Below are 71,133 nucleotides of genomic sequence, written 5' to 3' on the forward strand. Positions count from 1 at the left end.
CTTCCCTCCCCTTTTCCCCCATGCCTGTGCAGCGCTCCAGGAGGATTTGGTTTCAAGTAGGAATTTTGACTTTCATGGCTGGGAAGATCATCATTTTCCAAGCTCATTTGCCTCTCTCCCCACAGCCCCTCACTCCTCCTCTGCTTTCTTCTTTTACAAGGAAGTGTTGATCAAGCAAAGGCTCTGGGTGTTTAAAAATAAAGCAGACAAATATGGAAAACAGCGCAGTACCTTTAGCCAAGGCGTCTCTCCCACACTCTGAGTGTCTTTCAGCTGTTATTACTATTCCTTTCTATCATGTTAAGACTGTATTTAAAATGGAAAATTGCTTCCTTTAATCTTTTCCTTTGATCTTATTGTTCCTCTCCTAGGGATAAGCTGTGCCCTGATGGCATGGAGATCAGCTGGATGTTATGTGTTCCCACACAAAAGGTTTCCTTTTGTAATGTATTTATGATTGAAAACTAGCCACCAGGCAAAGGAGGCACTTCTGTTAGCGCCTTGTTTGCTTGCCAATCCTGTGTCTCTTGTTTATCTTTCCACCCCTCAGTCTCCTGATGGACCTCCTTGCTCCCCATGTTCTCCAGTAGACACAACTTTCAGGAGAAGGTGACTTTTCTGTTTTCAGTAGATTTTTTTTTCCAGCACAGCAAAACAGCTTCATTTTCAAACCTGATGGTTCACCCAGGTCCATACAACTGAGATTTTCTGCAGAAAAATCCAGGACTGCTGAGTGTTCCTCCCTTGTCCAGCAATCTCTCACATTTACTCTCCGGACTCCTGAAGTTCTGTGCTACTAAGTGCAAGACTTTTAATGGGGCCCTTATTTCTGCCTCATGAATTATATGGTGGAGTGTTTTGTAAGGAGAAATTTAGAGTGTGAAGGCCTGGACAGGCGCTTAGCATTCAAAGTCTGGCAGGGTATCCATGTACTTGCATTTTAGATTAATGTGTTTTAAGGAAGGTAAACTTAACAAAAATACACACCAAAAAAAGGGATGAAGAGTGGTTAAAGGTGTATTTTTGTGTAAGAAAACCTGTGCTCAGAGCTCTTTGCTCTTGCTCAAGGTCATGGGCTGTAGACTTCTTGGAAATTGAGTCATCTCTTTTAAATCAATAGACCTATACTGATGCATACAATTTGAAGCCTTGGCTCAGTCTCTGCTTAAGAGATCACAGACCAGGGGAGATTTTATTTTCCTTTTTTCTGCCTTTAGTTTTGTGAATGCTTTTGGACAAAGAACCTGTGATTTATTAGCTCTGCTGGCTGCCTTCAAGGTGCATCTCCAGTGATACTGATGTTATACATTGCACAGACCAAACTTCAGCAAAATCCACCAGCGGAAATGGATCCTGGAGGTATAACTTGGGTGGAAATAGTCTAAAATAATTTTTATGCATCTCTACACCTATGAGAACGTGAAGTAATTGCAAGAAAGAACCAGTGATGATCTAATAGTTTCTGTGGTCACCTGAGGTTTCCAATTAAATAAGCCTGAAAGCCACCATCAAATATATGTTAAAAGGAAGACAGGCTTTCAAAAATGAAGCATGAACTTAGTGCTGGCTCTCCACACAGTGTGGCCTGTCTAAGAATGCAGAAGTGCATGGACATGCTTCATGCTGCCAGAAAAGGAGGTTTTGTGAGGAGCTGCCACAAAATAATTGTATATTGATCAGGTGAGAAGATAAACAGATGCAAAGGAGGAGGAGGAGGATGGCAGGTCCTTATTTCAATTACTGGGTTAAGAATTTGGATCCTGACAGTTTTCTGGGCTTGGGACAGGACACTATGGGTTTATCTGCCTGGCAAGCTTGGTTGTGTCCCAAGACATCTCTGGGAGTGCGTCTGGTCTGTTACAAGGGAGCAAAGTTGTCCTAGGTGATGCAGCAGAGATGTGTCCCTGTGCTCTTGCATTGGAGCTGCTGTTCACAGGTCTCTGGCGGTGTCATACCATCTCACCCTGGGCTGCAGAGCTGGTTCCAGGGGCTGCAGCAGGAAGGCTCCTCTTCTGCTTTTAGCAGCAGCTTCATGTGAGCAGGAATACTAGAGCTAACCCCCAGCCTCTCCCTCGTGCTTGCTGGGACTTGCTGAGATCCACTTCTAAGGGAAAGCGGCAGCAGCTGGGGATGTGAATTATCACTGGCATCTGCCTTGTCGGGTGCATAGCTCCTGGGGAGTGCATGGATGCCTCTCTCTCGTAGGAGAATCCATGTCAAGGGGAGGCATAATGAACGGTGACAGAGCTTCAGATTTCACAAGGCCACAGAAAATCCAGTAGTGAGAAAGCCGTTGGTTGGAAATCATGCCCTGTTAGCCCTGCTACTCACTGAAACAGGGGTCAGCTTGCTTGAGGCTTGCCTGGTTTCTACAAACGGTTTAATTGATGAGGATGCAGTTCTGGCCAACGTAAAACTTTTATGCATTTGGGCTGCATTTAGTTGAATTAATAAAAGGGAAGTGTGTTTTCCATCTGGAGTGTTAATATTAATGCTGACGCTTCTGAAATGGAATATGTTCCTTTTTTCAGGCTAAAGTCACACAGAGGTGGCACTGATTGCAGCACCAGAATGGAAGTGGGAGTTCCTGTGCTGCACTGCACTCCCTGTGCAATTACTCTAAAGTCTCTGCCTTTCTGGTCCAGTTTTAACAGGATGGCTCTGTCTTGGGGTTTCCTACAGCCCAGGGAGTCAGGCCCTCCTCCAGGAGGAGGGAGGTGATGGTTTAAATCCATGCAGTGAAGTGGGAGACTAGATCTCCCATATTCCAGGGGAGCGTGCAAGTCATGGAGCTGGTGGATGAAAGGGTGACCACTGCTGCTTCTGCTCTGTTTCACAATTAACTCCCTCTGAGACTTTTGCCTTTTGCTGTCTAAAATGCCTGAAAATGCAATTAACTTCCCATTTTGCCAGTAACTTAAAAACAAGGTACTTGGTTTTTCATTATCAACATAGGAACTTTTATTTTCCTTTTACACTTTGGGTATATCCACCAAGCCACACATGCTATAATGACTGCCCAAGAGACATTTCTACTAGTCATAGTGTATCTGCAGTGTTATGCAGGGGTCAGAAGGTGAATCATGCTTCTTCTAGGGTAAGTTTGTTCAGAAGAGCTTAGGCCAGTGGTTTCATTTTGGGTGCTTCCCTCTGCTCAAGATAGCCAGGGCAGCCAGAGGGCTGGTTTAGGAGGCCACAGTGGAAGAGATCCTTTTTGGGCAAGATCACGCTAATACATATGCTGCTGCTCTATGACCAAAAGGGCCACTGCAAGTTTAGTGCATCTCTGAGTGCCTGCTTCAAATGTGGTTTTCTTGCTTTGTTTTGTGAAATTGTTGGCGAGTTCATCACAGGATGCCAGATCATGTGCTAGGGGAAGTGCTGTTTGTAACTCAGAAGGCTCTGGAGGGAGTTTGCTTTCAGGCAAGGTGTGTAACAGAGAACATAGACAGTGTTTACAAATACCTAAGGACAGTCAACCTATTCCAGGTTCTTCTTGGAGCCTTTCTCCTGTCCTATGCACACTTATCTTCTATGATTTCAGCTGTCTGACATGTTGTCTCTTTCCTGCGATCAGCTCCTGTCTGACACCTGTTGCTGTTAAATATTTGCCGTGTTCCTCCTGAAGGTTGGGTGGCTGCAGTGTCAGCAGGAAAAATTGCAAGTGTACGTGTACCATCTGGCAAGCAACAAGCTTTGAGAAAGATTGCAATGGTTTGGAGCTGTGCCCTGGTACAACCACCTACTTTATTCAGCTCATAAGTGGGAAGTGATCCCATTATCCAAAGTTACAAGAAGTACAAGGAAGTTCATGGAGAAGCCTTTTGAATGCAAACAAGGGAGGTTCAGTGAAATTCAAAACTAATATGTGGGAATAATGGTTTTTCCAACACCAGTTAGACTGTGAAACTTGTTGCTGGGGGACTGTTTGAGGCCAAGAACCTAATGAGATGCAGGAAGGAACTGGGCATTTAGGCAGTTATCAAGAATATCAGACTTACTATAATTCATAACAAGTTTGGAAGGAATATATAATCCATTTCACTGTGCTTAAGCAGTTCTTGAACTGATAGAGACTGGGTGCATTTTTCCACACCAAGATGCTGCAGAGATCCTTGTGCTCCCTCTGAAACATGTGGTTTTGGCCATAAAAGAGAGATTACTGCCTCAGCTGGACTGCTTGTCTGGTTTGATTCTCGCACGTTTCACCACAGGCTTAAAGTAACAAGCCAGGGATCCACTGCCAGCAAACTCTCTCAAGATCTCATCTTCAGGTTGTAATGCTGACTGTGTGCAATGGGGTGCCTAATTAATCTGCTAAAGATTTGGCTTTGTCAGTGCTCACAATGTGCAAGGCACTTTCAACACAGAAAAGCAAAGCTATTTGCTATCGGAGCTGCAGAACACCCTGATAAGCTGTAGAAGCTTGTGCAGAAGAGAGTCAAGCCCAACAAATGGCCAGGTCAGCAGGTTTCAGGGGTCTTGGTCCAACGAGGGTGCCCTGTCCTCAGGAAGGTGGTATGGGAGCAGGGCATAGCACGTGATGAGACCTGGAGGTGACTGTGGAGTAATGTCACCAGCAGACAGTCAGGGCTGGCACCATGGAATTTGCAGGTGGTGGGAAATAGGGCAATGATGGATGAATGCTGGAGACAGCATTATATAACGGCACAAAGGTTGGATTAGGTGCACAAATTAAGGGCTCTATTGGCTCGAGGGAGGTGATGGGTGTGTTTTGGAGGGAGGATTCACCTCTTGGCTCCTTCAAGTGCTGTGTAAGGCATTGGTAGCCTGAGTGCAGCCAGGGGCACCCACCAGTTGCAGGGCAGTGTAGGCTGAAGTCAAACCATGCTGAAGGAGCAGGCAAGGGAATGAGCATGTGAAGAAGGGGAAAGAAAGCACCAACTGGCACGCTACATATAGCCTACGGCTGACTTAGCACTTGTGCTGCATTACCCTCCTGCTCAAGGTTTTCTAATTCTGTCCCAGGCAATGTCAGTGTCCCCCAGCAACTGGCAGCGAGACATACAAGGCATTCCTCGGAGAGCCCGCGAGCATCTCCATCACCCCCCCGCCTTGCCCCAGGAGGGCTGACAAGGGGGGAGCAGCTTCCTGAAGGTATACCTGCTTCTCAGCTCTTGCTGGACAACTTGAGGGCTGCCTTCAGCTCATGTTTGGGCAGCTCACCTTCCCAATGCCATCGTTCCCTGAGGAAGAAACAGTGTCACCCAAGTGTACTTTGCAGTTTGCTTTCCACTGTCCTATAAAGCTTTTGATTTTTTTGGTGCCTCAGTTTCCTCTGCACAAGCATCAGTTTATATATCACTGAGCAACCAGGCTCTGAAATGCAAGTGCCTGGCTAAATGTAACCAAAATATGCATGAGCAGGGCTGCACCTTGCTCCTGTTGCCCAGCTCGTTTGGCAAGGGCTGCGGTTGAGGCAGAATGTGGTTATCAAATCCCACAAGGCAGAACTCTTTACCAAGGAAAGCACTAGCTGGCAGGCCCAGAGGGGTACTATATAGTTTGAACATAAAGATTAGGCACTACCTAAGATCTTAATTTTGGCACACTCTCTCACACTACATAGGATAAAATCCCCTTAGTGCTGCTTTGGACAATTGGGATTCCTGTGGCTTCAGGGCCCCACAGCCTGTGCGTGAGCTGCAGAGATTTGCTGCCTTTCCATTCCTCTCTTTTCCCTGGACCATGCAGCAGAGGAGTTAAATTACTGCCCATTTAAAATGAACTGTGTCTTTCTCAGGTCCCTTTTTAATCTACTAGGAGATGGAGTGACTTCAGAGTTGGAAAGGGCATTAAAGGATAGCTAAGTATATGCCACAGAGTCCCCACATACCTGCATTGCCTGGAATGTTTCATTGTGACTTATGGGGCATCAACCTCTTTTCTTTCACTTTTTTCCTCCCTCTCATTTTTGACATGAAGTACTCCAGAAGGTCTTGAGTCAGCCCAGGATCTAAAGGCCAAACTGGCTGGTGGGATAAATAACCAGGCTTAATGCGATGTGGGTTAAATATTGCTGATTTCTGTTAGGGATGCTCTGGGCTTGAAATCTCTCAAAACTCAAAGATCATATCTGTTTTTAGGAAATCTGGCACTGTAACAATCTAGACCTCTTCTTCTCTTCGGCCATCAGTAAGACTTCTTCTTGATGACTGGAGGTACGGATAGCCTTCAAGACCCGAAGCTTAGAGATGTAAGCATCACTCTCTGTGATGATGTGTTCTCTATCCTTGTCATTGAAATCCTGTCTCTGCCAAGCATGTGGTCTGCATTTGCTTAAATATTGCTAAATGCCCAGACACTGCAAAACTTGTTCAATACACCACAACACCCTGTTTTCTAATTGCATACAGGAGTCTTGCTGTTGTGTTAGAATTTAAGTGGTATGTAGATCAGTCATATGCAAACCTTGAGACAGCCCAGCAAGAACAAAGCTGTAGGCACTAAAATTTTTCAGCTATTTCCATGGTTAGCAGTAAGTACTTTGGATTTATGGAACCTATGTAGGTTTCAGATAATACTTGTACATTTTGAATCAGATCCATGAAGATGATTTCTTTGGGGAGAGAGGGCTGTAACTACACTGTCATATGATCAATTGTATTATATGTATCTCAGAAACTGTTTTAAGAATCTAAGTAGCATTGTCAAGGTTTATTAAGCCCTGATAGAGATCCACACAAATATCTAGAATATAATCTGTACTGTGGTTGTCTGAGTGGACACAAATGAGCATAAAGCATTTGATGAGCTCCTCCTTTCTCATGAATCACTATGAGAGTGTTTCTGAGCATCCTGTGTAAAAAGTGTCTGTATGTAGGGAATTGACATAGAAAGATGGAGCTGGCATTTTGCTTTGGAGTTTTGGGGATTTGAGGCTATTGTATCTGGTGGCAGAGTGTTCCCTGTGGCACCCCAGCTGTAGCGTCTCTCTGTAAATGACACTGCGCCTTTGGTCCAGCCTCCCAGCCATCATGATGCTCAGCTTAATGTTGTCTATGGACTTGTGTTCTTCCATAGCATTAACAGATGCTTTCTGATGGCACTGTGTCCTCTTACCCCAGCAGGATTTTAATTCCCAGTGCCTGGCCCATGGCTGCAGAGGTGTCCTCCAACCAGCAGGCAAAGGAGGCCGCAGGCAGGGCCTGGCAGGGTTTCCTCGCATTTCTCTAGCCAGTTAGGCGTAAAGAGCCTCCTTTTAGAAGTGTCACGAGAAGACGATGTGTGTCCCTTAATGCTTTTATTGGGAGAGGGGAGACTCAGCAACCAATTGTGTTGTGGTCCAAGGGGACAGAGCATGCAGTGAGCAGCCAGGTGCTTCTTACAGGAGGCAGGAAGGTCTCACTGCTGCCAGTGATACACTGGATAAACCTGGCCAAGCTGTTTAAAACTAGCGGTGATGGAGTTTGGCCTTTTGTGTTGTGCTCCTAACACCTCTGTGTTCCATCTGCACGTGAAAACAAACCTTGGTGAAGCACTGTGAAATCTTCCCATTGAAGCTACTTGTGGGTGTGAGCCTGTTTTTTGGGCAGCGGTGATGTATACACATGTAACATCTCTCCTCCAGGATCTGTCAAATAGCTATGCTGGCTTTCTTTAAATAGCCTGCTGCTGCTGCGCCCCTTATTTAGCTGTAGGGAGGCAAGTGACACGGTGATGCTCAAGAATGTCATTTTGCTTCTCATGTGACCTATGAGATCAGAGGTTGTTAGCAGGAGGTATGCAGTGACTCTCACAGAAGGTGCTGCTGGATCCAGAACCTAGAAATCCTGTGGAGTTGGGCGAAATGTCAGAGCACAAGGGCTGAAGGACCCTCCTGGGGTGGGGGGTGGGAGGGGCTTTCTGGCCATAGGGAGTGACTGAGGACCTTAAACTCCCTATGAAAGCTTCTTGTGCCCGGTGTTTGGCAGCCAGTGCATGCTACCTCTGCCTCTACCTGCAGATCTTTTAACTATTACATTTAAAGTTGCTATTTCGTATAAGATGCATGTAATCAGGGCTTTGGAGGTCCACTTACAGAGTCAATGTGAGCAAGGCTTCAATGTCAGCCACTTCTGCTTGAATAGCCAGCCCTGATGGTTTATCCCTTCCATGTTAAACCAGTCAAAGTCAGCTGCTTTGCAATATGAGATGCCTTCAGAGCTGCCAGTGAGAGGCTGATGACATACTTTATGAAGACTGTTACCCCTGAAGGTAGTTCAGAAATGCCTGTTATTTTTATTAAATACTTTTGTCCCAAGCTCATCTCTCCCAAGCAACTCTGTTAAGCTGATAGAACTGCAGCAGTTGGCTGTGGGCTGCTGTGTGTGTATGTGCAGGTGTGACTCTTAACCCTTTTTGCTTATAAGGTTATTTCTACCTTCCTCCTTAAGAAATATTGGATCATAGAAAGGGGAACAGCAAGTGCAGCTGGACCCTAAGTGCCAAAGCTGATTTGGATCAATGTTTGTAGCAAAGACAGTTTAAACGACAGTGGTAAGTACGGTGGAAGAAGTCTTCACTATGGTAGTTTGGGGGGCTCTGAAATAGGTGGGACACCTATGTGATGCTGCAGTGCAAGAGTTGCCTGACACAAACTCCAACCTCATGACTTCTTTAAATTATTTGTGCTACCTTTTTTGTTTGGCAATGGTCACATTTGAAATTTTTACCCATGCATTTTGGCAAATGAATTTTAGTTTCTGGATTTGTCAAAGATGGGTAAACATAACTATTCACAACTTAAAATCTGGACAGTCTTGACTAACAAGTAGACCACATAGTATTTTTATTTCCTGCCTGGTTTGTCTAACTGTCAGAATGTGATGCTGGCATAAAACTTTTGCAATAACAAGTTCATCATTAGTTTTAAGCAAATATTTTGATAAACTTTTGTAAAATAAATAGATTTGATGAAGACTTTTGCCAAAGAATATAAGACATTTCCACAAAATGGAAGCGATTTAGAAATCCAAGTGTGTATTTTGTAGGAATTTTTCCCCCCCATACTCGTACAACAGCATTATCCATGAGGGTATCTAGTGGTTTTTACAAAATTCAGACATGCTTTTCATCTCTCACATAGAAATGAAACACTAGTTTCTGATATTTACCTGCTATTTCAGCAATAGTCTGTGGCACCCGTACTGTTCCAGGAGAGCAGAACTCTAGTAGTATTTTGCAACTGGTGTGATAAAATGAAATAAAGTTGGCTTCATCACAAAGGAGCTTCCCCTGCCTTTGCAATCTCAAATGCCTTGTTGTAGTGTTAGCCTCCTCGGGAGTATAATAGGATGACCCCTGTCAGGCATCATGCTACAGATGTGGGTTCCACGTAGCCATGTTGTCTCCAGGTGTCTGTTGCTGTGGAGCATTTCTGCCTGGCGGGTACAGGCAAAAGTTTCATTTTGGCTCCTCTTTATTGGTGATGTGTTTTGTGGCTGATCCCCTGTGAGGCACATAGAGTTGGGTTTTGGTAGATGTCTGAAGTAAACAACTTAGCTGAACATTTGAATACTTTAAACTAGCAATAACATGAAACTGTATGTGCTGCGGTGAACACAAGCCAGTGCTTTTCCTTCAGAACTGTTGTGAAATCATTTTGTGTGCGTGTTTTGATTTGTCCTTGTGAATGTTACATACAGATAATGATTGATGAGGATGTTTTATTAATTATTCTCTTACTGTGCTTAAGTGAATTGGCAGGGGCAAAGGAGATGATTGCTTAGAATTAATTTATAAGCTTTTGGAGACTTAGCATTTGTATAGCAGCTGTAAAAAAGGTACAATCTCCTAGTTTCAGTGCTGTTCTCTGCAATGAGTGTACAGGTTTCTTCTTATGATAAAATCATATTCAGATAATTGAGGGATCTGAGAATCAAGACATTTGGAAATCTGTCTATGGCTATGGGTGGAACCTTCACATTGTTGGATGCGTCTTCCAAGGGGTGGAATATTGTGTAATGTTAGCAACCTCCTGCCAGTGCCTCCCTTCTCCCTCTTCCAGAGTTGAATGTCAGTTTAACACAACTTTTATAGGACAGCTTGGACAGGGGGGCTGTTGCACTTTTAATAATGCCATAGTTACCAGCCTGTAAGGTTTGAGGCTGGAATGTAATTTTTTGTGCCCGCTGCTTTTGGAGTTGGGAGTATCTCTCCCATTTGTGCTTTTTATGATCTGAAATCAATTGAGACTCTCAGTCTCTTAAAATTAGATGGGGCTTATGCTGCTTTAGAGTGTCACTGTAGAGATGTCCCCAAGGAAGCTTCCAGTGTGGATGCAGTCCCTGCCATCTTTTCTTTGCATCACTTTGTTTTGGTTTGGTTTGGTTTTTACTTCTTACAGTTTCTTTTTGTTGCCATGATGGAGGCAAAGTTTTTATCTCCCCTTCTGAAAGGTTCAATTTCCACAAGGATTTTATATAAAGTTTTTATCATTTTAACAGTATTTAAAGAACCATAATCAAGTCTCTCAGTCTGCTGTGGGCTTTAAAATTTAATACAAGCATGCTGCTAATCCTGGGTAGCACATTTGCTTCTCTACCTGGGGGTGGTGAATGCTGAAAAGCACCTTGCCCTCACTCCCAGCACATCTAATTTAGCAGATCTGCTTTCTTCACAGTAGAGTTCAAAACTGACATTTCCCAGTTCCTAATTAACCTGACAAGTGTGTTTTGTCCAATAGTTCTGTCCCTTCAAAGGGAAGGAGAAACCCAAAGCCACAGCATGGTTGTGAACACTCGCTCTTGTGTCTGCTTGCTGGGAGGAGAGGAGCTGTGTGTTTGCTGCAGCTGCAGCTCAGGATTAGACAGCTGAAGAAAACAGTCCAGGAGAAAGTGGCAGTGGCAGCTCTTGGGATAAGACAACATCTGCCAGGAGGAATGTGTTGTTGGCAGCTTCAGTGGCTGAGAGTTGCTATTCCCCTCTGTGTGCTCTGACGCAGACCCGCTTTCCGTCATCATTTGCTCAGTAATGAGGATGGTAATTGTTATCTATTGGCTAAGGATTTCAGTAGTCACAAGTGATTTTCAGAGACCAATTTTGGGTTTTCAGAAAATGATGAACATTTCTTTAAAAAAAAAACCAACAAAACCCCCCCAACAAAACCCAAACAAAAAAAAATCTCCCCTGCCGCCCCCAAAAAACAGAAAAAAAACCTGTGGCCTCCTTTCATGGATTTTAAGCTGAACATCCTCCAAATCAAGGTGTCTCAACTCGCTTCACTTTGAAAATCCATTACTACAGATGGGTTTTTAAAGAGGAAGTCATAGCTAAGTCTGCTTTTAATGATGTCTCTGGGGCCACAAGAATGTGTAGTACAGTGTACATTGCATGATTAGGGTTCAAATTAAGGAGAAAAAGAACCTAATGGGAAACAGTGGTACAAACCATGTCTACTGGAACAAGCTGTCTCGCCTGAGCAGCTTTCAAACATTGCTTCCAGCCCCTGTTCTCTAGGTTTCTTTCCTTTTGATGAAATTATAATGTTGAGAGAATTGTTGGGGTGTCATGTAGAGACTTTGTAGGCTTGAGTCCAACCCTTTGATGGTCCCAAGTGGGTGGAGGCTTTCTCCCAGTTCTTAGTGGACTTCCCAAAGCTGCCTTCAAAAGTGGTGTGGAGGCACCATCCTAAGCTGATTGGATAGAGGAGACAGTTGCTGGAGCACACCTGAAAAATGATTTGTCCAGTGTAGACTCTGCATCTCACATTCAGATCAGAAGGAGTGGCAGAATGGCACATGAAACTTCTGTCATCTGAAATTATTAAAGGGCTCAGCTCTGCATGGGCACGGCATGAACCTTTTACAGTATGTAATCCAGTAGGGTTTTCTATTTCCAAATGGTGGAATTCATTGAGGAATTTATCCCTCATTTTACCCAAGGAAGATCAAAGCTGCACATGGATCATTAAAGAGTTTTGTTCAGGTATATCTAATACATTTGCTAAGCAAATAGTTTGGCTGCAACTTCCATACTCCAAGTAATATGATTCACTTTCTTGGCCTGGTTTCTTAAGAAGGCGAGACTTAAGGATTTGCCTTGCTTGTCCATATTTCTGTATTCTCCCAGTGATACTTCTGACTCTTTTGGACTATTTCAGCGAAACTAGAAAGAAGGACAGAAGTGTAGGAAGGTGATCACCTTCCTACAGGTTTTGTGAAAATTGCAGCTGGGAGGAGTCTCAAATCAGGCCCTGTTATAAAGCACATATCATATTTAAATCTTAAAGTGAGAAAAGCAATGAAAGGATGTCAGGCCATTTTTCTGTTGTTACAGAGAATGTCTCTATTTCACCCTCGCTGGTATCGCCTGTCACAAATCAGGGGTATGGGAAGTAAGTGCTAGTATCATTGCTCCTTGGTTTTACAAGGCAGTAATTCAACACTTGAATGCATAGACTATTCAGTGGAAGGCTAAGTGGTTATTGGAGTGAATGAATGAGATTATTGCTGATGAAAACCAGGGAATTGGAACTATTGGTATTGTGAAGATAACAAAAGAGAGGGGGAAAGATAATGGAACATGATTGTCCTGTTTTAAAAAGGGTCTGTGTGCTCCCCAAACCTGGGCACATTTGTATTCATTTGGGATCATCAGGCTGTGTCTTCTCCACATGCTTGTAAAGCACAGGGTCAGCCCTGTGGGAAAAGGATATTTCCCAGCTTTGGGTGGTATAAACACCTTGGAGTTTATCCCCTGTGGTGATAAACCACCAAGGGTTCCCAAACGCTTCCACTGGCAACTTCCCACTTCTGTTCCAGAGCCCAGCTTCTTGCAGATGAATTTGTCAGGCTTGTAAATACTAAGCACTGCAAACTGGTGGGGTGGTGAGCCCTATTCTGGGAACTGCTGTGCTGTATCTTGGTGTGGCTTTCACCTAACTGCGACCCGCTGTAGCTGCCACCCAAGTGGGGTTTGTCCTCTTTCCCATGGCAATAAATGAGCTATGGATTCCTAACAAGGGTATCACTGGATGTAGGATATCTCTCATCCAAAGTTTTGTGTTTCATGGCAATCCTCTTGCAGTCTCTTAGACTTTGTCTTCTGAGGTGTCTCTCCCTTATTTTTTCAGCCACTTGTAAAAATCTGATCAATCCCTTCCTATTCACTACTGGGAGTGGCAGTATGGAGGAGGAGCATCTCAATGACAGAGCAAAGTGCTACAAAACAGCTCCAAAAAACTTCTGGGAATAGGGGAAACCCCTGCAACTAAGGGGTGCTTTGGGTCTCCCCTACAAGCTGTTTGGCACTACTGTGGTGTCCCCTTCACCAGTGAAGGGGTATCCTTAAGGAGGGGTAGCTATAATAAAACTCAGCCAAATGGTGGAAATATGATCAACTCCTCAGTTAATCTGATTAGAGCCAACAGCCGTTAATGTGGAACATTTGCTCCTGCCCTGTATGCAGCTGCATACTACAGTGTAACTATTTATGGGCCCGGCTCCAATGGGATTTATGGATGGTGAAGTACTACCAGTGGATTTGATTACTGCCTGAGATCACTGCAAATGCTGCAGCAAACTGCAATGGCCGCAAAACAAGCTTTTTGCAAGGGCTGCCTGACATGTGTCCTGCCAGAGAGAAATTCCCCAGCCATGAAGAGATGGCGTTAAATGGGTCCCCACAGCTGTGCTCTTTTTTCCCTCGTTAAGGCTTTCAAGTTGTTTTTAGCACCACCTCTGTGCCTTCTCCATCGCTGGCTGTTTTCCTTGCTGCAGAGGAAGCAGAGCAATTTACTGTTGTCCACAGGCTTCCGGGGTGGCCATTTATTACAGGATCTATTGTACTTTTTGGCCATACTTGCTGTTGTTCGTTCACCCTCTGGGGGAAGTGGAGGGGATGCACAGTGTCTGAGGGTAAAAGGTGGCTGCAAGGTGCCCCGTCCAGCACAGAGGGTGACAAAAGCAAATTACTTTTGTGCCTCTGGAGTTGAGGGCTACATGAGAAAAAACTTAATCTTCTTCCCTTTCCACTGGCAACTCTTAGCATCTAGATTGCCCAAATATTGGGAATGAGGTTGTTCTTGGGTGGTCCTGGCTGTGCTCAAATGCTTCCTCCCCATGAGCGACTGTGAGGGTGCAGATTTCCTTGCGCTAAGCTGGTTTTGCCGTCCTCCCACATTGCATTTTGCCCTCCCATTGCTATGATGCTGTAAACTGGATTCGTGAAATGATCCAGAGTAAAAGCTGCCACCCTTCTTCCCCAAAAGGGGCAGCATGGAGACAGAAACAAGTGTGTGAGAAAGAAACAAGTGCAGAGAGAGGTAAAACAGAAGTGTCTTCAGACAGCTCTGCTGCAGGAGGAAACAGTAGGGGCCACCATGCTGAGGGTGAAAGCTGGCTCAAGCAACACGTGGGAATACAAAGCTTTGTGGGTGAGGCAATAGCAGGCTATGTTTTGATCAGCAGCTGTATTGAGAGCTGTGTTGTGCTTTTCCCCAACAGCTTTTTGAGGGAGTGGTTTTGATTCTGAAACAGCAAAAACCCCGCAGGATGCAAAGATGTGATGGCCCTCTTCAGTTCTCGGAGCAGCCATGCATCCCACCAGCCCAGACAGGCAGAGATCTTCATAGAGATCTTCATGCTCATCCTCTGTTTTCAAAAGTCAGTTGCACCAGTGGAGTGGTACCAGAATGGTGGGCAACACTCATCCCCAGACACCAGATGCCATGTTCACATTAGAACCACCATGGCCATTGGCACAGTGAGCCCCTCATCTCTTTTCTGGGCTTGCAAAGCATCACCCAAGCCAAGCAATGTCACTTTTGCAGTAGCAGCATCCCTGATTCTCACTCCAGAGCTGGGAAGGAGCTCTCTGAAGCCCAGTTGGTGTGAAGTGATATTCTGTAATCTTTAGCAAAGACAGGGGGGTACAGGAGGGATGTAAATATGTTTGTGTTAAAGCGAGAGTGGTGGCGTATCGGTTTCCAGCTCATGGTAAGGGGTTGTTCTGTGAGGGACCTCCTGAATGATGGAAAAGTTTGCTTGTTCTTTCAAAAATAAAAAAAAAACTAAAACCAAACCCAACAAAAAGCTACCTGTCAGATCTTGCTGGGATCCTTTAATTAATATACCCAGACTTGCTGTTAAGGTCAGGCACAAACAGGTTTATTAGCTAGGCCTGAAATTTGATCAACTGTTCAAAGTTAATTAAACTCCCTCTGACTTCTATGTTCAGCTGTTGCAGAAGGGCTGGGTCCTAAACTGTTCTAAATCAGTTTAACTCCATGGGCTTTATGCAGCTGCAGGTCTGGCCCACATATATGATTCTTCCAGAAAATTACTGCCACTGAGAAACGCAAAAGTAAGGAGGAAAAACAAAACCAAAAAGGCAAGCAGAAGGTTCGAGCTGTGTTGATTGATTCAGGAAGAACAGTCAGTGAAGCAACCCTCTCAGTTTCAGCTATAATGTGGAAATCCATGCTTGCCACTTTTGCAAAGGTTAATTAGCTGTTCTTGTTAAGTTGAAAGGGCTAGCTGTAAAGATGCTGCAGTATCCATCCATACCAGCTATGATACAGAATTTGTGGGTTTGAGTGTATGTTGGCCTAAGCTTAGTTATCTGCTTCCTGCTGCGTTGAAAGTGAGTTTGGATGCTAACATTGCACACCCACTGTGCACAGGGATCCCCCTGAAAACCTGAAAAAACCCACTGGCCTGAAACCCCCCCACTCGATGGGGTCCAGTTCCCTGCATTGTACTCCTCTGTCCCCATGTGTGGCAGAAATAAGGGGTTGCCTGAAAACTCCCAAGACTGCCTGTCAGCAGGGTCAGGGAGACCTGAGGCTGCTCTGGCCCTGTTGGCTTCAGGCCGTGTCCCAACAGAGACAGCACTGCAAGCCCATCTGCAGGAGCCATTTCAGCCCTGCCTAGGTTTGGTTTTTCCCTTGACATCAAAATCTCTGTGGTGAGCCTTGGCACCCTTATACGTGTGCCCAGCTGGGTTTTCTTGACATTCTTGCCCTTTTAGGATGTCCCCAAACCCTGTGGGGTTCTAGGGGAGGCATGTTCAGTGCAGGAGACTTCACAGAGCCAAAGGCAGCCTGTGGGGGTGGGGGTTGGAGGCTCTCTAGTTCCTGGGAGTTGGAAGCAGCTGGTGGCAGAACTTGTGCAAGGTCTGTAAAACTGACATGGGGAAGCATAGAGTGTTTTCACCCAACATGTGGAGCGTTTCCGTGAAAACATACCCATGTGGTGGAAAAGCATGAGTTGTCTTCCCTGCAGGGGCTTGTGGAGGAGCTTGGGTGGCTTCAGGCAGGATTGGGAAAGATGTGCTTTTTTGTTTTGTTTTTTTCCGAGGGTGTATATGACTCACTTGGAGGCCATGCACTTCTGAAGGGCTTCTACATTTCTCACATCTGTCATCCCACACAGTATACAAATACAGCCTCATCCCTGTGGGCTTTTTGGTTTGAGCAACTTTCCCAGGGCTACCCAAGAGCTGAATCCCAGCTCTCTTGGGGTACAATTTAGCAGCTGATGGTGTGGGCATTGCTTGGCAGTGGCAGGGTGGTTGCTGCTGTCAGGCTGCATTGCCATCTGCTGGGGGCACACAGCCCATTTCTGAGGCCACCGCCACCCACCTTTTGGCAAGGGGTGTCCCCAGGCCAGCTCTCCTGCCAGGGGCAAGCCTAGCTGGGCTCCAGCATGTTTCCTCAGGTGCTTATTTTGGGCAGATCTGCTGCCTCCTGCTCTGTTGGATTTTATCTTCAGACACTTTGTAATGTTGAGTTGTAACTCTTCGGGTTTAGATTTCCTGGTCTGGGTACTGGCCTTCAGTTCAAGTTTCTTTCCCAGGTGCAGCTAAAGGGACGCAGGGGACACTTCAGCCAAAGGCCTCAGCTGTTCTGGGCAGTGAGATGTGAGGAACCTGTGTTGTTCTTCCCAATATAAAAAAATAATTTAAAACATAAAATAGAATCCCTTGCAACAAATCAACTGTATGTACTGGGACCTTGCTGGCCTGGAGCAGGACTTGTGGCCTCACTAGGACCAGCCACATTCCCTTGGGTGTTACCATGAGAAAACCCCACTCACATTTGGCCAAGGTATTACACTGTGGTGGAAAAACATGAACAAAATAAAAGAGGGGAAGGGGAAAGGTGAGATAGTGGTGCAGAGGGATGGAAGTCAGATGAGATGCTGGAGAGAAGCGTCTCGCTGGCTGATTTGTGTAAATGAAGCCCTTCGTCAGCAGCTTTGTGCCCCTCATGGCTGCTTCTCCCACAGCTGCTTTTGTGGTATTGCAGGTGGGACCATGCAACCTTAATTCTCCACCTTCCCCAGCTCCACACCTGTCAGATGGAAACAAAGCCTTCTGCCCCCAGACAGGGACAGAGCTGGGGTTTGTGGAGGCCAAGTTGCGCTTCTGTGCTTCTTCCTTATCAACACGAGGGTGTCTGACATGCTGAAGCCAGCAGCCTACTCTGAAGTGGTTTCAGTGTGAAACCAGCGTGCATTAAACGACTGCAGTGGTAGTTTGTAAACTGATTTATCAGATGAGCTGTGTGTCTGACTGCTAATGCTGTGGGGACTGACCACCGCTCAGGGGAGGGTGGATTTGCTTGCAACATAGTATTAGCCACGGATTTAGCATTGGTACTGATCTCAGTTTGTGGGTTGAAAAGTTAATATGCAGGAATGGGAAATGAAGTAAGCTGGGCAGAGGCAGCAATAACATTTGTCCTCTTGTGCTGTCCCTATGTCACCTCTTTCATAGCTGAGGCTGTCAGCTCTTGAGAGCTGAAACCACAACAGCTTCTTGGGGGAGATGCACGCCTACAGGTGGCGTTTGGTTAACAGTATTTGTGACATTTTTCATCTTACTGATCACACTGGTACCACAGGAGGTGAACACAAACCGAGCCAGATGGCAATGCATTCAAAATATGTTTTTACTTATTTCTTGGGAGTATAAGGCACTTGATTTTTTAAAACAGAACACTGCCATGGACAAACATAACCATTATCGAGAACTAAGTGTTAAGCATCTACACTTCTGATAAAGTCCCTCTCAGGTAGCTTGTTGAAGCAGGAGCAGTTGTGTGTTTTCAGGCTTCGTCTTGCTCCCGCACCCTCCACTTGGCATAAAGATGGGTGGAAAAGGGCAGCACCACACCGCTGTACGAGAAAGGAAGGGCAACCAGAGAAACTCTGTGCTATGCTGCTTTCCCATCCCAATGGCTGGAACCCCTCCCTGAAGAGCTTTACCACAAACCTTAATAGAAAGGAAAATTGTAGAGAACCAGGCTGTATAGGACCTCAAGCAACCTAATTTATGCTCGTGCTGGAGGGCACATACCATTCCTGATAGGCTGGTCTTAAAGCCCCTGGTGCTAGACAGTCACAGGCTCCCCGAGGCAGCCTGTACCTCCTTCCACTGGGGAGGAGGTGCTTTTTTGGGAGGATCCACATCCTCTTTCTGGTGGCCAGTGGTCCACACAGGTGTATTTTGATGCAATTAAGACTAACCTACAGGGCTGTGGTCTCCAGTGGAAGCCACAGCAGGGAGGATGCGGCCTTGGACAGAGACAGCACTGCAAAAGGATGTCCTGGGAGAAAAGCATAGCCTGCAAGGGAAAGCACAGGACTCGCCTTGACAGATTGGAGCCAGGGAAAAATGTGTGAAATACTCTTTAACACTCAGGGTGGGTGGGAGGCCAGTGAGCCTCCACGAGCCACCAGAGTGGCTGTTGTGGCGTATCTTGATCTCTTCAGACATGAATCCTGGTCACAAAGCAGGGGATAAAAATAACCCAAAGGTTGTTCATTTCAGCATTTTTAATAAACAGTGCTTCACTCAGCAGTTGTACACCAGGCCCTGACGATCCCCTAATCAGTGTACAAACCCTGGGATGTGATGCTGCCATGACACCAGGCTGCATGAACCATCTCCCTTACAGAAGCAGTGCCTGGGAGAAACCCAGGCTGAGAGCAGTGTCCCTACACTGCCATCACACCAGCCAAGCTGGGAGGTAACTTAGAGCAGGTCTCATACTACAGGATCCGACCTCCAAACTGTTTGATTAGCCAAATCCTGCTCTCAAGGCTGTTTCTCCTTTCCAGTCTCCTCCCTGTGTTATTTAGGCCCCGTGAATGAAAGGGATTCACCACCGCTGAGTCTGCATGAGCTTGAGGCTTCTGACAGGGATGCTCAGCCCAAAGCAGATGAGGTTCTCTGTGCTTCAGGCTGTCTTCTGATGAACTTCCAGAAACATGTGATGGCAGCAGGAGGCTGAGCTTTCAGGAAGCAGGCAGCCTTCCAGGAATGGTTTCTACTCTTTGCTGGAGCAGCCTATCCAGGAAGTTCTTGAGGGTCTGCCTATGCTGCTGGGACTAGGCTGCCTTGTGTTCAGGCACATGTGAGCTAGCTGTGTTAGTGTGCCAGGTTTGGTCCTCCTCCTTCACTATCTCTGGTGCAGGAGTGTGCCGGCTTGGAGGTTGGCCGCACTGCCCTGCAGCTGCTCGCCTGCTCTTAGGTGGCCAGAGGCACTTGGCAACTGGGCCCTTAAAAAATTAAAACCCACACCTACTCTTGTGCAGGCTGAGGAGCTGCCCTCAAACAGCACAAAGCGGTATGGCTGCATCAGTAACTCTCACTGTGCTCAGTGTTTTAGCTCATGCTCAGTACCAAGAAAGTGGTTTACAGGGTCAGGTCCCTAATTGCTGCAAATTAGTGTAGCATCAGCTAAGGATGGAAAAGCAGATTTACCCCTTGCAAGTATCTGGTCTGCTTGACAGGTCAAAGCTATTTAACCTAGGGCAGATTTTCCAGTTGGGTAGATGTGTGGTTGCATATCAAAATACAACAAGCAGTAACAAGGCAAACAAGTGACTCAAATTATCCAGTTTCAGGAAAGCTTATAAAACAAAGCATGTAAACAACATCTATACAGGTAATAGGTTAAACACTGACAAAACTCAGTAGAATACACTTCTTTTCCCATGCTGCTGCTGGTGGGCCTGGCACCACCTAACACCTATAATATTCATACACAATTTTAAATAAAGACTGCAAAATAAACTTTAGAAGCTAAACAGAAGAGACCACACCAACAAGCATGCTTAGCTCGCTTTTAGATTGGAGTTTTCCATTAGATGATCAATGGACTTATGCAAAGTTTAGCATAAGATGGCAAATAAGCACAAAAGCGAGTGGATTATTTGTCACTGGAAAATATGCACAAAAGAGCTATACATAGCCACTGCTGTTAAAGCAGACAGGTGGAAAATTCAGGACAAGGTTTTGGCCTGTCAGTTCCAGCTGTGCCACTTGCAATCTGACATTAAAAAACCTTATATAAAGACTCCACAGTCCATCACATTCACTTCATGTGGAGCAGCCCAGCTACTGAACTGCCTACTCCCTGGGTGTTCAGAAAGAAAACACTTAAAAACAACTTGCTGGGCAATAGTCTCAGTTTTTCATCTTTTGTTTTCCAAAGGCAACTAAATTCCTGCAATTACTTGTCAGAACAAAACAACCAAACCAACCAACCAACCAAACAAAAAAAAATTAAATGGCCAAAGTTACATTTAATAGAAAACTTTCTCCCAGGAAATGGGATACACAAAATAGCAAAACTCTATAGCCAACAAAATACTGTACATTTTCTCCCTGCTCCCACCTGCAGCCCTGCATTTTTAAGAGACACCAGCAAAACCTGCATTCTGTCTTTTAAATTGAAACAATGCAATGAGATGACCAGAGAACTTAGCATGCCCTCAGGAGGATGGATTTACATTCAGTTAGGTGAACAACGATGAGTTTGGAAGAAGGAGAAAGCAGCTTCGAACTGCTTTTGTAAGTGTGGAGGGATTCAGGCAGGAAATTGCCAAGCTCAGATTTAGAGTTCAAATGCGGGGAACTTGGCCTTCGTTGGCACCAGCAGGTCAGCAAGAAAGTAAATTGTTCCAGCCATTCCTGAGGATAAGAAAATACAATGTGCTTCAGAGAGATTCTCTCTGGGCACCCATTTTATCAATGATCCAGGGGGTGAATAGTCATGAAGAGAGAAGAAAAGTAAACATTTTCAGAAGGACCTAAATAATTTCCGAGGTCTGAACCCAGGTTTCCCAAGCAAATTAGGTACTTCAGTGGGGAAAGCATTCTGAAGTTAATCAAATGTTGAAAAGCACCTGGGAAAACACAGTGGGTTGTCCCCCCTCCAGCTCCCTCCTTCTGCTTTACCTGTTCAGAGGTTTAACAATGAATATCTTTGCAAAATTCTGGACCCTGTGACATTGTTGTCTGAGGTCCTCACTGAAGTAACTGTTCTTGTTCCTTGGCCTGCAGCAAAACTAGGGAGATTTACGTTAGCTGAGGAACAGGATCTTTCAGCAATACCTGCTGATGGCAGATTTTGGGGGAGCTATTAGCAGGAGCCACAAAGTGCCACAGGAGCCAACAAACCCTGCGAAAGCAGCCCCATCTGTTCCTCACTCACCTTTGGAACGGAACTGGAAAGCCCATGAAGGACTTTAATCCTTAAAAATGCAGAGAAAAGAAACTGCCTGAGAAGCCAGGCTACAAATTACCATAAGGTAGACTTTGGCCTGTACCCATTGAAGAATTCCCCTTGAGACCTGTGTGCAGAATATGTGCGGGAGGCCCAAGGAGGACAAGATGCTCCAGCTAAGACATTAGCCTGTGCTACAAGAAGACTGCTTCTGGGAAAGGACAGAAACAATTAATACAATTTCCTTCCCATCCTCTAGACTGAGTTTTGCAAAGACTTCAGTGGAGTGGGTATTTGGTTTTCTTTGGTGCTGGACTGGCTCAGATCCAGGAGCAAAATACAAGCCTAGAGATAGAGGTTACCTTCAAAGAGAGAGAATGGCGTGTCTGGAGTGCGGCACCCATGTTGGCCATAGCTTAAACACCACTCTGCAAACTGAGAAAAGAGGAACAAAAAGTGTTCAAATTTTGTTACAGACAGATCTTTAAAAAAATACCACCCTCTTCCTCACATTATCCCTTGCAGAGCAAGGCTTCTTCAGGATATTCCGTCTGTACAGGCTGTCAGACAGTGACTGCACTGCTGAAGGACTATTCTGGTGGAGCTGGTCAGATCTAGCTGCATCTCTGCCACCCTAGAAATTGGGTTGCAAAGGCAGTGATGTAAAAGGCAGAAATTAATACTCCCCTCTCGCATCCTCACAGAGGCTCTTACCTTGCAGGCCCTGTACAGGTATTTCATGTTCTGAGTAAGGTTGTACAGTGCTAGGAAGCCGTAAGCATTGCCAGCTGTCCCATGGCACAGCCCGTAGCCTTTCTTCAGTAACCCATACTGCCAGATCACTTCTGCACACTGCAGGGCATCATTTAGGTACTGCTGTTCCCCAAAGACCTGTAGAGACAAGAAATATTCCCTCTTGCTGAGATGATTTCCTCCACACAAAAAGCATCCCTGTGTGAGTGGGGAGGCTTGGGTTAATTAGTTTCTCTCCTACTGAAGTCTTAATGCTATGACTTTGCTGTCTACTTTAAAGGAGGATGATTTTGATATGATGAATGGGGCTGTATGACCATTACTTCACACAACTAGTTGTCACCATCAGTCATCTGCAGCAGGACACCCCACACAGCTGATGGGTATTTTCAGAAAGAATTTTTTTAAAAGACTGATTTCCGTATCAGTCAGTGGTCCCTGTGGGGTGATTCAATTGTAACAAGCCATCCTACTCTCAGGCAGGGAGGGTCTCAACAGTCTTCTCCATGATGAAGTTCCACATTTAGGGGTCCCCAAAGAGTTTTTGCAAGATTTCTGGTACCTTGTAGGCCTGGACAAGCATGTAGATAACACCTGGTGCCCCATGGCACCAGTGGATGAGTAGGTCTCTGGTGTCATTGACGCATGGAGGGTAATTGCCAGATGGAAACTTGAGCTGGCAGACGTAGTCCACGCTGGATTTGACTGTGTTGTGCAGTTTTACTTGGCTCATTCCAAGGCCAGGCTAAGAGACAGAAAGTGTTAAATCAGGGAGAATTACCATTCTGTCTGTCTGTAAGAGGCCCAAGATTTGCCTGAAAGACAGAAACAACTATGGCTATTTACCCACTTGCTCCTTGTAAATGAAGTAACTTCTGTGGTCCAGGCTTTCACACATCACAAATACTCACTTGGTCCCAGGCTGCTCTGCCCTTTGGCAGGGACCTACTTCCAGTCGTACCCTTGCATCCCCAGAAACAAAGACTGTCCTTAGCGTGTCACCTGGCCCTCTAAGCAAGAGAGCTTGCTGCTCCTTTTCCTGAAGATGCATAGGAATAGTTTCAGGTACCCAGAGTTGGGGTAGAGAGATAAACTGTCTAAAATCAATATTAAGGATGAATACCAGGAATGATTCCTAGCACCTAGAGCATCTCAGCTCTGAGCTGCTGGGCCAGCCCAGCTGGCGGGCTGTGATGCTGCATTTTCACAGATGTTTCTGGATAACTGCAAGTGGGTGGCTTCACCGCTGACCTCAGATGGAAGCAAGGGAGTAGCTTCAGTGTCCTCTTCCAATGACACTGCCCCACATGAAATCTGTGCAGTTCTAATTTCCCACAGCAGAGTGCAATAAGCACTCTCATCTAAGGATCACACTGTTCCCAGGTTGATAGGGTGAAAATTAAAAATCAATACTTGTGCTGTAAAACCATTAGAGATAAAAGTCCAATGTCCTCCTTTCCATATTTCCCTTGTTTGCTTCCCTCAAGGCTCTTTGTGCATCATGCTTGGCTGATCCAGGTTCCTTGTACTTCGTACAGCAGAGAAGCATGAAGCTCATGCAGTATTTTAGGGGAGTCTTACACTTAAAATTATTTAAAACATCAGCCTGGGAACAAGCTCAGGGACTCAGTGCAAATGTGGGCTCAGAGCACGCTGCTGTCTCCCCTGCTCCCAACTAGCCGTTATGTGCTCCTGGGGAATAATCACCTCGCATCCTCTTCTTGCCAAATCTCCTTCTGCTTTAAAACCACCAACCACTCTTTCCTCTCTGAGTTGCATAAGGGGGTTGTATTCATAGGAACTCCGCTTATCCTGTGTATGGGCTTGAACTTTGAGGGTCCTGAAGGAAAGCTCAAATACTTGAAAACTGGTGGCTGCTTTTCCACCTGCTGTGAGAGCTAGGTGTAGTAAAAGATATCACCTATTTCTATGAACATTGCTATGTTAAAATAATTTGCATTACTCAGTGGGTGCCCTTAATGCTTTGAAAATGCAATGTTCTTAAGAGCTTAAGCACTGTAAATTTAGGCACAAAGTGACTGACATAGGGGAATTATCACCCTCATTTCAGAGCCAGGGAAAGGAATATTCCTAGAGCTCCAGTGAGTTGTGCAAAATTGTGAGAAAGACAGCATCAAAGCAAAGGGGCGCTGCAGCTCCCAGCCTCTTGTCTTGCCCTGCCTGCTTCATGCACTACAGAACTCAGCTGCTTTATCAAAGTAAAAAGTCCCACCTCCTTCACATTTAGATATAAACCCTGATTTAGAAACAAAGGCATTTCCCATTTTCCTACTATGAATGATCTCTTTCACCATGCTTTTCTTACAGAGATTCTCACTCTGTAACAATCTGAGATTGCTTCAAGTAACCACCTCAAAAAATGCAGGAAGTCCACACATACCAACAAATGGGAATACTTCGTAAGCAATTAACACAAGAGGGGGAAGCTCAGACCCAGCTGACCTACAGGCCTCCATTATGTGAAACTGCTGGTATAATGCAGGTCACACTTCTCTACAGATCTCCATGGAGGTGGGAAATTAAATCTCAAGAGACTTGGGGAAAACCTTTAGAAATGGGGATGTATCATCAGACACAGGACTAAGTCTACCACACAAGGGATCTTACCCAGTTTGACATCACCAAGCACCAACTCAAATGCTCCTCCTTGTTCAAAGAAATGTGAAACAGCTGCTAAAGGCCCTTCCGCTCCAGTGCCTCTTACCTGCATGAGATAGTAGTAAATCCCAGCCAAACCATGGGCTGCTCCTACATAGTACTCCTGGTACCACTCATACATCAGTGGGCTTTTTGCTGTAAAGTTCCTCCTTTTGGCCAAGCTCTCTCCTGAGGCTACAACTGCTTCACAGACCTGTGGATGGGAACAGATGTGGGTGAGGGAAATGCTGCTGTCTTGGACACAGCACAGTGAGTATCCTGACACAGAACAAAAGAGCTGGTTTTCTGCCCAAGCAGAGGGAAGAGTGTGGGTGAGGGAGTGAAATGCCAATTCAGTACTGCCTATGGATTTAAATGGGTGGTGGGGTGTGGTGCTTTGTCCCTTTGGAAGAACAGCAGCAGGGGTACCATGATGTGGTTTCTCCCTTGTTGCCAGAGCTCTCTACATCTAGCATTGATTTGTATCTGCCCAAAGATGAGCTACATGGGAAGAGACAGCTAACAAATCAGCAGAAGCCACAGTACCTGCTGAATGTGACTTTGAGGGATCTTTTCCTCTCCGAAGTGCTTGTTCACAAATATTAGCGCATAGAGATAGCCCATGCGCCCATACAACAGTTCATCTGGCACTCGTGGATCAAGCTTGTGTAGATGGAGCAAACTACAAAGAAAAATTCACATGGGGGAGATTAGAAGACACTCAAAGCCATGTAACCAAGCAGTGAGACTGGAGCTCAAAAACATGGTTTGTTCCTTCATGCTGCCCGTGCCCTAGGAGATGTCAGGCCAGTTTCTGGGTCTCAGCCTCCCAGCTATGCAAGTTGCAGAATCCCTCCTTCTCCTCTGCTTTTTGTTTGGCTTATTCCTTTAGTCTGCTCAGCTCTTGACAATGCAGTCATACTATGTGCTTGTTTTTGAGAGCACCAGCTCTGGGAAACCTACTTGTGGGGAAACTTGGGCTATAGGAAATGGTCAGCATAAAGTTGCTGACTGCTCAGGAAAGCCTGCCCACCATTACCTCTCTGTGATGCCGTTGGCAAGGCAGACCCTCTGCCAGAAATGACTATTTTCAAACTAAACTGGTATCTGTTTAATTTGGCTGCTCAAGGAATGCTAGAAAGGCAAACTGGTGCTGATGGTATGTGGAAAAATCTCACCCTTTAAGATCGGAAGTCATGACAGAAAAGCCCCTTTCTCTCCATGCCTGCAAGTGGCCAGGGCTACACTATCAGTGGAGAAAGAGGTGCCTCCATGAGCTAAAAGCCTAGGTAAGAGGTGGGGAGAAGAGGCTGGAAATGTTGTTTAACATCAAGCCGCTGTGGCACATTTAAGAAATCTTCTCTAGGGAGAGTTGAGCAGTAGTGAGGACAGCTCAGCAGAGCGTGAGTGCTGTGGGCTGTCTGTGGTGCAACCCCACACTGAGGACAGCTTGGCTGGCACCAGGCTTTAGCCCACAAGTGCAGAGGAAGAGGTCTGCTGGAGTCAGATATTTTCTTTGCCATTTTCCTTATTATTGTGTTGCAAAGTTGATGATATTCCTGTAGTACTAACAGAGACTGACAGCTCCTCACACTGGTGCTTTGTAGCCCAATTCACTCTTGATGCAATTTTTCCTTTGTTTTGCCTCTCATCACGCTTCCAACAAGGCTGGATGTCCTTCCCTGTCAGAGCAGCAGGCAGGGATGTGACTGGTTTTGGTTTTATTTTTTTGTTCACCCCTGAGACAGCAATCTGAAAAATGCCATCACTTTTAAAATACCAGCGTAAGTGGCTTCAAGGCTGTTTCCTCAGCTGCTTCCTGCTGCGGCTTCAACAGGGAGAGGGCTAAGAAACCAGCCAGGAGAGCTGTGTGTGCGCAAGGCTTCCCTGTCACAGCAGTGTGAGGAGCAGAAAAGGTGCCTTGGCAGCCTTTGCTCCTGGGCAGAACAATGTGCTGCAAAAGAAAGAAGCAACCAAATGTCCAGGGTACCCTTGGAGCAGAGAGAGGATGGTGGGCTGTGACTCCCCATGGCAGAAAACTTTCCCTTGGCACTGCACTAAAAGTGAGCAGGGATACTGAAGGCAAAAGGAGAAAGCAGTGTCTCAAAGTGGATTAGCCCTGTCTCCTCATGTGCCACTTGAGATGTGCATTGCTCCATGGGGGAGATTTGTCGCAGATTAAACCCAAGCGACAGACTTACATCCAAGACTATGAGTAAGCATGCGTCCCTCTCTCAGCTGTGTGGGCTGAAAGGAAAGCCCTGCTGCCTCCTCATGTCCCCTGTCCCCAGGGCCAAGGAAGGCAGATGAAAAGGAGGGTTTCCAAGGAGGAAATGGACTCTTTTTCCAGACGGACTCTGCCCAGCAGCAGGCTGGCCAGAAGAGATGCTGGCTGGTGATGTTGTTCAGCTCAGATGTCAGGGAAATGTCAGGTGCAATAGAAAGAATGGATGGGCGGATAAACAGTAGTACCCACAGTAGGGATTTTCTGAGGTCTGGATGTGAAATCTTCTTTTCGTGGGGAAATCTGGAGCAGCTGGAGCTACTATTCTTGCTCCTTATGCATTACCGCATCTACCTCTAGCTGCTTTCCCAGCCAGGATAATCAGGGGAAGAAGCCTGCCAGCAGTTTCTGTTGTTTTGAAACATGGGGCAGGGCTGCATGGCATGCGTGCAGCAAGAGATGCCTGGGATGCTGCTGGACTGACTGCATGCAGAATGCATTTCTTGGGCACGAGGGGGTAAATCAAGGTCCCTGAAAGGAAGAACCACTCCTGCTCACATATCGGCCTATTACCTCAACTGTCAAAAATCAGCAGTTTCTGGATAGAGGGAAAGCAAGGCAGCTGTAGAGCAAGATGGGATTTTTCTATGCCACTGGCTCTAAAAGCAAACCTTTGACCTTCTGAATTGGTGGGAGATGGAGGGAAAAGAGGACTCCTAGAACACAGCTCAGATTTTCACAGGCTCTTGGAAAATGGGCTGCCCTGAAATGTTAGTCTCTCCAGAGCATAAAAGCACATTTGTTGGTCATGAGCTCATTTAGGCAAGAGCAAGGAGCTAAGAAAAAGCAAGCTTTGGTCTCTTCTACTGCAGGTAAAACCTGGCTGATGGATTGTCTCCTCAGGCTCTGTAAAGATGAGGTGCTTTAAAAGACAGAGAACAAAATGGACAAGAGGCCCTCCTTCTCCACAGCTGTAATAGAAGTGCACTTCCTATGCACTTGCACTGCATAACTTAGAAACTGTTTTGTAACTAAACAGCACACTCAATCAAAACTCTTAAATGGATTTTAAGGGAGCTATTTCTCAAAGAAATAATCTCTTTTTAAAGGTAGCATGGCCAGGCTAACTACTCTGGGAATTGGTGGCAGAGTAAGGACAGTGTAACCGTTCCTTCCAGAAAGCCACATTTTTCTTTTTTTCCTCCTCTCAGATATATGAAGAAACCAATTTCCAAGGCTCTGCCTTTATTATACCATTAGATGGCACTGCAGAATTAATCATGAGTTTCCATTCTGCCACAAAACTGTAGGCAGAACAGGAGGGATACCGGGAGGGGAGAGCTACAGTAAGAAAACATGAATTAGGGATTTTTCACAACTTAGGGCTTACGCATTGACCACAACTGGCCAGTTCTGTTTAATAGATAGTTCCCTTTTTGTTAGCAAATATATTAATCATAGTGAGATTCACCACTGACCAGTATTAAGCAAAACCTAAACCACAGATTATTTCAAGAATAAAGAAGAGTTCTGTCCTCAGACTGACAGTATCCACCTAACCCAGAAGCTATTCTTAGTTAAGAGAGTGGGAACTTGGTGTCCAAACCATACAGGCACCTCTGATTCCCACCCATGGCTTTTTAAATTAATATTGTGCATCACTTGCTGATGGCTGTTTAAGGGCACTCAGTGTTGTTCTGAAGTGTCAGGGGTTTTGTCTTGGTTTTGTGCTGACCACGTGTAAATGGAAACTCTTTACAGAGCTGTTTCTCACCTTCTCAAAACTGATCTCCCTTAAGCAAGAAAAGCTTGCAACTGCATCTCCTTAACTTTTTTCCTTCCGCTGCCACATGCTGATCTGACTGTAGGACTGCTTGTTTGTCCTTTTCTTGTCTTAAGTACCCAACAAAAATACATTTGAAAACAGTTGAGGAAAGGCAGGAAATAGAAATAAATGAATCATAACCAGCTGCATTCAGCAGTTGAAAGGGATGCTGTCAATCTCAGGTTTAAGTCAAAGTCAACTAACAAATAGCAAGTGGAAGTGAGTGACAAAATTACTCTAATAATCCTACCACATTTCTCCTTTTCATCAAAATGCCTGTAAAGCTAAATTTAAAGGTTCTGAAAAAATACCAAACCTCACCTTCTGGGTTTTTTAAATTTTGGCTTTTTTTTTCTTCTGTGTTTACTGGAATTATTTTTAAGATAGCAATACCAGCTGAACAATATCCTTGCTCCCCGGACTGCAGGCTGCCAGGCAAGCATGTTTGTCCTTAAGCCAGCTCTTTCCCCAGGGCAGAACAAATTTGCGCTGCCTTGCTAAGTTACTGGATTATCTCTCACATAAGACTGCAACAAAATGTATTCAGGCTTGGTGGAGAGTGCCTGGTACAAGCCCAGACCAGCTCTATTAGCAAGTGGAACGTTAGGTCAAAGATGTAACCAAGTGTTTTTTACCGAGTGACACAGTCTTCTGACTGCTTCTGGTTCTGCAGTTTGTGGAAGACGACAGCAGCCACTGCCAGGGGCCCGGCATCTCCACACAAGAAAGTGATGGATCGTCTTGTCAGACAGCTCAGGCTCTTCTTCACATACTCGTGGGCCACCTGAAGGTAGGCTGGGTCTCCATACACATCATACAGGTGCAAATACAGCAAAGCAATGCCTGCAAAAGGAACATAAAGGTCGTACCCACCTGAAAAGTTTACCCTTCCCACTATGTGCCCTGGCTGTTTTAATGAATGTAAAAGCCTAGCCCTCAGCCTTGTCTAGGGTATAAGCCTTCTAGACAGGCTTCTCGGGCACATCCAGGGGCATAACCCTGGCTGCAGCAGCCACAGCTTCTTTTCCTGCTTTGTGACCTCCTTGTACTTGATGCTGCGCACAACTGGACAGCAGGTCAAGACAAACAGCAGTGTCTGACCCAGGAGGTCCTGGAGGACTGCAGAGCTTTTGATACACAGGTTACATACAATTTTAATAGTGAGAAGCAAAAGATGAGACCTAGACAAACCAACCTAAAATCTATCAACTGTAGCTGGGACTGTTGCTAAACAGTAGAGGAAAAAAAAATCATCTTTGGGCAAGATGGTACTTGTGGCAGAGCAGTGTGGAGTTGTTACCGTATCTCAATTATTTTTTCCCATGCCAGGAGGTAAAGGGCTGCGTCACTTAGCTTGGATTAGATTTTAAAAAAAGTGACACATCATCAGCACTGAGAAGCAGCATCCTTGAGACATTCTACTTGTCTCTCTCTTCCCCCCCCCCCCCCCCCTTCCCTCCCACTGGGAAGCACCAGCAAGATTATTACAGCTCCCTGGACATCATCTCCTGGTGCTGAGCAGGTCCCAAGCCCTACACCAAGGACTGGTGTGTCCTAGAAAAGAAAGGGGCTGCCTCACTCTCCTCTGCAGCACATGATTCACGAGATCAGCTGTTGTCTGAAACATAAACAGCTACCTGGAATGCTGGAAAAGGCTGCATGGTCCTCCCTGAAGGTTTTCAGTGGGCTAGCCAGCTACAGAAACAACTCTGCTCCTGAGAAATCACATCAATTGCTGTCCTTTGCCTCTGTCTGCCCTGTCTTCATCCAGCTCTTGAAGCTTTTAGTAGGTAACCGAGAAGTCCTCAGTATGTCTGTGTCTGAAAGGTCTGCCACATTTGGACCATCCTTCTGATCTGGAAGGCATCCTCAAACATGCACTGAAGAAAGCTACTGGCCTACATCAGTTTGAGAGAAGCTTACTTCTTCCCTTACCGGTAACCATTTCTAAGAAGACTCAGGTCCTGTGTTTAAACCTAAATTAATAAAGCCAATCTCTGCAGATTTTGATGTGGTAAGGTGAAGGGGGGCAAACATGCTGCAAAATTCCTTTCCATGGTACTGAGGACAATTTTAAATTTAGATCGTGTTCTCATTTTGCATGGGTAATCTCCAAAGCTTCATGCTACACACAATTCAATTCCACGTGTATATTAAGGGCAAATTTCCATTTCCTCCTGAAGCTAATAACCTTGTCCTCTCTCTAAGCAGTTCAGTGTTAGTATTTCCAGAGAGAGCTCAGATGTACGGTGCCATCACTCACCTCTATAAGGATGTGGATATGAAGCCGTTCTTTAAAGGGGAACACTCCTCTTCTAGATAGCAAATGTCAAGTCACTCTCCTTGATCTATTTAGCACCTAGTACAGCTAGACTTTAACAGGTGTATTGGGCTTGCGTGGTAAGGTTTTGGTAGCAGGGGGGTTACAGGGGTGGCTTCTGTGAGCAGCTTGTAGAAGCTTCCCCTATGTCCGACAGAGCCAATGCCAGCCAGCTCAAAGATGGACTCACTGCTGGCGAAGGCCAAGCCCATCAGTGACAGTGGTAGCACCTCTGGGATAACGTATTTAAGAAGGGAAAAAAAGTTGCTGCAGCACAGAAACTGCAGCCAGAGAGAAGAGTGAGAACATATAAGAGAAACAACCCTGCAGACACCAAGGTCAATGAGGAAGGAGGCGGAAGAGGTGCTCCAGGTGCCAGAACAGAGATTCCCCTGCAGCCCATGGGGAAGACCATGGTGACGCAGGCTGTCCTCCTGCAGCCCAGGGAGGTCCATGGTGGAGCAGATATTCACCTGCAGCCCATGGAGGGGTCCTCCCATGCCAGAGCAGGCAGATGCCTGAAGGAGGCTGTGACCCCATGGGAAGCCCATGCTGGAGCAGGCTCCTGGCAGGACCTGTGGCCCCACAGCCAGAGGAGCCCATGGAGCAGGTTTTCTGGCAGGACTTGTGACCCTGCAGGAGACCCACGCTGGAGCAGTGTGCTCCTGAAGGACTGCACACCGTGGAAGGGACCCATGCTACAGCAGTTCCTGAAGGACTGCAGCCCATGGGAAGGACCCACGTTGGAGAAGTTTGTGGAGGACTGTCTCCCATGGGAGGGACCCCACACTGGAGCAGGGGAAGAGCGTGAGGAGTCCTCCCCCTGAGGAGGAAGGAGTGGCAGAGACAATGTGTGATGAACTGACCACAACCCCCATTCCCCATCCCCCTGTGCCGCTGGGCAGGGGGCTAGGTAGAGAATTTGGGAGTGAAGCTGTGCCTGGGAAGAAGGGAGGGGTGGGCGGAAGGTGTTTTAAGATTTGGTTTTATTTCTTATTACCCTACTCTGGTTTGACTGGCAATAAATTAAGTTAATTTTCCCTAGGTCAAGTCTGTTTTGCCCGTGATGGTAATTGGTTGAGTGATCTCCCCCTGTCCTTATCTCGACCCACGAGCCTTTTGTCATATTTTCTCTCCCCTGTCCAGTTGAGGAGGGGGAGTGATAGAGTGGCTTTGGTGGGCACCTGGCACCCAGCCAGGGTCAACCCACCACAATAGGCCTGACAGCTGTCTGAGCACAACTTGCACTCTTGACCTATCCGCTTTAATATACAACTTTTTGCTTTGTAAGTAGTTTCTACTCCCACTGCCATCATACCATCCTAATTATGTACATAACTACCATGCTAAGACCACTGCTATGACTGAATTCTTAGAAAGCAAATGTCTCACCCTTGTTTTCCCCTGACTTCTTTGCCTCTCCTCTCTTAAAACATTTCTTGCCCCCTTTCCTCCCAGGCCCAAGCATCTTTGGAAAAGACTCCAAAAAACCACTGACCTATACTAAATGATGGAAGGCGTGAGTTGCTTCCCCAAATAATTCATTTTTCCTTTTTATTTAAAACCCAAAGGCCTTACAAACTGAATCTAAAGCCAATTTTCTCAACTCATTCCTCAAGGAATTCATACTCTCAAGCTGATCAATCAAGGGTACAATGCAGTGCTGCCTTTAGCACGCTGCTTGCTCTGTTGCTATCTGAGAGCCCAAAAGTAGGGAAGGCCAGCAGAGGGGGCAGGCCCATGCATAAAGAGGCAATGTTTACAGATGTATGTAAAGGGATACAAAATGCAGTCACCTGGGTGGGGAATATTCTATATTGACCTGAGTGCCAAGATGTAGGCAGCACATTTCAGAGGCATTGCAATTTGGAGACAAGAGAGTTTCCACCTAATGAACTTGGCTCAGCTAGGCAGTGTTGCTCTGCAGAAGCTACTCCACAGCTCTGCCTCACTCCCTCTCCAATAATATCTTCCTTACCCCAACTGACCAGGTAGGGTTTGCCAACTGACTGGGCGTTTGTTTGGCATGCTTTAAGTGCTATACAAACATGGCATCATCAGTCAAATGGGGCTAGGTAAGCAGTGGGTCTGCTCCATTTCTGTGCGCCCTGGAGGTGTTCAGTGTCCCAGTTGGAAATGTGACATATTTTTGTGACCTCTGAGACTCCTGGTTGTTTCCAGCAGAACTGCCATGCAGTGACTGCCTGTGGCCTGCTACTGCCAAAGATGTATGGGCTTTGTTCTGTTTACTGGTTGCTATCCAACTTTCTTCTCTGTAGTTTCTCCAGACTTCAAAGTTTTTTGCTCCTTGCAGTGTAACACCTGCTGCATAGCCACATGTGATGAAGAATGCATCAGACATCACTTGATGGTGCAGGACTGCAGTGAACGCATGTGCTACTGACAGGATATCCTTTAGCAGGGCTCTGATGACCAAAACTGCCATCTCTAATGTGCAAGAAGCCAAAACACTGGAGTGTTAATGCCCGAGATGCTTGCTTGCTGCAGGGAGGCAAAAATCAATTCTGCATGTCTCTCACAAAGCCTGTTTATTTAACACCTTCAGTAGGGCAGTAAACAACATCTCCCTCCTCTTGCCATCCTGTATAAACAGTATTGTAGATGCAGAGGGGTGCTTTGCATTAGAGATTTCTTTTGAGCAGGGCAGAGGAAGAGACTTAAATGTACGTTGTAGAAATGGAATTCTTTACACCAGCTGCACCAATTGGCTAGAGCTGATGGCCCTGACTTTAGCAACCATTGCTTTCAACAGAGCATACATCACTGGACATACCAGAAAAGTTCTTGCTTGAGAGTAAAGCACTGCAGTAGGCTGAAAGAATATCTCATCCATACGACCATTCTGTTGATCAAGGAGAAGCAGAGCTGTGCCTCAACTTCCCTGCGAGTTTAGGCTTGTTCTTTATGTTGGATTGCACTACCATTGCAAACAGTTCTGCTGGTGGGAGAACAGCAGTAGTGAGACAAAGCTTCTCCTTCATGCTGAACAGAGTGGATAAAAGTGAGAGGAAGCACTGCTCGTTGTCAGCTCCACTGCAGTCCCCTTGCTGACAGCACCAGCAGGGATGCCCATTAGATTGTTCTGAACATGCCTCCTTGTCCACCAGGAGCTGAGCTGCAATGTGGTCCTTTCACAAAGGACATCAGCTTGCCGCAAGAGAATCTCCACCTAATTTGGACCAGTTCCAAACCTGCCATCTACAATAATAAAGAGCTCAGAGATCTCACGTTGACCTGGGGGAGTAAATCAGCCAGCACACTCAAAGCAGGATGTCAAACACAGAGGGAAGAAGCAGAAACCTAACTCTGCACATAGTGATGAAGCCTGGTTGTTTCTAGTGAGAAACCTCATGTCATTTTAAGGCGTCAGACATGGAGTAAAAGTTACAGAGGGGGTACCATAGCTTTACTGCCCAGCTCAAAGGATAATAAGCATCTTTTCTGGTGCAGATGCATGGGATGTTATCTTGCAGTCATAAATGCATGCCAAAGCCATGCTGAATGGGGCAGTGAGGCATCTCCGGACGGCTGTATCACTCCATCTTCAGAACTGTCTGCGCACAGGTGCATTTTACTACAGCTTGCAGCTTGCCTTCCTAGTGCATTATGGGGCATTTCTCAGGACACCTCAGCTTCTCCAGCCTTACTTTTTATAAAAGAAGCTTTCCCCCTCAAAAAAAAAACAACAAACCAAACAAAAAACCGAGCCCAGCCCAAACCAAAACTACCCATTACCCCATCACAGAATCCTACAACAGGTTAGGTTAGAAGGGATCTGTGGAGGTGATCTGATCCAACCCTCTAAAAGTGAGACCAACTTCAAATTTACATCCCATTGCTCTGAGCCTTGTCCAGTCAAATACTGACTATCTCCAAGAACAGAGATTTCACAAAAACTAGCCAACAAGCGCTTGGCAGGAATGTGGTTTATGTCGATGACACAAGGCATTCTATTCTCTCTCATCAAATGCAGTCTCACTGCCTCTTATTCTGTAGGGATTATCCAAGGATTTCTGTTTTTCTGAACAAAACTTTCTTAAGGAGATGCAAGTTCTCTGGGTTCTCAGGTTAAAACTAAGATATTGCACTAAAGTGAATGAAAGTTGTTTTACCAGAAGCTTTCTTGAACTGGTATGGTCAGAGTTTCTACCCATTTCCTTTCATCTCGTCTGTCTTTTGAAGTGTCGTTTCAAAAGGTAACTCAGCCCTGCTCCTCATCTCTACTTGCCAACAGGCCAGCCAAAAGCTGTGGGTGGGGCAGGCCAGTTGGACTCATTGGTCTGTTTCAGAGGCCCTTGAGCTCTGAAAGCCATGACTATGGCATTGCTAGAGAAGGGAATGCTCACATGGGAAATAAATTCCAAAGGCACTGCCATAATGTGGAGGAAGAGGAATCTCTCCCTTATATACCGTTTCAGGTGGCAGATCACCTCATCATCTTGGAAGGACACGAGTCGAGCAGGCACTGGACTCGGGAGCTTCCTAGCTTCTGCAGTCAGCTAAGAGGTGACAGGAGTGAAGTCAGTCTCCTTCCATTCCCTTTCCATCGTCTATGCTCCCAGTTGAGGTAGTCTTTGGAGCAAGGCCTCGTGTACTATGAGAAATACCAACACACATGTACGTATTCTTCAGCATCCTCGTCCTAATCTATTTGAAAATGGATGAGGCAGTTGTACTTCTGCCAGGATTTGAACTGCTTCTGATTCAGAATTAGCTTACGGCAGTTTACCTTCCCTCAGTCAACACTTTGATACCAGTGAAACAGATTAAGACCACAAAAGCTCTTACAGCAGTCTAGCTAAATTGATTAAAAGACAAAACAGAACACAACAGCCAAGTCTGGTCTATACCCAGGCATGTACTAGGTGTTCCCTACGGGGCCCTGATCTCTATGGGGAACTCAATGAAACTGTAACAAGCCGATTCAAATGTGTTTTGAGGGCATTCAGCTGTGCGCTGGATAATCGTGATCCAAAGTGTTTTCACTGCCTCTGAGCTGAAAATACAGGTCCTTCCCTCCCTCGGCTCCAACTCCATATGCCAAGAAGCTGTGGCTTCCCTGGCACAAATGCAGGCCAGGGGAACAGGGCTCTGTCAAGTGTGTTGGGAAAGAAACAGGCACCAAAGTAAAATGCCAGCATATGTTGTATATGGATGTAATGTAGTACACTCAAGTATGTTACATTTCACGCTGAGTTTGTGCCCAGAGAGCCACATTTCAAATCTCTCTTATTAGCAGCCACAGGAGTGCGGGTTGATTTCAGACTGCTGGCCAATGATTTTACATGAGAAGATACTCAACAAGCCTTTTCTACATAAGCAATTACAGGGAAAAGCTGCTGTCTTGGCCCAATTAATTTTGTCTCTGGAAACCAGCACTGAATAAATTAATATAGCTAGGATTAGAAAAGAAGGGAGGGTGACAAAGATACAGTGTAATATCTGCAAACTTCACTTCCTTGGCTGTGACCTGCAGGAAATGTCCATGGTTTTTTTTCTAATCCTATTAGCCAAGGTGAGAAGGTTGTGTGCCCAATGAGGAATAATTCCTAGGAGGAAAAGAGAAGAATCCCTCTTGAGAAACTCCCTTCCAAATAAAAAAAGCTGAAATGCTACCAGAACTCTCAACCCATATTTCACAACTGCAGTCACTTTCCAACATGAAGCTCCTTAAGGCCACCCTAAGGAAAGGGAATGTGGTCTCTGGGGAAAGGTGTTTACCTTCTCACAGATTTTTTGAGTACTCCTAACACCAGCTAATTGTCCCCCTGCTTTATCTACTGAATTATTTTGGCCAGAGGTAGACTCTACCATCATGCTAAGTAGCACCCTCATGACTGGAGACCATCTTTAAGTATGGAGTGCTTTTCATCTGAGGGGACCTCAGACCAGGGTCACACAGACTGGAAGACTGAACCTGTCTCCCAAGGTGAAATCAGCCAGCACTGAACAAAAATGCATAAATTCACAAGCAGCAGCAGCAGAGTGCTGCCAGGCAGCAACTGATGAAATCAATGTTCTCCCATGCTGGAATTTAATACTGGCATCCTAGTATTTCTTATGAACTGCTCTAGAGTGCTCTCAGTGCCGGTCTACCTTACTAAAATTTTCAAGCAGGCATTTCTGGCATTGCTGTCATCAAACTGCGACGTTAGTTTAGCACCAACACTATGAACATCATTCTCCCAAGCAAACTGTTGGCATTGAGTTCCACAGCATCCAAGCACAAGCCAGCCACACCCGAATTACAATGCAATTACATCCCATTTAGGATGGCAGTGTATTGCCAAAAAAAAAGAAAAAAAAAAAAAAGAAAAAGCAGCGGCAAAAAATCTTGCAGCAAGCATAAGATTAATTGCAACTACCCCAGGGTCCCTCCCTAGAGCCTGGCACAGTGCAGAAGGCAGGAAAGCTGACAAAGCACACAGCAGTAGCCAAGGATGAGACGGCAGAGAAAGGTGAGTCCTCCTGGCTCCAGTGGGTAGGAATAGGGAGGGGAAGACAGGGCATGCTCCCAAGGAAGGAAAACCAGGTTGAAAATGCAGAACAGGAGAAAGACAAGCTCCTGGAAGCTTTGCACACAAGAGTTAGTGTGAGGAAGGCTTCCATCCTTCCTTATACTCACATTTGCATTTCTGCTCCTTCCAGCAGGTACTGGAGCAGAACTAGCCCTGGCTAAGTGGAGGGGCACTACCTGGGGAACAGGAATGGAGCAACCTGCCAATCAGACAATGTCATAAGATAAAATTCAACCCAAACAGAAAAGATGGACATCATCTTAGGCTGTAAGCTCACCACTGCCATATGCAAGGACTCCTCGCAGGTACATGACCCACCACGCGCATCTGCCTACTTCACAGAGCACTGGTTTACTTGTTGCCATCCCCACCATGGCCAGATTTGGAGGCAGTCCCTTCAGAGGCTCCCATGTTTGCTCTCAGGCAGGTGCTGGCCTTCTCCGTTGCAAAAGTTTGGCACTATTAACCAAGAGAAGACCCAATCCTGCCCTGCAATGCTACAGTCTTCCCTCTGCAGCTTGAAACCTGCTCCAAAAATGAGGAGTGCTGAGAAAGACAGCCCCTTGTTTTAATGGATTAAAAATGGATTGAAAAATGGATTAAAACATGCAGAAGCAGCAATGTTCTTGCCATGGATGTACTGTGATTGTTGAAACAGACAGAAAACTTCACGGTCTGCCTTGGCCTGACCTAGAAGTCCGCTGCAGAGAGCTCCTGCTCCATCCCATCCGATCGGCCACCCTACCTGCCCAGCCAGTGTACGTGGTGCAGTCCTGCGGGTCGGCAGACTTGAGGCCCCTCTCCATCTGTTGAAGCAGCTCCCTGATTTTGTTATTTAGCCGCTGCGTGAATTCAGGGGTCAGCTGCGGAGGGGAAAAAAAAACCCAAAACACTAAACTTGAAGAAAAGATCAGCAGGCAGAGGGGTTCTTGGTAAGCTGGAGGTACCCAGAGGGAGCACAACCAGGAAACCGTGTGGTTTTAACCTGAGAGGTCTCTGCTAGAAACCCTTGGGTACCTCAGGACCAGGCTGGGCTCCTGGCTGCTTAGCTTGGCTTCGCGGCCGGGGCGGGAGCGGGGCCTTCCCGGGGACGGCCCCGCTCCCGCCCCGGCCGCCTCACTCCGCTCCTACTCACCCTCCCGGCGGCATCAAAATAGCCGGTGGCCAAAGACTTGTCGTAGTCCGCATAGGGGTTAGGAAGAGCCCGCTGCGCCATCATGGTGCCGCCGTCCCCGCTTCACTCAGCTGCGATCCGCCCCTGCTCCGCCCCGGAAGGGACCGGGTGTCGGTGTAAGTCCCTCCGCCGCTTGTCTTTCGTTCGCCTCGCCGCTCTGGGGCGCTGGCTCGGATCGTGCTGTGCGGCTTCAGGGGCTCTGTGGGGTCTAGGGAGCCCTGTGGGACGTTAAAGGCCCCTTGCAGCTGGCTCCGTAGGGTTTAGAGGCTCTTTTCGGCTGGTGCTGTGGAGTTGAGGGAGCACTTTAGGATTTAGGGGCCCCTTGCATCTGGCCCCGTGGGGTTTAGGGGCCCCACTTTTTTTTTTTTTTTGCTGACCCCGTGGGATTTAGGGAGTCCTGTGGTGTTTAGGGACCCAATGCAGCTGACTCTGTGGGCTTTAGGGGCTTTTCCTCCCCCCCCGATCCTGTGTTATTTAGAGGGTCCTGTTGGGTTTAGGGGCCCACTGCAGCTGGCTCTGTGGGGTTTAGGAGCCCTGTGGGGTTTAAGGCCTCTTGCAGCTGGCTCTGTGTGTTTTAGGGAGCCCTGTGGGGTTTAGGGCCCATTGCAGCTGGCTCCGTGGAGTTTAGGGGCACTGTGGGGTTTAGGGATCCCATGTGGCTGGCTCTGTGGGGTTTAGGAGCCCTGTGCAGTTTGGTGCAGCTGGCCCTATGGGATTTGAAGGCCCCATGGGGTCTGGGGTCCCTTGCAGCTGGCCCTGGGGATTTTGAGGTCTTGTGGGGATGGGCACCAAGCAGTTGGCCCTGTGGGGCTGGTGGCCCTGTGGGTGTGGTGTCCAGCTGGTGCAGGTGGTGGCAGAGGGTCAGTCCAAAGAGCACGTGTTGATTCCTGCTCCCCTCCAGCAACTGTAGTTGCTCACTCTGATTGGGGCCAGGCCTGGATGAGGGACAGGGGTTCTTCCTTGCTGTCCTCTGCTGAGCTGCTGCATCTCACCCGTGCTGGCTGAGCCATGTCTTCCTCATGAATGTAGGGTAGGTCCCTACAACTCATAGGTCTGAGCGGTGCTTTTCATCCCAAATGCCATGTAGATGTGATGCCCTGGGGTTCTTGCTGCAGTTGTCCTGTGGTGGTGTGCCCTGTGCAGCCAGCGATGTACAGCATGCCTTTGACTATGGGGTAGCATTCATTGGGCTAAGTTGTCCTTGTGTGCTGTATTTCTGAATCCAGACCTTGCTGCCTTTTTGCCTGGTGTAACACTGTGCCTGGCTCCCCTTTTTCCGCACCTGTAGGCCTGAGATGGGTTGTGACAGCCCTGCTTGGGGTCTGGCTCACTGAAGTGCACGACAGGCAGCTTTGGAGCTCCCCAGCACTTCTAGCTCTGTGTGTCTCTCGGGGAAGTGGAAATGAATGTGGCGGAGCTTGAAGCTTTTGGTGGCTTGTAAAGGTCTAAGTGCAGTGGCACTGCCCCTTGTAGGAGCTGAATCCATCTGAGTGGGTTTAGGGGAAACAGCTGCTCTAAGAATTTACCTTTTGGTGGTGATTGAGAACACCCATGGGAATACATTAGGTCTCTGCATTCATGCTTGGGACAATTGTATTATATAAAACAGTCTGGTTTTCTCTCCATGTGTCCATTCTTTATTACAATCTGTAAAATCACAGCTCAAAGAAAAGAAAAAAGTTATTGCAGGAGATGGTGAGAAACAAGCAGAAAAGAGGGAATCCCAATTATGTTCACTTCCAGTTCCTTTTTCACTCAGCTGTTCCTTGCTTAGTGAATGTCAATCATGTCAACATTACCTTGCATTCAAGGCACAGAGATGGACTGTGCAGCTTTAGTATTCAGAGAGGCAGCTCTAGCATCAGCAAAAATAACGTAGGCTCTTTTGCTTCTGGCCAAATTCACAGCCCTGTATTATGGTCTTCCCTTCGATCTGCAGAGCAAAACAATATTCACTGCCCTCCTTCCCCCAGGCACAGTTCAATTCCAGCATAAGGCACACCATTTCAGTTTCAGAGTCTTTATTTTGTCTTTGATTCATCTTTTTTTTTCCCCCAGATCACTTAAAGACAAAGATGCTTCTCCCAGATGATCCTGCCTGTTCTCCTCACCCACCCAGCCAAGGAGTTATGTTTCAGTATGTTATTTTCTAAATGGTTGTGGTCACTTAGGCTTCAGTGGACCTAGTGCTGCCCAGGATAAATCCAGAGTATCTCACGTGTAGGGGTCAATTATATGGAACTTAGTTACTGGGCCTGAAAGTACCTCATGGTCGCAAGAGGGTTCCAGACGCCTTTAGAAGGCCTTAAACAGAATAAACAAGAAGACAGAAAAAGAAAGATCCCAATTAGAAAAACACAGATGCACATTCCACGATAAAGGGAACTTGGCACAAACAACCTCAATTTGGCAGTTTATCTTGACCAATTAGACTGAGACAAGTTTCGCATGTTTTAGATGATATAGCCAATTATGTCCTATGTTTATGCGCATGTACAGAGTTAGTATAACCAGCTATATCTTATGTTTATGCACGTGTACAGTGTCGATATAACCCATCATATTTTATGCTTGTGTGCGTGGACACTAAACGCTTGCATGCAGCAGCCAATCAAAGCTTCTTAGGAACTTAGAGAACTGTATAACAATGATCAGCTAGGCTCAATAAACTGGCAACTTTGATCATCATATTGTTGTCCTGTCGTCCATCCCCGCATGGAATTTCACAACACTCATGTGGCTGTCACCTGGAGCTCAGGCAAGTGACTCATGATTCATCCTTAGTAACCTGCCCATGCAGAATGGGGAATGAAAGAAGGAAATTAGCATGAGAGGGAAGCTGCTCCTGTGTTCTTATTGCAATCCCAGTCACTTTGGGGTGTTTGGGTGTGGACACATATTTAGCTAATGGTCACAAGAGCATTCCAGACGCCTTTAGAAGGCCTTGAACAGAATAAACAAGAAGACAAAAAAAGAAAGATGCCAATTAGAAGAACACAGGTGCGCATTCCACGATAAAGGGAACTTGGCACAAACAACCTCAATTCGGCAGTTCATCTTGACCAATTAGACTGAGACAAGTTTCGCATGTTTTAGTTGGTATAACCAATTATGTCCTATGTTTATGCACGTGTACAGCGTTGATATAACCAATCATTAAGTGTAACTAGGTGCGTGGACAGCACGTGAATAATGTGTGTAACCAATAGTAAAATAGCTAAACACATGTATGGATGTAACCAATGTATAAAAATGATGTCTGATGCTCTAGTAAAGGGTCTTCAACTATGATCATATTGATCTGTCATTGAGTCCATGATTATGCTCCCGCATTTGGGGGTGGGAAGCTTGTTTGTTTACTTTGAAAAGGGTCATGCTGGATTCACTAAAAAAAAGGAAAAGGTGATTAAAGCAAATCTGTTCAGAACATATCTAGAGACAAATTTTGTGTGGAAGCAGCTATCAGAGTAGATAGAGAAAATGGTGAGAAAACAGGCTCCAGTAGCCTTCCTGGCAGTCCCATCACACCCCTAGAAAACTGTGTTTCTGAAGAGACTCGCAATCAGTGGTTGAAAAGACATCCCCAAATCTTTCTACCTGTGAGAAAAGAACAGTGCGTAATATTTTCTGCTCCACAGCATTGTCTAAACAACAAATCCTTACCAAATTTTAGCAGCATAGGGATCCTGCCTGTTGGTGGTCCTCGCTGGTCTTGTAGCATGTCTGTGGGTCCTGTAGTTACGTGGATAAAATTGATGTTTCACAGTCCTCCCTGAAGAAAACCTCAGGACACTTGGGTGTCCTCTCCCTCCTCATTCCAGTCAGGATGTGAATCCGAAATCTCTGCCAGATGTTACAGCTGCCTACGGACTACCTGGCGTCCTGCCTGAGGACTTACTGAAACACCTCCTACCTGAGAGGAGATGCCTCCTCCTGGGGTCACCGTCCTTCACTGACTGGAGGCATCCATCAGTTCTTTAATCTCACCTACTGCTAATCTCCAGTCAGCAGGTGCCCAGGTTGGGTGGTGTAGATGTGGACTTGCAAGTGGCCTTTCCAAGATGGCGGTGTGGCATCTACCCCTCTCCATAGTCTCTTCTCAGGGTTGGATAGACCTCAGAAAGTGGCCTCCATGCTGTGGACCACATGGGTTTGGCATGGTAATCCCATAATAATAAATGTGAGGGTTGCTTGTTCTGCCTTTGTGACTGTGTGCTGTACGTCAGGGAGTGCAGTGAGCAAGGATAAGATGTCCTTCATAGCCTTGTCAGATGGAAAAGGGGATTTGGGAGGCTCTTGTGGAAGAGCTTCACAGAACATGGTCATCCTCACTGTGTGTGAGAATGCCCTGGAAAACTGTACAGGCAAAGCATTTGAATGGTAGGAGAGGTTTCACCTGCTGAAAAATTGCCCCAGGGATGTCTCAGTGCATTCACAGAATTACTGCAATACGAAATTTTGTGGACAGTTGAAAGATGTAATCCAAGTTGTGGCATTTATCTCTCTGTCTCTGCTTTGTTTTGTTCCTTTTTTGTGTTGGCTCCTTTGTGTTCAAGCTTCAGACAGTACAGAGTAAAAGTGAGAAGCTTCCCAGCTGTAGTTATTAGCCTCTCTTACATATTATTTATTCAGCAGCATGGCTGAAGATACTACATATTCAGGATTGATGTCCAAAGTGTCCTAAGACACATGAAAAATCAAAGTCAAAGATGGCCTTTTCCTCTTTTAAAATAACAATTTTGAATATTGGATGTTGTTTCAGCTGTAAGGCTATGTATAAAACAGTGATAATTTTAGAAACTTTGCTTTTTTTTAATTTTAGAGCCGTGGCTCACTGTTATTTGATCTCAGCAAAAACTCGAACCTATATTAAGAGATTGAAGATCTTAGTGCCATTCGGAAGCTAAGTAGACTTGGTTTTGGAAGGCAAAGCAAGTGTTATATCTTGGCATTATGGTGGTAAAATTTTTATTTTAGAAGGATATCCAGAAGAGGGGAAAAGCATCTTATTGGATTCTTTTTTCCAGTTCGCAGTAAGCATGATTGTAGATGGCATTGATTGTTTTTCTTTTAGCAGCTTCTGTGAAGAGATCAAAACCTGAGTATTCATCACAGAAGCTGACCTAAGCTAGCTGATTATATTGCCAGTATATCTAGGGCACAACTCACCTATAGCCTGCCTGCATTTATTGTGGCCAGTTGTTAAGCTAAGTATTCAGTAAAAACCAGTCCTGACTCTATATACACATACAGTAGTAGGTTTTGAGCTAGCAATTCCCATTCAGATCGCAGAGATGCAGTAGGTGGTTCTGTGAAAACACCTGCTCACTAACAAGCAAAAGTAAGTCAGTCAATTGTTACTAGGAAGGGAAAGGACCACAAAACTAAGAATGCTGTTATATGTGTCCGTCGCTCACCTGCATCTCAGATACCATGTTTAGTTCTGATCTCATCTCAAACAGGATAGCAGAACTAGAAGGGGTACAAGTTAATAGAACTAATCAGGCCAAAAAAAAGCTCATCAGCTGTGTGGAATGGCTTATGTGCAAGGACTAACTAGCTAGGCTAGGATTATTCAGGCTAGAAAAGAGACATCTAAAGAGGGCTGTAGTAGATGGCTGAAGTCTTCAACAGTGTCACAAATGTGAATAGGGGAAGGTAACACACTGGCTTTCACAGCTGGCAGACATCAACTGAAATGACTGGGGCAGCATTCAAAGGTGAAGGAGATAATTCATATAGTTAAGCTGTGGCAGGTTGTCAAGTCAAAAGACACCACTGTTCTTGTGCATGGCAGGTGCCTAAGCCACCAACTTCTGGGAGCTGCCAGAATGTGTTAGCCGATGTTGCTGCATGTGTTTGCTAGTATACTGCCTCAGCATCAGACATGAAAGGTAGTATTGGAGAATTACGTCTGAGCTGGTGTGCCTGATACTATGTGTTTATATTTTGCTTTATGACATGTTAGCCTGGGTAGAGCACTTAATAGCCTAACAGTTTTGTAATGATCCGTCTCCATGTCGGCAGCAGCTGCATCCCCCTTAAGCTACCAACATATCCCTAGTTGCACTGTAGCTGCAACTTGTGTTGCTGTGGCTTTACCCTGCTCCTTTGGGGCTCAGCCACTAGATGCCCCTCTCTCACCAGCAAGAAGCTGGAGATCTGCTCTGCCTAACACACAGGGAAAGCAGCTGTGCACTGCTCAGCGTGGGGTGTGTGGCTCTTTCCTGTTGTGAGTAATGAGCAGAGATCAGTGGTTCTGTGCATCAGGCCAGAACTCTTTGGAGTAGCACGTAGCACTCCTCTGTGACATTTTGCCATTTTGTCCTCTTAGTGGACCATAAGATATTGACCCCCAATGCAATGAGACTCCATCCTTTCTTAGCAAATGAGAGAGGTTGGAGAGCAGACCTGATTGAGAAGGTGAGGTCAGTAAGGGCTATGTGTGGGCAGGAGCAAAGACAACCAGACAGGAAACTGCTGAGAGCTGGATGAAGCACTCTGTTTTGGTGATGAGGTCATCTGGAAGACAGTAGGGTTTGTTGAAGCTTTGATACACTTTGATCCCTGGACAGGACTGACATCAAGTCAGATTTCTTTTGCTTTGCTGTAATGACTAAAGTAGTTCTGCGTAGGGCACTTGCATCCTTAATGCTGTCTTTAAAGTTCAGTGTGAGGATTGGACGTGATTGCCAATGAAAACATGATGTGGGTATGGCTGGTTGCTCACCCTGACTCTGTATGTGACATCTCTCTGCCCCTGCGTTCACCTTTGAATGTCTACAGGATGAACAGTGCACAAGCATGACTGTTGACTTGTTTGCTTAGCTGTGTGAACAGTTTGGGGTGGTGACCAGGGTTTTTGTGACACTGAGCAATAAAATTAGGCTTTACAGGTGAGCTAAGGACTCTGAGGGGCACTGAAAGGACCCTGTTGTTTCATTTGGTACCATATGAAGGTACCTTTTACCTCTTCCTTATAATGGAATCTGCTATTGCTCAGAGCGTGCAAATGTTTTTTGGGGGAAACTGTTGGGTGTCATGTTTTTAAAGGACTTTCGATCTCAGGTGTCTATGCCATTGGCAATTGGGACACCCAGGCAGCATTGCAAGGTCTGTTCTGATCCAGCAATGCTTTGGCACCTGTGCCAGTATCTTGATACTCAGTCTGCACGTCCACCTTTATGGTAACAGATTTGTCTAGATTTGTCCTGGTCAGTAAATATGTGCTGTCAGGTCCCAGGTTTGCTGTTCTGGTAGGTTTCAGGTATCTGCTGCTTCTCAGAGCAGCCGTCACTCTCTGCAGCTCTCTGAAGATCACTCTTTCTGGATTCCCCATTGAGATCATTCACCTTGCTTCCTGTCCCCTGCTAGGTTTGTTGCTGACTGATGTGTTTCTGTGGCTCTTGCCATCACTGGAAAGGGAGGTGGTGGATCGCTCTGAGGAAGGACTTATTCAGAGCTTCTCGTCTCCTTCAGGGAAACTGAGTAGAGAACGGTCCATTTCATGAATGCTGTGGCCAGCATTTTCAGACTTTAGATGCAAAAGGGAAGGCAGCTAGTGAGGAAGGACAGATTCCCATTCTGATGCAAAGCAAGTCAGAGTAGGTAGTGCGCAGTCTCCTACTGCTTGGAGATTGACTGTGATAAAGGCTGTGGCTCAATTTCAGCCCAAAATGTTTCCTTGCAATCAGTATCCTAGAAGTCTTCCCATAGCTCACAGATCCTCTTACAACCACATTTCTCTCCTGCAGGTAGAGTCAGTGAATCACACACCTGCAAGAAACAGGTATTCATTAGCATCACCTAACACAGTCCCTATGCTAGTAATAGCAGTAATTAACAGTGTCAGTACACAGAAGCCCTGAGACAGCTTCTAAATAAACTACTTTAAATCCTGCCCCCTATAAATACGTAATGCCACCTAATCAAGTTAATTTGCTATAGACTTCTGTCACCTATTGCGTACTGCAGAGGCTAATAAGCTGTGAAACTTTTGTTGAACTCCTTTTCTCATGGGTCAGATGTTCAAAATGGCTCTTTGCAAAGACTTCCAGTGTCTGGTATGCCCCAAATGCAGCTGGGTGCTTCCTGGAGTGAAGCTGGCTTGGAGTTACCTTGAATGTAGAGAATGGAGGTGGGTCATATCATCCTTTCTGACACATGTTTAATTGTGTTGACAGTTATATGACTGACCAGGGATTGAAGCATTAATCAGTCATTAACATAAGCATGCTAGAAACAGTGGTAAAGAGTCTTTGTAGCTGGTGGGTGTCTCAACAGGCAGGTGCAGTGAAGCTCCTCTTTCTCAGCTGTGGTGCTGGGTTTGGTGCTGCTGTGTGGAGCCCAGAGGTTTATGCATAGCACAAAAAGAAATTAGATCAACAGGGCTTTTCCCAGCACACAGATCTCCTGAGGCTGGACCTCACTGTCCCCAGGGAAAGTTCTGCCCCTGACTAAAACACTACAGAAACTCAGGCTTGGACGTGCACCTCACCTTAGAGAACGCTATTTCATGTCCCGAATGTATCCATAACTCTGCATGCTTTTTTCTTTTTTCTTTAAAAAAGCAAGCTGCTGTGCTGAGGCTTTCGGAGGGAGGACTTATCCCAGCTGGCACAGGGCCAGCACAGCTGGCTGTCACTCAGCCACAAGCCATGCTAGCAGTGCCAGGAGCCAGCACCATGCTTTCTTCTCCAGAGAGTGACATCTCTTCATGGGTCGCTGCCTGGAACACAGGAACAGAGCTTGCTGTGTGCCAGAGAGTTTCTTGCTCTCCTTGTCTTTTATATGTTTTGCCATGTTTTTGTTTTCAGAACGGCTTTTTAAAACTTAGCCATTAAGGATTGAAAATGTTTTGCCAACTCATAATGTTGCTCAAAGCAAAGGGGCAGTTTACTTGCTACATTCTCAACCTCTTGGCTTCCCACCTTGCAAGGATAATGTTTCATTTCAGTTTGCTTTCTTGTGACTTGCCTTATGATGCAGATGAAAGGAAAATAAATTAATTGCTCAGATTACAGGTGTACATGTTATACAGAAGATATTCCTCCTCTAGGATTCTCTTCTGCAATTAACTAATTTCTAATTTTCCCTTTGAAGGAGGTTTCAAAACCACGTACAATGCAGACAAGAAGAAACCTGGTGCACAAAATGGGAGCCTTCTCAAAGAAGGCTCTTGGCTTTAGGGTGGTGCAGATGTTTGGCACTTAAAATGTCTGCCCCACTCTGCAGATTATTATGCGGTCATTGGCTAGATTAGTTGATGGTGTTTCCAGTTTGAATGACTAAAGATACATTGACATGGCCCTTGCAAGCAGGCTTGTCCAAGAGGCAGGAGAAAAAAATGTGAACCCAGACTTTCCTTCGTTTGGTCAGGCAGCAGTGCTGTGCTCAAGCCATGAAGTTCATGAGCTTGTCTTGTGCTGAATGGGCTATGAATGGAGGAAACGCAACCACAGGCTTGTCTGTGAAGGACTGTGTAGACTTAGTGCCTATGTATTCTTCAGCCTTGGAGCAATATGATGGAAGTGTCCCATGTATATTATTTTAGGCATGTAGAGGGTGGGAAAAGGGTGTGCATAACACCACAGCATTTCCAGTGCGGTGAGTTTGAAAGCTGATAACTGTCAAAACAAAGAATTTCTCATTCCTTATTTTGCTTCAAAGATTTTTAGTTATTATTTATTTGCCCTTTGGAGAAGCCTAAAAGGGGTTGCATTGTGACTTTTCCAGGGGGATGCAAGTACTGAAACTATGAAATTCATCTTGGTTTCCCTCATGATCATTTGCAAATTTGGAGAGAGTATATGTTAGCTGACTGGCAGGATGGATAGAAATGCTGTTAGGGACCTTTACTAGAGAATGCTGTGGCTAATGTTATCAAAATGGGTGCCGTCCCAAGAGAAGGCACATAGTAGCTTGAAACAGATATTTATCATGTCTTTAGTTGAATCTCATGGAATCCATTTCCCTGGAAAAAGGCAGAACTGGCAACAGAAGGCTGTCTGAATTACCCTAACTGCAGCTATATTCATAGCTGATACTGGGCTTGTGCTTAAACACAGGTCTCCATATTTCTTCCAAAATCTTCTGGAATTTTTTTCCTCTGGGTTCTTACTAATGAAGCAGCAGTTCCTGCCTCTCCCACCCAGTTATTGAATCTCCTTGTACCTATGAAATTACAGTCCATCTGTTATAGGAAGCTGATAATGAGAGGATGGTGGTAAATAGAAAACTGGAAGCATTCACAGCATACCAGCACTGCTGTTCTACCTGCTGGATTGCACAAGTAAATGTATTAGGGTCAGAGCTCTGATGAAAGGAGTGTGTTTTGCCAAGATGAGGTGTTGTGGTAAGGGTCAGGAGAGGAAGAGGGCTAGGGTAAAGCCAGAATTTTGAATGGGTGAAGGTTTTAAGCTTCATGTGAATCAGCAGAATAAAAAGTTTGAGTCTTTTCCAAAGTCATGGCTTGAGACCAATATCTTCTGCTGTTGATGCTGGAAATCAGACCCATGCTGGCCAAAATGAGCTCCTGAATTTTTCAAAGCACACTCCTGAGTGTGCCACAGCTGCAGACGGATTGCTAGGGGCAGAAGGGAAGGAGAGAGAATTAGGTTGTCTGGAAAGGTTAAATGTGATTGCAGGAGTGCATGACTGGCAGAGTCCCTGACTGGAACAGGAAGGAGGTAACACTTATATAAAGCGCTGTTTTGCGGATGCTGTCCTTGACAACATTTCCATCCACCCTGCCTACCAGCTGATACAGTCTTTCCACTATATTATTGCTAAATACTCTGTGCTTAGTTCAAACGGTGCTTTTTGTTTCTGTGACTCCTTGCTGCTCAGACGCAGACTGTGTGAGGCTTAGACAGCAGCAAGTTGTAACCCAGTTATCTGTGTCCCTTCTGCATTACTTGAAGCACTGCTGAATTCTTCCTTTATAAAGTTGTCTCTTGATAAGCTTTCTCACTCCTAGGATTCTGGTCTCTTTTTTCTGCACCAGATATGCTAGGACACTTCAGATGCTAATTCTTCAAATAGTCACCTCCTCCCTTGCTTCAGCTTTCATGTATCAGCTTTGGTGGTCCTGTTCTGTAGTCTGAGAAACTCCTGTGCAATAAGGGATGCATCTGATTTCTGGACAGCTGTCTGAGATGGAGCTAATGCTTGTAAGAAGCCTGTGTTACAGAGGTGGATGCAGTAATATGCAGTTGTTCCATATTTGAACAACCCTGGAGTAGACTTGAACCAGAGTTTCACAGACAACATGTTAGCTTACATGGATGATAACAGCCAGTGATCCTGCATGCCTCACTGTGTGGATACCTGCTATTTAGGTACTCCTGATTCTGAGAGCTCTGTATTTGTCAAGCCTGATTTCTTCCTCAAGTCAGAAATGACAAAGTGAAGTTCTTGACCACGTGGCCTATATAAGCCAGCTCCTCATCTTTGCTGTGATCTCCAAAGTACACGCTGTTGTTTAGACCTCTGTGATCAGAGTAACAAAATGAAAACTTTCCAGTTGTACTTAGCTCATGTGCATTTTTATCAGGTTAATGCAATTCTTTGGACTGGATGTAGTACTTTATGATTGCTTTATTTCTAATGGATTGTGGCATGATGGAATCCAGAGGAAGTGGAAATAAATGAATAGAATTGATTTTGGTTTATTTATGGCAGTGGTTAAAGATGGAAAACTGAATATTTAAATTTCTTTCATCAGTACAAGAAAGTGAATAAGCTACCTTTGTACCACTCTCCTTTACAATTTGATTGCTCATTTTACTAAAAATCTGATAATATTGTAACCACATCTGTTCATGAAGTTAACTATCTGAACACTAAAGCCTATGTTTAGAGCTCTTAGTTGAAGTAGACATAAAAAAACCAATGTGTATTTGATATATTCAGGCCCCAGCTTTGACTCGTGGGGCTAAGCCAAGCAAATCCGCAGATGTGGGTGTTTTGTTTTTTTCTGATGGTACCATACCATGTTGACAGTGTCCTGACTGTGGCTGTGCAAGGAACTTGATACCAGCCAGTTCAGAGGGCTGTTGAAGGAGCGTTAACCAGACAGGCCTTTTTGGTGTCTCCAGCGCTGTGGTAGTTACTGTGCTCTTGTCGGGATATACTTAGAGGAAGAAGGAAAAACATCTTGTGTTACCTTGGCCTTATCATCGTGAACTGGGGCTCCCTAGTTTTCCTCAGTGGTCATCTGCTTTGTCTTTTCCTAAGCTGAATGAGACAAAATGGTTCAGTATTTGAGATCCTGCCTTCTTCAAATGAACAAAGAAATAGGACCCTGCTGCCTTTGGATATATAGTGATTTCTTCCCATGGGCTGGTTAATTTAAACCCTGCTGAACATTGGTGGGTGTCAGAGTGAAATGAGTGATGAGGACATTACAACACAGCGTATGTTCAGGGAAAGGGCAGCCTAACTGCACCCAAAGCCTATAGCACTGGTCCCACTCACATGTCTGCCAGGGCTGTGTGTCCTCTTTTAACGTTTTAAGGTGTAAAAATAAAAGCAGTTGCTCAAAAGCGTAGACTCTCTTTAAGCCTGCTGGTCTTTTGGGGCACAGCCTATTTCCAGGGGTTTTGCTAAGGAAAATGCTAGTATAAAGGGCTGTGTTTATTGAAGTACAACAGTATGTATTGCTGGGTATAAAACTTCATCAAGTGTCTCTCATCCACATGGAGTATGATATAGTCTTATAATTAACTAGCTCATAAAGTTTCCTCACTATTATAAAAATACTAGCTGAATAGACAGTGTTGGTGTTCTGGGGGTTAAAGTCCTGAACACTTACCTGACAGCATCAATTACTTCTTCAAATCTCTTTGCTCTCCTGCCCTAAAAATGTTTTTCACTCAGTCAAAATCACGTCCCTTCTCTCTCTTCCCAGCAAAATGACATTACAGATCCATATAGCAAGAATTTGCTGTGATATTTGAAGCGAGATCTCCATCCTCAGGCATGTATCTATCTGCCTAATCCATAGCTATCACTAAGTTAAAGCAAATGCTTCAGTGCATAGCCCAGTGTAAAACAGCCAAAGCTTTTTATTTTTTCCCAGGGTAATCACAGGAAGAACAACAAAAAAGCAGGATTGAGGAAAAGAAAAAAGACAAACAAATTTTGCAAATCCTTCCAATCTGGAGCACCAGGCATGAAGCAACAAGGAAAATGCTGATTGATCAGGGATACTATATATGGTGAGAGGCCAAGGCCACGTTAAGTAACTCCTATGAAATGTTAACTCCCCTTTCCCAGAAAACCAGGAACAGCTAGCACTGGATAGACTGGTGCTAAAGGGTAAGAAACTAGGCTGGAGAGAAATGTTGTGTATTTCCTTTTCAAAGAGTAAATATATTCATACCAGATGGAAAATTATTTCACTTTTATGCTCTTGAAGTTAGGGAAGAAGCTTTCTGTAGAGAACTTTCTGTATCTTCTCATATAGAATATTTCAGTTGGAAGGGACCTACAACGATCATCCAGTCCAACTGCCTGACTACTTCAAGGCTGACCAAAAGTTAAAGCATATTATTAAGGACATTGTCTAAATGCCTTTTAAACACTGACAGGCTTGGGGCATTGACCACCTCTCTAGGAAGCCTGTTCTGATGTTTGACCACCCTCTTGGTAAAGAAATACTTCCTAAGTCAAGTCTGAACCTCCCTGATGCAGCTTTGAGCCACTCCCACGCATCCTGTCAGTGGATATAACATCTGTTTCGTGCTCAGGACAAGCTTGGTTGAATAAGGCTGGGAGGTGATACTTTACCTAAATACTCAAGGTACTAGCCCATAACCTAATCATTGGGACTCATCATGTGTTCCACCATTTTAATGGAGCTGCTTTTTTCCCCTCAAAATGAGGCCAGCTTTAGGCTTGACCAGTAATGTGCTGGAAACAATGAGCCTGTTGTATCTGAGGTTCTTTATAGTCCAGAGAACGGGTAGCTGTCCTACCAGTGGGTTACTGCAAATCATATTTCAGAATGCCTAGCTGTGAGGACCTGTTGTTCTTAGGAAATATATGTCTATAACATGCTCTGGTGTTTATCTATTCTGATGGATACTTTCTCTCTCGCCTCAATTCCTTTACTTCTCTTATGTGTTTCCCTAGTCATAGATCTGAGATCACAGACCACAGGGTCTGGCCAAGATCATCCGTAGATGTCCACCAAGAAAGTTGGACCAAATGGTCTCTCCCGGGTCAAAATGTGCACGAAAATAAGTTGGTCATAGAAATTTTGGTTTTAGTGACGTTATATATTTAACTGGGGAAAAAAGACTATCAAGTCAAAAGGCAAAAATGACTTGTGCTCACTGTCCAGTGAACACAGTATGTGCGAATGCACATATGCAGTTTTATATGCATAAATTAGCAGCTCAGGGACAGTTTATTTTGTAGCCTTCATTCTAGATAAAAGCCTGTTTATTTATAGTCTAATCAAGGGCATGTCAATTTTATCTTCCTTTGCTACAACAAACACACTGGGGTTTGATAACCTATCAGATATTCACCCATGATAGGACTGCTACAGAAGAAAGCAAGCATAACATGGTTCTTGAGCAAATGCAGCTAATTTTGCATTGTAAGATCATGTTATTTTTAAACTGTAGAGAATGTGTAACAAGGGGGACAGAGTGTTTGTGCAGTCCTTTTGATTTGTTTTTATTTTGTAGAGCCAGTTTGGCTTTTTTAGTGATCCATTGGAACAAGCCAGTGGAATGTTTGAGCCTCTGGAATCACAAAGGAAAAGGGATGACGCCAAATCTTGGCCCCCTTTTGTAAGAATATCTTTTTAGAAAATGTCAGGAAATGACAAATGCTGCTGCCTCCAAGCATCTTCCAGTAAATCGAGTTCAGCTCTGGACCCAAGTCAGACACTGCAGTCTTGCTTCTATCTGGTAGCTCTAAGACTCCTGGGGCCAGTCTCCCTTGGTTGCATGAACATGAAAACAAGAATTGTGTCTGAGGTGTGGTGCTGAGTCGTGGCACTGGGAGCAAACTGCACTTTTTATTATCATTATTACCCCTCAGGCAATGCTCTTCTGGCAGTACTCAGTTTTAGCTAAGTAAGGGTTTTGTGAAATTGGCCTTTTGAAATAATGTTAGTCTCTTCCAGATACTGCAAGGGTTTTCTCTATTTTTCCAAGTCAGCTGATCTAAGAGGAGCTGCTAATCCCAGTGGCAATGGAATTTGACCCATTTTCAAGACGTTGATTCTTTTTCTCTTGCTGAAGATAAGAGCCTTATCTATGTTAAGTTTGGGTTAACATGGGCTCTGTATCCCAGACAGCAGATGAGTGTACTCTGGGCTGCTCAGGCCTTAAAGAAAAGTTTAATCTCCTTGAAAATGGCTTCTCTCTAGCCTGGGAATAGATCTATAAATCTTGTTGTCAAGCATTACATAAACTTTAGTGGTCAAAAAGCTGTCTTAATTACTGATTATACCCAAAATTTGGAAAACAAGGAAGCTGCGAAGGTAGGCAATTTGGAATTAACAAGAAATTTGCACCCCCTTTTTGAAGCGCTCTTTCACATGGCCTGGGTTGGAGATTTTCAAGTATTTTGTTACAGTAATTTTTCCTTTTACAAAATGAAAAAGTCTTTATTAGCTTTTAAACTATTATATAAGATCTTAACTGAATCTCTCACAGAGCCTGTTGATTGATCATTAACACTTCTGTATCCTGAATCCCTTTTGTATTTGCTACTGCCCCTGGATACTTTGTTTTGAGGCATGTTTCCTTCATTTTATGAAACTGTGCATGGGGCTTTTTTTCACAGCTAAGTAGTTACCTTGCAGAACTAAATTACTATTAGCTGTCAGCTACACTGAACTAGTATTTTTGAAGAAAGGTGAAACTTCATCTCAGTTTGATTCTGATGCTTCTTGAGATTTCAGTTAAGTGAAGACTTTATACTGAAATTTTCTTTTTTGTTTGTACTTTAGATTTTTCTGGGTTTTTGTTTCAATTTAAAAAAGAAAAATATGTTTCTCAAAAAAGTTCTGCAGCAGTTCAAATAAGTACTTGCAGTATTTCATAACATCAGATTTTTTGAGCAACTCTGTTTAAAACATTTCTTTATACTTTTTTGTTTGTTTGGACTCCCAAACAAGAAGTGACATTCAGTCAGAATTAGGAAGATGTTTCAAGTTATAGTTACTGTGTTTTCTATCTGAAAGTATAAATGTATCCTTGTGTTCAGTTTGGGCTTTTGTCAGCCAAACACCCATGAGGAGAACAGGCCGAATTTTGCACTGTACCTCAGGTCCTCACCAACCTGAGATTTGCATATCTTATTCAAAGAATACTTGCGCATTGTGTTTTTCATTAATTTACGTTGGCAAAGGGCTCAGATCTGGGAGTTCTCCTTCACCCAGGAGTGCATGTTTTCTGTGAGCAAGGACTGCAGGGTAGGGACTTAGGAATAAGATGCCGTTGTGCTGTTAAAAATAGATTTCGTACTGTTTTTCGTATTGATTATTGCCTTCTGCAGGAAAAAGGTAAGGTTTCATAGGATTCTTGCCATTTCTAGTGCAAGGTGCTAGTTAGCAGAGATGGCAGTCAGAGTCTGTCCTTGCAGGAAAAAGAATGAAGTAGAAAAGTAAGAAGACAAAGAGAAAAGATGTAAAGACATTCAGAATTAATTCTGCTTTTCAAGCTGACTTCAACAACTCAGTTACAGCTGTCAATAAAATATTTACAGCTTTCTTTGGAAGCAGATAAAGCTGCCCTTGTGTTGTCTCTGTATTAAGCTGAGTCTTTGGCTACTAGATACAGAGCATGAAAAAATAAATGAGTGTGAAGATATAAAAAGGCGTCTAAACATTGAACATCTGATTGTGTCACTGATCTGATATGAACTTGGCATCATTATGATCGCTGTGAGTTAATTTTTTCACATATTCTTCCTAACAATTTTTACTCAACCACGTCATCAAATAACTGGTTTTCTTCAACAGGAAGGCCTTTTTCACTGACACTTGGAACTGAAATGAGCAGATTTTTTGCAATTCCCCACAAAGTAAAATGGTCAGCATAAGGAAACAATGGAGTGGAGTTGTGGATGACAGCTGAGTATGCGGCCCTGATATATTTTTAATCTGGTGGGTAAAACTGTGTATTTAAAATCTTATAGCTGAATGGTGCCATGCTTACAAAAATTGGGCATGACTTTAGAGAATAGTTCCCAGTGAAGGCGGCAGGCCTATTTGTAAAATAAAACATCAACTCTCCTTTTAGGCTGACGTGTTACTGGTTGACGAATTGGGGCATCAGGAATTACAAGAGAAGTGACTGCAACTGCGACACAAGCAAATAAAAAAAATTTAAAAGAATTATGCACAATTGATTTTGTAATTCTTACTTTTTCTGTGTTCCTGTGAGTAGCAATGGGGGTGTCATGGTTTAACCCCCAGCCAGCAACTAAGCACCACGCAGCTGCTCACTCACTCCCCCACCCAGTGGGATGGGGACAAAATCGGGAAAAGAAGTAAAACTTATGGGTTGAGATAAGAACGGTTTAATAGAACAGAAAAGAAGAAACTAATAATCATACTACTAATAAAATGACAACAGTAGTAATAAAAGGATTGGAATGTAACCAGGACTGAGTTGTAGAAAGGACTAGGGAGTGGAGAGGACAGGGAAGTTTGCATCTCAGGAAGGCACTGAGTTGGATGGAAAACAAGCTGCAAGCAGTCCGTTTTTAGTTCCTCTTCTTCTTGCCTTGTCACTCAGTATTGTTGCCATCTAAAAAAAAAACCTGCATTTATATTCAATCATTCCTGTCTTTTATTAGTCGAAAATAAATTTGATATTCTTTGGGAAGCTCTGGGTAGAAAATAGTTTAGGGTGAAGTGTAGTTTACTTGGACTATTTTATTAAAACTGGAGCAGGAGGATGAAAGCTCAAAGTATTGAGGTCTGTGATAGAATAATAAGTAAAATAAAAGTCAACAATCAGCAGTCCTTGGCTTTTTGGATAACAACGAGCCTTTCCATTTCTGAGGAATCAAGCAGGTGGATTTTCTTAATAAGGTTTATTTGGCTTGTCAGTAAGTTAGGCAAGCAAAGAAAGTGGTTATCAAAGTTTATGCCACATGAAGGCACTCTGAAACAATGAGAGAGCATACAGGCTTGAATGTCTGCTGCTAAGTCAAAATTTGACTGAGACTGAAAGGGAAGAGGAGTTACTGCAGCCAAAGTTTGATCTCTTTTCCATCTCTATATACACAGCTGTAGTATACGTCTGTCACGGTACCAGTTGGCAGGAGTTGTCAGATCCCAGGTGTTGCAGAATGGGATAGCCATTCCCCCAACTCATGCGTCATTATAACATGCATGTATTGGTCTGCTAGGTTTCATGAATCTTCCCAGTCATATTTCAGCCAATATTTCTAGCTGTCCAGAAATTCTGAATGAATATATGAAGTCATCAAGTCGTGCTAATGCAGAATTTCTGTCTGGAAAAGGATAGTATCTGGCACGACTTGAATTTCCTATAAATTGAAATGTAACTCTTTAAAATTTATGTTCTGTGCAGAGGTCAGAACTGTGTCTTAAAATTTTTTATGAACCCTACAAAGCTTTTTTGCTTCATATGAAGGCTGAAGATCTCTGTTCTGGCTATGTCTTAAGTGATAGAATTCTGGACAGCTAAGGGGTAAGGTTTGCACTTCATTTTCCCTCCATAATACTAAGGTGAGCATTGTGGGTTTTGCCTGAAGAGTTGATCTGAGATTGGCTCAAAGCAGCAGATCTGAAAGTGTATACCCAAGGCCCAAAGTAACTTTCTGATGTTGGTAGATAGTAAAACGGAGTGCACAATTTGCCCTTCAGTGTAGCCACAAAAAAGAGTAGTGCTTGTAACCGTCCAAATACTATGTATGACATTCGTGGCAGTGTAAAGATAACATAATGTGAAATGTGACATTGAAAGAAAGCTGGCTTTTGAATTGTATGTGTGAGTGCACATGTGTTTCTAGTACTAGCTGTAGGTCTTTGCAATCTATTAACTTATAAGCATGCCTTTTCTTTCTGTATGTCTTCTGTCCTGTGTGTACCTCCAACCTGGCTCACTACAGGCTAGGGTCAAGCAAACATAGGAACAGCTAACAAAAACATTTCCCAGTTCCCTGTATTTTTGTTTGTTTGCAAAAAGTGAAATTTCTTTCTCTCAAGCTCCTTCTGTGAATCAGAACAATTGTCAGGTATCTTCTTTTAGGAAAAATGGTTACGTCTTTCCTAAATAAACCACAGTCAAGTTACCAGGGAACATTGTTGGTTTGCTTGTCCCAGCTCTGTACACTTGTAAAGCTCATGTTAGAGCACTGAGCTCTTCTACATGCAGTCTGTCTGCCACCCTATCTTTGTCTGTCTCTTTCAATCATCTGATTCAATCTTTTGCCATGTGTTTCTCATCCAAGTCTCCAATAAGCTCTCCACATCTGTCCTGGTTTTGACCTGCTCTTCTCTGTCTTTTATTTTGTGCATGACAGTTCATCCTGGTGCTATAATGAGCAGTGCAGGAAATATTTTTGTGATACTACTCTCAAGCCACTGTATATAAAGAAGTCCTGATTATTACTCTCAGTGATTGAAAAGGTTACTTAAATCCTTTACAGGAGTATGTGTCCAGATGCAAAAAAGTCTGTATATATCTCTTTTTTCTTTCTCTGAGCTAATTGAAGCTTTGATCACCTGGGTTTCAAAAGATGCCTCACCATTTTAGCTCTCGAAGAATACTATTGTGCATGCTTCTGCCACATCTTTTGTCTTCATTAGGCATTTTCATGTCTGGCTAATGAGGAACATAATTCTTTCGAAGACTATAGGGTTACAGGAAATATGTGACAGTTACAAAGGTCTGTAGTCAGTTAGGAGAGAGCATATAGAACATTTCATCTTATTTCAGCTGTTGTCCATTGAAATTTTACCAAAAGATTTTTTTTCTCTTGCAGCCATTTATTTTTCATGGTGATCTCTTTTTCATTTCTTTAGGGAGAGGCAGCACATGGGGAGGTGTGCAAGGACTTCCGGTGACTGAATGCTGTGCAAACAGAGAATAAAAAGACTACGACTTTCCACAGAATATGGTTTTCCTGATTTATTTCTTTTGGTACAAGTATGCTTGTAGCAGTCCCACTAGCTAAAAAAATCTGGACCCAGATCAGATGTTGGAGATCAGTCAAAAGCACACTATTGATCCTGCCAATTTGCCCAGTCCATGTGCTGTTAGGAGAACAAGTGGGTGCTGTTCCTTGTCTCTTACTGAAATGTAGTGTTTGTTTCAGAGCGTGAGGACTGCTTTTATCGCTTTGGGTGTGATTTGTCTAGGAGGTTTTGATCTCTTCCAGCAGGCAGAGGTAGTGTCTGGGCTGTGATGCAACAGTGGTCAGAGACCAAACTGAAGAAAAGTATTGCAAGTGTTTCTAAGCAAGCACCCCTCCGAGGAGGGGGTAGGAGGAGGTGGGGCTGCACTAGAGACTTTTCATGGCAAAATAAATGGGAAGGTGTAGGGCAGCACTGTACAGTCAGTACAGCACACCTGCTGTGTCTCTGTTCTCTTCCCCGGTGATCTGCAAGACTATATTGTCTGCACCAAATTTTGAAGAAATACATACAAGCAGGTTTTTTTGGTCTTGTTTTCTTTAAACTCTAGTTCCCTTTCAAGATGACAAGAATTTTGACAGCTTGCAAAGTGGTGAAGACTTTAAAAGGCAGATCGCAGTTTTGCAGTGTGTTTGCTGATCACCGGAGTTTTTCAAGGACTGGTACCAGGTTGATGAGCATTAAGGTAACAGTAACTGAGCTACTGTGGTTTAACAGCTGTGTTTGGCATGCTGAGAAATAGCTTGCTGCAGATAACAGGGCTTACCTAGACACCTAAAATTGAACTAAAAGAAATTTGTCTGAACTGTAAGCAAGGGCGTTGCTTGGCTACATGGTTTTGTTAATTAGCGAAGCAAACACACTTTTTCTGTAGTCTGGAATGGAAATTATACGGTAAATTGCAGTAAAAGGGGGAAGTCCAGGATTTCAGTTAATTATTACTCTGTATTTTCTTTGGAAACACCGCACCCTTCTGTAGGACTGATAGCTAACAGAGCAGATCTTTCAGTCCATGTGATCATTGAATCAGCTCACCTGAAGCATGTGATTAATCTTATTGGATCCACAAAGGCTCCATTTATCAATGTATTGGAACCCATGATAGGTCTGAGATTAATCAGAAAGGTCAACAACTCTGAATGCATCAGTGTACCACCTCTTGATTTACTGTGACTGGAAACCCTTAGTTCACGTTCCCCAACTTTCTTTGTTACAAGAGTTGCATTTGACCAGCTTTGCTAGTGTAACTAACTCCGGCAAGTGTAGCAGAGCACAGTGGTGAAATGGGACTTCCTGTGCGAATTTTGTAGCCCTGGCAGTGTTTTGCTGTCATGCACTTTGCATTGAGAAGGCGCTCTTGTCACATGTATCCTGTTGAATCAACAATGTAATAGAATTAGCAATCAGAGGAGTAATGTTTCAGCAAGTGGTGGGGAAGAGCTCTTAAGAGACTTGGGCTGCACGTACCCAGTGGATGCCACCTTGCCTGTCATGGTCTAGAGGGCTGAGCAGTATCTATCCACTGAGGACTAGTGTTTCTTTTACCTCTCCCGCAGCCGCTGATTTTTTTCAGGAGCTCTCTGATCTCCTGGCAACAGACACGTTACTTTTAAAGCAAAAATTGGCTGCAGAGGAAAAGTGGATGAGGAAGGAGGTAGCTTTGTCTCACCTACACTTAAAAACAGAGCCTAAGTTGTGACTCGTGTTCTTGCTAATGCACCCCTCTTCCCCATCCTGAGAGTGCACAGCAGGCGCAAACTGTGTCTTATTACACAGCACAGTAATCTTCCTCCCAGCAGATTGATCAGATCAGGCTTAGCAGGAAATTATTCCTCCTTGTGACGATAGCAGGAGTGAATTAGAAAGCCATCATAGTTACCAGTTTCTGCAGCTGCATCATTTGAAGAGGAAGTAGGGCTCTGACATGAGGAACAAGTTCCTTGGTGGTTCCTCAGTCTGGTGAAGTTATATTGCTTTGATACTGACCAGGTAATAAAACCATGTCAGAGCAGTCAGGTGAGGCAGTGCAATCTCTCACATCTTCCAGGGCAGAAGTCAACTTCTATTCTTCCATTTTGAAATCTTAGCAGTGGGCTAGAAAGTGTCTCTTGGTGTGACAAATATAACTGTGACACAGTTTGAACAATCTCTTCTCTTTGGGCTTTGCACTTCAAAGTGAAATGGTATAGGAGAAAAATGGAGACAATTTTACTTCCAGTATTGCTGGATGAGTGGAAGATCTGAATGCAGTAAGATAAGCTATTCACAAATGTCGCAGTGTCTAGGGGACAGGAGCCCAAGTTTCATACTTGGCTGCTTGATTTATGGCTGGTTATGGTCTATATCAGTATACTGATCCTATTTATTGTACAACAGGTGTCCGTACAGGTATACTCACTAGGGTTTTAGAAACTGTCACGCCAACAGGACTGAAGAGTTTTGTTGGAATGCCATCCTTGCTTGGCTCTACTGCCTCTGGTACGTTTCTTGCTTTTTTTTGATCTGGTTCAATTATTTCTGCCAAGTTCTGTAGAATACAGCAGTTGACACCTTATGATGCACAGAGAAATGAATTCAAAGATGCTTTAGTCTGTGGTTGTTAAGTCTGCTGTAGTAAAAGGCATCTTTCAGTTTTAAGGCTTTTGTAGCCCATGGTTAGCATTGCTAGTGCAGCTTTTGATGACACACTATCTTTATATAATCCAGGAGAATTCTGGTAGGCACCTGCAGTAGTTTGGATCTGATGCATTCTTTTACTGATGGATTAGCATGTGAAGTCTGGATTTGGCATCTTAAATGACAGATTGATGGTGTTAGGCACATGTTTTGTCACTGCTTCAAGGACTGCGTAGTGACAGACATACAAGGTCATATTTCATAATGCTGAGGCAGCCAGTTAAGAAGTTTCATGCTCATGGAAAACTCTGGTAGAGTTACAGTACAAGCTGTTGTAACATGGACCTAATTCTGTGCTTGTAGAGCTAAAGAGTGATTGCTTAAAGCCAATGCTGAAGGCAAGGAGAATGAATACCTGTTAAGAAAGCAATGCCAAGTGAAACCCTTGGGAGCTATTTTAACCTCAGTCCCAGCAACTGCAAATAAACCCCAGGTGGGTCAGAATAAATTGGGCCCGCTTTCTGTTTCAAGGTGTATGACAGGATCTATTGCAGGGCAGCCAAGACCTACTCTGCATCTGAAGTGCTGAGTCCAGTGGAGCATTTGTACCTACACTGTGACTAGCTGGCTCACTACAAGGTGTGAGGCTAGCCAGTCAGACCCAGAAGTCTCGTTCTGGTATGCATTATGTGACATCTTCTGCCTTCGCGTACACTGTGGGGAAACTTTTTTCCTTATTAGACGTGATTATTTATGTTCAATAACTACAGGAGTTTGTGCTGCCAGAGCGGATGCTTGAACTCATTGAGAGTTGGCATCACCCAACAAGGCTGACATCTAGGGTAGTCTAGGAGCCTGTGGCTCTTCACATCTCAGCTCAGATTTTTAATGCCACCTTTGCCAATGACCATGTGCTTCTGCTTGAGTTCAGAATGTGGAGAACAAAAACTTGACTCTTTCCTGGCCTGGGGCTTTTGCTTTAAGAGTGACAGGCTTATACACTTTTTCCATGTGACATATAGAAGCAGAAGAGACTCTCTAATATATTTATGCAAGCAGTAGGCCTGAGGGAAAAACTGGTCCTTAAAAGCCAACCTTTTCCGTACCTTTGCATCAAAGTATGGAAGTTAACTGTAGTTCTGAGATTAATGACTTATGGCTGGGTTTGGTGTTGCAGCCATCATTAGAGGTAATAGATATTTATAAGAAATTTGGAGAAAGAGAGTGAAATGCAGAGTAATTAAGGTGTGTGGGCTAATGGCAGTATAGGTAGTGATCCCATTCTCCCATTATCACAGGCTTAAATGAGCTTTTAGTTGCCTTTTATTGCTTTCTCTCAGAGGGCTAATTTAGGGAGCACAACAAAAAATACAATAAAAGCATGTTTCTAACCTGTGTTTCCTTTCTAGGTAAGTAAAGTGTTAGACAGAATAAGGGAGAGGTGGTAGTTTTAGCAGAGTGCCTAATAACTCTTCTCCCAAGCATCTTTTCTGTCCAGCTAAGCTCAACCTATATGGGGTAACAGCACTGTATAGGTGACTAGTCTGAGATGTGGGGACTCACAGGTCCGTATTTTCCTACTGCATCCCATCCTTCAGTTCTAAGGAAGAGATGGAACTTCCATGAGCTAAACAGGGGCACAGAGAGCACATCACAGACCCCTATGGACTCACTGTAGGGGTGCTTAGCATCATTGGTTCCAGGGTAAATTTCTTTATAATTCAGGAATGGGCAGAGAGATTGCAGCTCAAAGCTCATGTCATTTAATGCTCATCTGAGTGCCAGTGTGGTTAAATGGGAATTTAAAGAGTAATACAAGCAATAAATAGGTGACTTGTAACAGTATAGCTGGTTCAGTAAGGAGAGGATTGGGAGAGATATAAAAGGAACAAGCTAAAAATATAGTTAGTAATGAGAGGGAAAGGAGGAAAATTTTTGAGCACTGGCTTTATAAACTATTTTAGATTACTGTAAAAAGGCTCTTCAATCATATTTTGAGTAGAGATGGGTGAAATATCAGACAACAGATACTACACTCCTCTCCCTTTGGAGGTGAAATTGAAGAGGATGCAGAACGAGGCCTGATCCCTCAGAGAAGGGGAACTTAGTGAGCTGTTACTGTGGGGACAGAAGGGTTGCTCATTTACTTGGGTGCTCAGTGACTTCTACTAGCTGCCTTACCTATCTTGGTTGACCCCCTCCTTTGATTTTTGTCATGAACAAGTACTTGTGACATTGTTGTGAACCAGCTTAAGAAGAGTTCAGGGAGCCATGACTTTTCTACCATGGTACCTATATTGCATTTCTGCCTTTGCTTTCCCTTCGGCTTGAATGGTAAAGGAACTAATATAAAGCTTCTCCCTAAAGTTAGCCTAAGTCTGAATATCTTCTTTGTTGTATCTAAAGACACTGACCTGACTTCTGATTCATTTTTCTTACTCTTTCTTCTCATAATCTTAGCCAGAATCAAATGTGCTAAAATAAAATGAAATTATGTTTAAAAAAGGGCTGGCAAAAGAAGTCTTAACTGTTAGCACTGTCCAGATAGATTTCCAGCCTGTGATGGCCTAGTACTCAGAGGAGAGACATTTTTCTATCAAAGGGAAAAATTCCTTCTTTTTTGCACTTCTGATATGTTGGCTGTTAACACAGCCAGCCATATACGTGTGCCAAGAAATGTGTCAGAGGCTGCATGGACTCATGGCCTGTCTTTTGTCATCTTCTTACTGGAGGGAAATAAGCTGGCCTGCACTGAAACTGATTCCCAGCTGCATCAGTGCCAGTGCTGACTTTTGCACTCTGCATACTCATAGTCCTGCAGCAGCCCAGCTTTAAGGGCTTAGCTTGGCCTGAGTTTATCACTGAGGGATTTCTTTGGAGGGGAAAAAATTGACTTCCTTAATGATTATTCTGTGAGGCAAGTAAGCAACAGGAAAAATTACCCGTTTGTTTTCCAATAGAGGGGTTTATAGCAGATATGCTTTAAAAACTGTTTTGGTTTAACCCCAGCCAGCAACAAAGCACCATGAAGCAGCTTGCTCACTTCTTTCCACCCAGTTTGATGGGGGAATCATCTGGGGAATAAAGTAAAACGTGTGCGTTGAGATAACTACAGTTTGCTAAAACAGAAACGAAGAAAATACTAAAGATCACAATAACAACAATAAAATTACAATATTAATAAAAGGATTGAAATATACAAAACAAGTAATGCACAATGCAATTGCTCACTTCTCGCCGACCAACGCCCAGTTAGTTCCTGAGAAACAATTCGCCCAGTTTATAGACTATGCGTGACACCACATGGTATGGAATACCTCTTTGGGTCAACTGTCCTGCCTGTGTCCGCTCCAAACTTCCTTTGCCCCTCCAGCCTTCTCAGTGGCTGAGCATGAGAAGCTGACAAATCCTTGACTTTTAGGCTAAACGCTACTTAACAAGCGCTGAAAACATCAGTTTGTTACCAACATTATTCGCATACAAAATCCAAAATGTAACTCTATACAGCTACTAGAAAGAAAATTAAGTCTATTCCATTTGAAACCAGGATAAAAACAAATTATACTGCAAGTCTTTTGAGTTTTTTGCTGATCTTTATCATCCGTCCTGTAGATGGGAAGGTTGCTACAGCAGGAAACTAACTGGAACTAAATTAATCTGGGTTTTTACATTCTTACTGTTTGTTTGTGTATTTTTTTAACTGCTTTACTTCATGTGTGAAGTGGCACCTCTGCAATTTACACAAAATCTAGCAATGCTGCAGCAACAGCATGGCCTTTCTATTAGCCACCTCCATCCTCAAAGCTCTTCAAGAGCCCTGAAGCCTCTCTGGAGCACAGGGAGCTCTGCTAAAAGTAAAGATACTGGCATGCAGGAAAGAGAAACAGATTGCAAATGGTGCGTGTCACATTGGGGGAGGTGTGTGGAAGAAACTTTTCAATTAAGACTATAACACAGATTTATCCGAGTATACATGGGAATTCTTCTGAGAAGGGTGGAGACAGAAGGACTTCACTGAAGCTCTGGTGTGTTGCTTGTTGTTATTTGATAGTGAAAATCTCTCCCAACTGATCCTTGATTGAGGCACCTGGCCTTCTCTGTATCCTGTAAATCATTTTTCACATTAAAAACAAAACTGGAAAGACAAGGTAAGGTGGCAGCTTAGGGATAAGGTAATATCTCTGCTGGAAATGTAAGCAAGAATAATTGCTTCTAACAGTTTTCAACAAACAAACCAACCACTTAATTAAGAATAATAAATCAAGTAACGGAAGGAAACATTTGAACATCTATCCCTTCTTATAGCTGAACTTGCAGGCAGGTTATGGGTGCTCTGGGACATTCTTCTGCATTATTTGAAAACTGGGTAGCGCTGCAATAGTACAGTGTGGGCTGCTGTTAAACAGAAATTATTTCTGTGCTGACCTGCTAAGTAGAAAGGCAGGTAGTCTGTGGCGGGAGGAAAGACATGCAGATTATTGTTGAGTACTATTGTGAGGCTTTAAAGGTCAACAGTTGATTGCTCTGGATTTTGGCCCTGAGGTCTTAGATGATAACTTTTCTGGTCATTCCGCCATTGTGAATTTTGCTACCTGAAGGATTCTCCCAGGCTATGTTTGCAGTTGGGACTGCCATTCAAGAGATATTGCTAAAAAATGTACCAGCAAGCGGTTGACTTGGGTGAACTCAAATATGTGGCGTGCTGGGGAAGGGATCCATCTCTTGAAACCAAGGCTACAAGAAACTGGTTCCTACAGGCAGTCTCCCATGTCGGCAGTGTAGGCTGGAATTTCAGCAGGCTTCAGAAAGGGCAGAGGTCCTGCCCAATGCCAATCTAAGGCACGCAGACAACCTATGTACTTTGTAATGCTTCGAGTGTGTGGCAGCTTTATGTAATGAGAGGGTCAAGGAGCTGACCAAACTGTAATTTTTTACTTGGGCTAAATCTAGGGTATTTAGCCACAAAAAACTACATATATAACTGGGGAGGGCTTTTTGTCGTGGAAAGGTTCAGAAAATGATGGCTAAAGCTTTTGAGAGTGACAGGATGTTTCACAATGAGGAAAAACTGCAACGCTAAAACCATCCCAGAAGCACAGAATTCAATTACTAGGCAGTGCAGTTTGATTTTTAGTGTATTTTGCAGTACATTAGTAATTGATCTGTGCAGTATTTGTAACTGCAGACGAGCTCTAGATGAATGTTTGCCATGATAGTTACAAAATATTCAATGCAGGGAATGAAATTTCTCTTTGCTGTGATTGTTCATCTGATTTACGGCTAATGGAAAGTAGTTCTCCTGCTTCTTTCTGCAGCAAAGTTAGCTTGACGCTTTTTTAAAAAAATCCCTGTAAGAGATTTTTTCTGTTTAAAAAACCCAATATGACGTTAATCATATTGGTGAGAGCTGCTCTGTTGGACACGCTCACACATCTCCTGAGGTTTTTGCACTGGTAGTCACTCTGTGATTGCAGCTCTGTGCCCAGGAGGCAACTGCACTTGCATTCCAGACGTGGGAGTTTCTTAGGACGCAAAACGTTCATCGTCCAAATCTTTTAGCCCGGAAATTCATTGGCAAATCTATTTCCAGCTTTGCTTACTCTCTTCCCCTGCATGTCATCATTGATCCTGCAGTCTGAAGGAATCTGTCATTTTTGTTGTGTATATACTCATTTTTTTGCTGGAAGCTGGAGTTCCCAGGCGGTTTCCCATCCAATTCCTGGACAGGGTAAGAAATGTTTAGTTTCCAAATGAGGCAGAAGAGGTCTGTTTAGTCTGGTATTTGCAAAGAGCCAGCTGTGCCACTGAATCTCTTAACGACTTTCCTAAAAGTCACTGTCTGTGTGCCATTTTCCTCAGCTGTAAAATAATGATCAAGCCTGCAAGGGATCCCACAGTTAGTGTGGGACTCAGTTCTGCTAAACAATGTCTGAAAGAGTTGTGGTTTATGGGAAGTTTTCCTCTAGGCTGCTTGTTCCATATCTACCGCTTCCAGGACTATTTATGCTTATCCCTCAGTTAACTGAGTCGATGAGTCTGATACACCTGTTCCGCTCTTATTGCGTCCTACAGTGGAGTGGAGTGGTATTTTCAATTTTGCTCTCTGACACCTGGCCAACTAATCATACACTTATTTTTAGCAGCTCAGATGTACGGTTACAAAGAAAGTTAAGCACCTATAAAGGTCACAGCTGGATGAGAGAGCAGCATACTCAGCAGGATGTCTTGAGCAAACATTGAAGAGAGATAATCGTTTCCCTGTAGACTTATTATATTGGTTAATTGCAATATATAATGGGTGGAAGAAATTAATAAAAGTTGTATAGAAGCGTGATCCCACAGTAAGAGCAACACATACGTTGTGGTTTGCCATTGCTTTGCCGTCATTAAGACCAAGTTTCCTAAGTATTAGAAAGAAAAAAGCAGCAGAGGACTAGTAAAAGAGACAGTGTCTTGGCAGCTGGGAACGGAACGGGGCAGCAATAATGTTAAAACATGAGGCCTGAAAGATTGTCTTCATGTGCCTTTCTCTAGGCGCAGACAGCGAACTTGGTGCTGGAAGATGGGACGAAGATGAAGGGCTATTCTTTCGGCTCGCCATCCTCCATAGCAGGGGAAATCGTATTCAACACTGGTCTTTCTGGGTAAGGCAAAAGCAAATGAGATATAAACACCAACACTTTTCTAGGACCTTGGTAAAATGCCAAGGCTAATTTTGCTAGGTTGTAAAATTCTGACCCAAGCATGTAGTGTGGAGGTTTGAAGCCCCTGCAATTTTTAAATCCCGAGGTTCTCAAGTTGGTCACATCTATAATCCATCCCTTATGATATCTGTTGGCCCATACACGGTTAAGGATGCATTTAAAGTCTGTGCCCTTTTCAGCTAAAAGGAAGGATCAGATTCATGCCTAAGCTAGCTTGACTCTGACCGTTTGTGTAGTAGAAGCCAGTGGCTGCTTAGTATGGCAGCCAAATGCTGCCAGCACTTCTGCTGAACTGGGAAGAGGACATCTGCCCGGAGGAATGAGGCTTTTGATTAGAAAAGGGACATGTCACTGGGGATGTAAAACAGCTTCGAGGTTGTTGCTCTTGATCTTTTTCTGCAGTCTTTAATAGCTGTCTTTGCCCGGCTGCCTTTCATTCCCCAAATTCTGCTCTGCTTTGGACAAACCAGTATTTGCAGGACGAGTTTTTAAATTATCTCACAAGTGAGAGTCGTAAATTGCTGTGGAGGGGAATCTGTTTGCAAAGTTTTACATTAGGAAGCCATTATTTAAGTATTTTGACAGCACTAATTACTGCCTGTGTTAATATACCTGCCAACAAGCAACTGTTTAATACAGATCAGAATGATGGAGGGCACCAGAGTTCTCTTCTCGGTGATAGACTAGAGGCAATAAACCTTGTCACATCACAAAAAGTCAAGGAGGACCTGACAAATTAATTTCCTCTCCACATGCTACTGTGGCAGCGGAACCTATATTTGCTCATTTTTCTAGTGATTTGAAGACGACTCCTGTGAAAGAGAGATCTCTTCTGTGCTGGGAAGCATGAGGGAACATTTAAAATGTAAGGTTGTATCTTCAGAGCACTCTCCAGGAACATGATCTTGCTTGATCTGGAGACGAGGAAGATAAGAGTTGACAGCATTGTTGCATATCGTAAAAGCGACACATTTGCTACCAGTGCAGAGGTTGCTATCCAGTGAAAGAAACCCTGTAGTGCTGCGTAGTGCTCCTGAGCAAAGATCAAGACCTTACTTTCCCAGAGGAACACAGCTACGTCTTTTCGTTGCCACAGTAAGAGGTTAAGTGCCTGCTTGAGGGAGGTGCCCAGGGGTGGGGCCTTTACAGACAGTCTGGGCACATAGCAATTTCTCAGCATAGGGAGCAAGAGGCTAGTATGGGGATGATTTTGCCATGGCTACCATTAAGCCTCAGACCACTGCTTTCTGTAAAGTGGCTCTTTCTAGCTGCTGAGTGGGATCAGCATGAGCTTTGTACTGAGATGATTAATATACTGCTCTGCACCATGTCTCCTCATCTGAATTCCCGCTTTCTGATTTCTGTCATAGAACTGGGAGGCAAAGCACTTTATGTGCATACAGCTTTCAGGGTTGAAGACTCTAAAGCTGGCTGAAATGTTGTCATAGAGGGCAGAGAGTACTGTTTGTGGTGGAATGCTGAATTTTCATTAGGAAAGCAAGAGAATGAACTTTTCAGAAACATTTGGTTAAAAACCCCAACAACCTAGCATTGCAGACATCTGATCATCTATAGTAAGAAAAAGGAAGAGATATTTCAAATTAAGAAAGCAGAATTACAACCCATAAAATGGTCCATGTTTGAAACAGCTCAATAAATGCATTCGCCTCCAATAAGTCTTTGTGTGTTTCCCATTATATTCTAGCGAGAGAATTGATTGAGAGGAATTTGCTGAGATCATGCAAGTCTCTGGGCAGGCACAGCAAGGATTAGACCTTGCAGCATCTCTGGAGATTTTGTTGCCATCTGGTCCTCTGGGCTTCACAATGCATTCTGCCTACTTAAAGGGCGTTATGTCTTAGCGCAAGCTGTGCCTTCGTACCTCACCCAAACCCAATGGTTCTCTGTCACTTTTTTGCTGATTACAAACAATATGCAAAGGTTAATTACGTTAGCTTTGACACTAACCAATAGCCTTTTGGAAGCATAACCAATTAACACAGAAGAGCGAGAGAAAGATGCCAAACTTGCACATGCCATGCACTTAAGTTCTGTGATCATACTGCACTTTGTGTAGCTGTTTACCTGCAGCAGGAAGTATAGATGTGAACAGCAAGAGACCTGAAAATATTTCATGGTCATTGTTTATTTGACATGTAATTTCTCAGAGCTGGCTGGTGTGCTGCATTGTCTATATCTGCCTCCAAACATTCTGTGTTTTGTGACTAGATTCGTATGTTTGACAATTAATCTTCTGGCAGTAAGTCCAGTGTTCCATAAAGATATCTCTTGTGACTGGCTGAAGTTGACAAGTCTGTATTGTTTAAACACTAGTGACAATAATAAATTATATTTTGTATAGGGCAAATTCATTCTGAAGTATCTTTACCCATTTGGCTAAATATTTTTGTGGATTACTTCATCTGTTGCTAAATTACAGCTGCTTTTGGGTTGAAAGACAGCAGTTGTTTAATGGATTGCTGCAACAGTATGCTACACCATGAGAGACAAAGTGAAGGACTGTGTGTTAATGTGAAGCTGAAAAAAATTAGGAACATGGGTACGCAAATCATGGTTACCCTGTGTCCCTCTTTTGGGTGGAAAATGAGACTGATCCAGAGCTCATGCTTTGCAAAATCCTAGGTTTGATCCTCCACTGCAGAATAATGTTCCACTACGCTTTTAGATCTGTCCTTGCTGAGAAAGGTATTCAGGCAGGTGCT

The 71,133-nt window shown here is 44.4% G+C and overlaps 2 protein-coding genes across 2 annotated transcripts in view; one reads left to right on the forward strand and one right to left on the reverse strand.

Annotated features, from left to right (window-relative positions):
- Positions 1-18,196: 18,196 nt before the first annotated feature.
- LANCL1 (LanC lantibiotic synthetase component C-like 1 (bacterial)) lies at positions 18,197-39,037 on the reverse strand. Its single transcript, XM_010583253.1, has 9 exons — positions 38,915-39,037; positions 38,525-38,642; positions 29,556-29,763; positions 25,418-25,553; positions 24,939-25,085; positions 22,776-22,958; positions 22,175-22,351; positions 21,823-21,895; positions 18,197-20,925 (listed from the first exon to the last, which is right to left on the reverse strand). The coding sequence occupies exons 1-9, from the start codon at positions 38,996-38,998 to the stop codon at positions 20,849-20,851; spliced, it is 1,203 nt and encodes a 400-aa protein (XP_010581555.1). The 5' UTR covers positions 38,999-39,037; the 3' UTR covers positions 18,197-20,848.
- A 20,615-nt stretch (positions 39,038-59,652) lies between these two features.
- CPS1 (carbamoyl-phosphate synthase 1, mitochondrial) overlaps positions 59,653-71,133 on the forward strand; it is a 91,640-nt gene continuing 80,159 nt past the window's right edge. The window contains exons 1-2 of the mRNA XM_010583265.1: positions 59,653-59,775; positions 68,241-68,350. Of these exons, the coding sequence (XP_010581567.1) occupies positions 59,653-59,775; positions 68,241-68,350 (233 nt within the window). The remainder of the gene's footprint in view (positions 59,776-68,240; positions 68,351-71,133) is intronic.

Source organism: Haliaeetus leucocephalus, unplaced genomic scaffold (assembly GCF_000737465.1).
Source record: "Haliaeetus leucocephalus isolate CR32 unplaced genomic scaffold, Haliaeetus_leucocephalus-4.0 Scaffold880, whole genome shotgun sequence".
In the NCBI taxonomy this organism is placed as follows: Eukaryota; Metazoa; Chordata; class Aves; order Accipitriformes; family Accipitridae; genus Haliaeetus; species Haliaeetus leucocephalus.

Excerpts from the sequence above, each read along its gene's own strand:
- LANCL1 (XM_010583253.1), bottom strand. The coding sequence starts at position 38,998 with ATGATGGCGCAGCGGGCTCTTCCTAACCCCTATGCGGACTACGACAAG. Across the intron at positions 25,554-29,555 it reads TCAGAAGACTGTGTCACTCG|TTTGCTCCATCTACACAAGC; the intron begins GTAAAAAACACT and ends TTTTCTTTGTAG. Across the intron at positions 25,086-25,417 it reads CTCAAAGTCACATTCAGCAG|GTCTGTGAAGCAGTTGTAGC; the intron begins GTACTGTGGCTT and ends TCCCATCCACAG.